Source organism: Chaetodon trifascialis, chromosome 10 (assembly GCF_039877785.1).
Source record: "Chaetodon trifascialis isolate fChaTrf1 chromosome 10, fChaTrf1.hap1, whole genome shotgun sequence".
Classification (NCBI taxonomy): Eukaryota; Metazoa; Chordata; class Actinopteri; order Chaetodontiformes; family Chaetodontidae; genus Chaetodon; species Chaetodon trifascialis.
Genome location: NC_092065.1, coordinates 17,245,001 through 17,311,940, shown reverse-complemented (window position 1 = coordinate 17,311,940; position 66,940 = coordinate 17,245,001). Strand labels below are relative to the sequence as shown.

The following is a 66,940-nucleotide window of genomic DNA, read 5'->3' as shown; positions in this document are numbered from 1 at the left end:
AGAGGGGGCTCAAAGCTGCCTGTTTTTCCTCCAGATGGAAAAGACATGGCAGCTGGGCGAGGGACACTTCCCATAATGAACTAATGAAAGTTTGCATGTGGATATTATTCCATAGGTTAAAACACTCAAAAAAAAAAAAAAAACAAAAAAAAAAAAACAAGAAGAAGATAACAGCATCAACCAAATGCATAATATGAGATGAATCATTGTAAATGCCATAGGCCTGTTACATAACATACCAGTCATGGAGCAGGCCTTAAATGTCACTTTACAGGAAGTACAAACACTTGCCTTAAGGAATATTATGAAAGCCTACACTGTACACTATATGACATTATGAGACACTATATGGTCCTCATCTGAAGCAAAGTCAATATTGAATTAAAGTGTCTCATTCTGTCCTAACTTTCTGTCCTAACACACAGGATCAGAGCTGTCCTGATGACTGGAGGAGAAGGTGGACGCCAGAAAAGATGGAAACGCTCTGTGATGAAGTAGTGAGGCGGCAGACATGAGCTGATAAGTCAGTGCAAGCAGAAGCCCAAAGGAGCAGCCACAGCCGGGAGAGGGACTTTGTTTCCCTCAGTTCAGCCTCCCAGGATGTTCATGTAGATCCTCATCAGTCATCAGCTTCAATCTGGAGTTTTTGGCTGCGTGTGTTGTTCAGGATCAACCCACTGAATCAGCTGAAACAGTTTTAAAACAAAGCTCACACTCACTTTTATAACAGAGACAACAATTACGCCCAATGTATTACCACTAAACAGTAGGTCTTCTTTCTGTTTCATACCAGTCACTCGTTGTATCATCATTACACATTAATATGGTTTCTCATGTTGTGTTTCAGCCATATGATAAGCCATAATACCGCTTGCCATCTGTGTTTCAAAGTTTACCCAAACACAGTTTTGCCAGAATATGGCCCAATATTGCATCTTGTTGAGGTGTTTTCAAAAGGAATGTAAATATTTTGAAAGTCTAAGGGAAAAAAATGATATAAAGGCAACAGATGGCACAGGGGAAAACTATTTGGAGCAATCTTTTAACAGATGGTTGCCTTGATGAAAGTTGAAAGAGGCAAATACTTGTAGAAAATCAAAGCGTGGAAGAATTTTTGGAGTCGGAAAAGAAAGAGAGAAAGAGATGCACAGACAAAGATTTCTTCTTTTCAGTTGTATTTCTGGTGTGCTGATACAAACTCAGCCCTAGTAACTTCCACACAGTGAGCGCTTTAATATTTAACAACCCACGCAGCTCACTGTCCAGGCGCTGATGAGCAGGAGACACGAGGCGGAAGGTGAGGAAGAAAGTATCCTCATGCTTCATATTTGTGTTTTCAGATGAAGTTGAATAGAAGTAATGAGAGACAGAGCCAGGGATGGAAGGACAGGATGCTTCACCTATCAAACCTCTCTCCTCTTTATCACAGAGCTGCAGCTGTGTGCAGACAGACACCCTTGCTTCAAACAAACCCCTTCTTTTGATAGCATGCTAACCTGCAGGCATATGATTGGGATGCGTCCCAATATCAGACTCCTCCAGTTCACTTTATATTCATCCTCACACTGCCTTATCAAGCCAAAGCCTCGCGCAGGCTCAAACTCCAGAGGAGGGTCTTGGCATGTCAGCCGGATCTGTTAAATTTTTGTCAAAGATTCTGGCTTGATAGCTTCTGCAGGGGCCTGCTGTCCTTACCTCCCCCCATTGTTGCCTGCGGGGCCGTATGCATTTCAGTCTGTTGTGATGACTCCTGATGTCAGACGGCTGTGTGTGCATGCACTGTGTAACCACTCTCGAAAAGTCTACAGTTGGCAGATATGAATATTTTAATGATCGCCACAGCTAACAAAAGCAGACACAAGTCTCCTCAAAGGCAATCCCGAATACAATCAACAACACTAATACAACTAAAGGCTTGTTGAGGAGGAAGAAGATTTGTCAGTCAATGTTTAATGGATTTTATTCTGCTCCCCTGGAGTTATCATTAACGTTAATGCTGAGCTGTTTCACAAATTATACAGCCTGATCCATGAACCAGAACGGTATAATCTGTTTTGGGGGCCTCTGCACTGGAGGGCTGCAAGCTAAAAGCAGAAATGGTCTCAACTACATTACTGATCGACACACAGTGTTTCAGTCATGCCCATCAATTAGTTTAGGCTATCTATAAACAGCTCAGACCTAATTAGCCGCTGGCCAACAAATGGACTCATTAGGGGACATTAAACTCTAATATGAAGGTTGTTATTGACTTAATCACAGGAGAAACCCAATTAGTGGCCAAATTTGGAAAATGACTCTGAGGTAGTGAGACGATCTGATTGGCGGAGAGAGGGGAGCTTGGCAACCTGGGATGACTTTGCCTGTGGGTGAATGGCGGCATCGAAGGAGAGGGAGAGAGATTCAGCCAGAGATGTATGGAGAGGTAAAGGAATGTATAACGGGAGCGACACAAAGGGAGTCTGTGTGAGAGTGTGTATGTGTGGGCGTGGAGAGAGAGAGAGAGAGAACAACACTTACAGAGCAGCGGGGAAGGAGAATGAGTTAGGAAGCCGGCGGCGAGAGAAGTATCAGGAAGTGGATGAGGAAAGCGAGAGATGAAGAAGGGTGAAAGAGTTGGAGTGAGAATGAAATGGAGAAAAAAAAAATCAGGGAGATAATATCAGAGAAAGAGATGGCGAATGAGAAGAACGTATTTGGGCAAAATCTTCCTCAATGGTATTACCGTATTTTACAGAGGATTACATGAAAGCTTAAGGGTATCACTAAAAATACTGTGTATCTTTGCCAACAAGCGTTGTTGAGTCCACTGTCAGTGAGAGCTAAGCTAATATATCACTTTTTCAAACGAGAGTGGGAAATGTGGGCCAGAGAGCAGTAATACAGCTCCTGAGAGCTTTACGATGACATGTCCTTGTCGTGTCAGACCGCCTTCAAGGTGGGTGTGAAATGCCAAGGTCCCTAAAAGGCTGGAGATGGCACTTTCACTCTCTAGCGTGACTCTCTTGACACTCATCATATATTAATAACCAGTGTACCGATGTGAAGGACATCTTTGTTTGTGAGTGAGTCAGAAAGCAACAGAGAGAGAGGGGAAAACAGGAGAGAGGACATATCAGGGGACAATGCGCTAATGATTTCTGCAAACGTTTTTGCTGGCCCATTAAGAAGTTGACTTTAGTGGCGAATATTCAGAGCAACACACACCTCTCCCTAAACAACACGGCGCACTCCCGTGAACGCTTACACGACCAATCATAGCATACTTGCGTGCTTGCAGAATTTTGCCCGCACTCATGTCCACCCAAAGTCTCCTTCATGCTCCTCCAAGTGCATTAATTGAACAATCATTCAATTATGTGATCAATGTCTTGCACCACAGACATTAGTTAGCAAAGCTGACGTCTGGCCTGGTGGTGCTGCTGGGACATCAGATAGGCATCAACAATTGAATCAGAAGGAGATAGAAAGGGTAGTGTGTGCGCGCGCGCGTGTGTGAGTGCGTGTGCGGCTGTCAATCTATAAGGCCCAGGCTGAGGAACAGGTATTGATTTGGGATTTCAGAGGCAGGGGCCAATAACAATTTGAGTGAGAAACACCTGAAGCATCAACAATTACTTTCTTCATTAAGATACACAAACTCATGTACAGATTGGAGCAGGTTACATAGCAAATTGCAAAAAAAAACCAAACCCAAAATGATAATAAATTGACAAACATAGCATTAGCATAACATTATTGTCACAGAAAATACAGACATTTGGCGATCAAAATGTAAGCTTAATCCCATTATTATGTCTATATTTATCCCTATTTGAGTAAATGTAAATGTGTTAAATATTCAGTAAAACCCTTAATACAAAAGTTAACCACTACACAATGAGATCAATAATAACAGATAAATGTAAAGATTTAGACTTTTCAAACAGTGAAACATACACAGGATTACACGCACTCATTTAATTGGAAACCAGTCAGCAGCTGATGGAGGAAGACCTCTAACATAAAACTGGAAGAGGCTGGATTTACTCTGTGGCGAACCGGCTCTCAAGGCCACGGTTCTTTATCATCACATCTGGTCTCCAAACAACAGGCAGCCGCATTTCTAAATAACAGCCTCAAACAAGGTCAAGTCCAGCTGAGCAATGGGTAATCTTCCCTCATTTCTACATGATTAGTAGACATCGGTTAACTGTGAGCACTCATCAAGGTTTTATCCCTCTCTTTAGGTAAAATATGAACTAAACTCGCGCTTGTACGATCTTAGATGTCACTCTAAATGATGAAATTATTGTCAATTGAGTTTAAATGATGGTTGATTAGAGGGAGCGGAAACACCAGGGGCGGTGTGTCCGGCTGCGACTCTCCTCTGTGAGGGTCTATGTAGGCACAGTGGTGCTTTGAGTTAAATGCAGCAGAGCGTGATGGGAATGTCATTAGTTTTGTAGGAATCAGGCCATAAACTATCGTATTAGACAAATTGAAATTCTGACCTGACAAAAACTCAGGGGGGCGACCAGTGCTATTACACATCATCATGTGGGCAGCATAAATGTTTGGACCAAACATCAGGGCGACCCAACTATTGAGACATTTCACACCGAGCTAAAACTGTCAAAGCTAGATGAAAAGTCAGGGGACCACCAACGATTCTGTGTGCTAATCCATGTCATAGATAGGAAGGTATTTCATTTCTGAGTGAAACCTTTGAGCTGCTGGTGGCACCAGAATAATAGTCATGGCATTCTCTGGGGAACCAATGAAATTTCACAAATATCAAAATAAAAATATCTGAACCAAAGCAGTGGACCAGCTGTCCAACACTGCCAGCTGCAGTTAGCATGGCTAAAAACAGCATTATTGGTTCATGGTGGCGCAGCAGGTAGTGCGCGTGCCTCACAGCAAGAAGGTTGCCGGTTCGATCCTCAAGTCGGGCGGGGCCTTTCTGTGTGAAGTTTGCATGTTCTTCCCGTGCTTGCGTGGGTTCTCTGCGGGTACTCAGGCTTCCTCCCACAGACAAAAACATGCTCATTAGGTTAATTGGTGAGTCTAACATTGCCCGTAGGTCTGAGTGTGAGCGTGAATGGTTGTCTGTCTATATATGTTGCCCTGCGATCGACTGGCGACCGGTTCAGGGTGTACCATGTCGCCTCTCGCCTGTTGACAGCTGGGATAGGCTCCAGCTGGGATAGTCGGGTATAGAAAGATGGATGAATGTTTACGATTTCTGTGGCCTCGTGATCATGCAAATGACTGTTCTCTCTCAGAAGCAAAGGAGGAAGCAGTATGACGTCATTGGTTTCTTTTAACATCAACAAAGTAGTTTTAGCTCCCTAAACTCAACTATAGATCAGAAAATGCTCATTTGCAGCGATTGCATTTTTCTAAAGGTACAGATAAACAAAGTGCTAGCTTCTTGTCTGAACTGTGTTGCTGTTTTTTTGGAAGGCAATGAAAAATGAATTTTTCAAAACTTCAAAACACCGTCTGCTCAGCAGCTCGTGGACACCAGAATTAAATTCCTTAGCATCAAAAATTGAATTATATTGCTATTGTCTTGCGTCTGGGCAGCATAATGTCCACCTCTTGAATTCCATCTGTCTTCCTTAGTCTTCTTGCCATGTGTTGCTAGGATCATCTATCAAAAAGGGTGTTCGCATTAATAATCGTCAATAACTCTGGTTATCAAAGGCAACATTAAAATGGGCTTGGGGATTAAACAGAATTAAAGAATTGAGCCTAGTCAATTGTGCATCTGGTCTGGGCACATGTGACCTGCACAGACAAAATCTAATAAAATATTGAAGAACAGGAGGAGTGAGAATATCACAGAGAGCGAGTGAGAGAGAAAGGAGGAAAACAGAGGGACTGATGAGAGCATCAGGGCCAGAAGGTCATGTGATGGAGTGAGGCCAGGATGAAAAGAGGCACCAGCAGTCCCAGCAGGCTTGGCCTGTTTTATAGTAATCATTTTGGCTTGGCCCAGCGCTCACACCCGCAGGCTGCCGTCGTTTAGAGGACCACAAACTGTCGCAGGTGTTTTTATCGTGGGCCAAGGTGGGACACTCATCGCCTGCCTTGTTGCCATGCCCTGGCCCTATTCTGCATTTTTCATCAGCCTGCTTGGTGCTCAAGGCTGTATTTGTATTAGATAAAAAAGACCCAGATTTGCGGGAGGGTAACATTGAGAGTAACCTTGAGAACATTACCGCAGCGATGCATGTATACGAAATGCTGGAATGAACAAATATGCATAGGGCCAGGGAGTGAGTGACATGTTTGAGCTATTGAAGTGTGAATTAGAACAGAAGGAGCAGCGGACAGTCATTGAGAACAAAAGAACATTGGAGCAAGCAGGGAAGAAAGAATTGGTTCATACATAAGATTCAGCAGTCAAGTGCAGGAATATAGATGGGTGTATGAAAAGTGGGTTAGAGGGGGAAAGGGAGCGTGAAATATCTTAACTAAACTGAAAGTTATGGGTGTTAAGAGAGGTTTCGTCAAGGGCGTGATAGAGTGGATCATGTGTTGAGACTAAACGCGGGAGGAAGGCAAGAGGTAGCAGTGCTGTATCTGCCTAAAGGTTTCTGCACAGACCAGGACTGAAAGAAATTGTCTGAGTGCAAGTGCAGCTACAGCATGGAGATTGACCATGAGAAGAGGAAGTTGGGTTTGAAGGGGCAAGAGTCAGCACAGTGAGGGGCTGCCAGTCGGGCGGGACCAGAAAGATCTGCAAGACTCACGGATAATAAGCAACAGTACCACGGGGGTCTTAACTCACGCCTGGTTGCTCTGGGCTATGATTGGAGCAGCGAGGAGAGGGGAGGGAAGGGAGCTTGCTGAGAACCGGGCCTTTGATCACAGGGTGAAGAATTACCAGCTCAATGCCCACTGCTGCTGGGCCCCAACCCCTAAGCACCATGGGAAATGTTCATATTCGAATATCAACCCCTTTTTCGCTACACATCTCTTCATTTATTGACATGCGCGCACACACACACACACACACACACACACACACACACACACACACACACACACACACACACACACACACACACACACACACAGCCTACACGCTGACAGACATGCAAGAAAATAAGTGGCTCAGTTCTGGTGTCTGGCCTCGGATGAACCCTCATTAGGGTCACTGTTGAGGAGGTACTGGGCTGTGACACACAGTGACATATGGTGATGCCAGTCTGCACACACACACACACACACACACACACACACACACACACACACACACACACACACACACACACACACACACACACACACTCATCTATACATTAGCCAGCACAGACACACTGAGACTAAAAAAAGAGGGCAGGCACCAGAAGCACCCAAACAATTGCAGCAGGAAAGTGGAACGTAGCTGAAATATAGGACATCTTTTGAAGTGTGAACACGACATGGTGACAACATGAGGTCTGAACATGTCTGGATGACATGGAGGCAGTCATTCGAATTCGCAACAGGGAGGAAATGTTGTGAGGCAGCGTGATTCACCTATAAATGAGTCCCACATGGCCAAAGAACACACTGAAACGTCACGGGAATTTATGTGCGGTAATAGAAAGTTTCTAAGCAGTGTTTGGGTGTGTAGCTGCCTGCCCTCTCGAGCATGCCTGAAGCTTACCCTGCTGGCAGAGATGTGTGTGTGTGTGTGTGTGTGTGTGTGGGCCGATGGGGGTTTCCCGCCTGCTGGTGGGAGGGTGGAAATGTGAGCGTGGAATGAGCACAGCTTTGATCATTTCTAATCCTCAGAGGAGGGAGGCCACCTCAGCACGTCGGCAGGGGAAGGCCAAACGCGGCATGTATGGAGAAGGCGGGGTGTCGGCGCATGTTTGTGTGTTGTGCAGTGCTGATACAATAGCTTCGCTTCACTTGAAATGATTATTTATGTGCTTGCTGTGTTTATGATGATGATTTTTTTGAAGGAGGTGAGGCACGATCCATTATAAATACCATTTGATGGCGCGACAAACTGCCCTCCATTACTAAAGCGCCTTGAAGACCCAGCATGTCCTATAAATGTCAGCTGGGAGCAGAAAGCGCTGGCCTCCGTCTTTGTTTCCCTGTGGATAATTTAATTGAGAAAGTCTCATTAAACACCGAGGCTGCCGACGCCTGGGCTCAGACACATGCTGAGCCTGACCTTTCATCATAAGAACAGTTAACATGACTGGATGCTTCTTTGATTAGAAGGCCATTTTATTATCATGATCTTAATGGTGACTCATAATGGCCTTGTGGTTAAGGCCAATGCCTGCTCACCAAGTTTTGGCCTCCAGCACGGTGAGCTGGACACAGGTTTAAATGAGCACTCTGATTGGCTAGGAAAGGAAAATGTTGAAGACATCACTTCAAAGCAACCACAGACGACAAAGCAGATGTGTGAAGGAGGAAAGTTTTATTGTATCCACTCATTGCTCCGCTCTGTGGTGCACGCAGCTTTCATGAGGAAAGGATTCTGCATACAGTGCAACGATGACTCAAGAGCTGTGTGAATAAACAGATACTGGCTATGAAAAACAAGCCGGTTATTTCTTGTCCTCTGAGCTATCAGGTAGGATCCTCAGTGAGTGTGTTTGCCCTCTTTTTGCTCATTATCTGCCACGCAGGCTCATAGTAATAGAAACTGAGTGGCCACATTTGAAGTGATTACATGCATTTTTAGAGACCGGCCTTTGAAGATGGAGTGTTCTCAAGGGATAAAGTATACGTGCACATGAGAGAGGGAGCACAAAACAGACAGACATTGGTCGAGAGCTGTCTTTGCAACTATTTATTTGAAATTGTACGAGCGCATTCATAGACAGTGTGTTTGGTATTCCGCCCACAGGTAGAGATCGCAAGGCCACTCTGAAACAGCACAAGCTACCTTGGGAGAGCTCCAGCTCTCACTTCACAGTCCTCCTGTACACATGCGGGGCACTCAGAGGGGTGCTTAAAATTGGAACACATTCATCTCAATCCCCCGCCTGCCAACACTAATGGATGTTAGCCTGTTTTGGAGAGACAATGAAATCGAAGAAAGACAGGATTTCAGGCTCCCGTGGCGTGTGTGGACACGAGCAAAAAACACAAATGCGGTTAATCCCTTTGTGCTACCATGTGTATTATACATAATTTGAATTCAACAACAGCCCTCTTCTTAGCCTTGAAAGCAAAGCTCACATCCCTCCGTTGCCCCGATGTGTCAGTTTACTGCAATCAGTTTGGAGAATAGAATTACTTTTCATTCTGCTGCATTTCCACATTGCCTGCCCTTTGTTATAGGTCCCATGTCCCATTTCCTCCTCTACAAATAAAAGATGAATCAAGAAATCTAAAAGATGATTGAATACCGACTCCTGGGCTACTGACAGAAACGTAGCTGCCGAGCTGGGAAGGTACATTGAAAAAAAGTGATTCTAAAGTGCCTTGAATGCAATATCACCTGTATTTATGCTTCGAGCTCTATCTACACACCATAAAACATTGTCTATCTGCAATAGAATTCTGACCCAGGTGCAGAATCTGCCTCATGCCTTGTTTACATTTTTTATTTCTCTACTTTTCATGCCTTTCAACCTGCACTTCAGTCCACACACTATTTATTACGTTTCTCTCTCCGCCTAGTAATGCAGTTCTGTCTTTTTCTGCGGAAAAATATCAGCCCTCGAGACCACACCTTCACTCTCGCCCTTAAAAAGGGAGAAGCAAAATCACAACCACAACAGCATAAAATATCTATTCTGCCAATTTCCCCGCTCCAGTTTTGAAGAAATCCATCAAAAATGGCAAAACTCCCTCGGTCAAATTTCTCTTTCATTTCTTTTGATTTCGCTTCTTATGCATTCTAAAATTTAGTGACCCGCTACAGTTCTTGCCATCCAAAAATACACTGTAGTGTATTCACTGTTGTCTCGGAGCTGTGGTATCGTGAGCAATGTGTGGATTTCTATGCAGAGGGAGTGTAGGTGATGCTGCAGAGATCCAAAGTTCAGTCTTTAACCTTGCTGAACAAAGGTTATTAGCACAGCTGCCATACCTGCAAATGTTGGCTTATACATGAAGGTGCCATGGAGTACAAGTGTGGCAGCACTAAAGAGGTGAGAGACATTAACAGAAAACAAGAAACTGAGAGGTGTTTGAGTGTGTGACTGTAAAAGAGAGCAGGATGAACAGTTTCAAACAAATGCAACCTCCAGTTGAGAGGAGGTTTTAGTTCAGGGACTCTAGATGAGGGAGAGATTTTTTTTGAAAATACATAAGAGTGTTTAGTTAATATCTTATTATCGCTGCATCCAATTAGGATCTGATTTATAAGCTGCTTGTCATCTTGATTAAACAGTCACCACGGGGAGCCTGCTGAAGAAACACCGTGTAGGCGGGATGTACAAGGACAGACAGTAGTACAACATGACAGTAAGAAGTAAACCGATAAAATCATGTTGACTGTACAAATTCTCACTGATATTGACTTTCCAGCATCTATATTTTCTATTCCCCTGTCTAAACTTGCTATTAATTTAGACTCTCGCTGCTCCTCACGAAGAAATCTTATGAAAAACAGCAACGTAGTGTGCTAAAATATACTTTTTCACAGTTCTCAAACAAAAATAGTAAGAATGATAAATGTGTCGTACACCTATCCAGGAAATATTATTGACATACAGCCTGAGAGGAGTTTTAGGGTGCATTGTTCAAATGCATTACAATGAGCATAATCTCATTTCACAACAACATTTCAATGCTTAACCAATGAGCACAAGCAGAACAGACTCTATAGGTCGGACCACAGCCAGTTTTCTGTTTTTATTGTGACTGTTCATTATGTGCACCGCAGAACTGTATTATTTATTAAGAGCATTATCTATGGAGAGAATTACAATAAATTCTAGATTGAACTTTAAAGTGGCAGCATGACTACATTGGAGAGAGGACTTGTTTTTATAGATCCAGGGTTACAATGTATAATTTAGGCCCTTTTTCCACACGTGTGTCGCTCTCTAAGTGGAACTACACACCACAGGGAGCGATGCCTGCACCCCCTCCCATGACGCCATCATGACCCGAGGCCATGAATCTAAGTGAAGCAAAAGCATGCCATGTTTCTGACTGTTTATCCTCACACAAAAGCCCAACACAAACCAGGGCAGAACAGCTCTGTAAACAGGAGACTGGAGCAGGCTGCACACAAGAAATGAGCAAGCTCCCAGTCTTGCATACTGAGTAGCAGATTGGTGGATTTGTCCTGATTGGCTGAACGAATACATGTAAATTTCAGTGTGCTGCTCTGAAATCGTAAAGCAGATTGTGAAATGGAACAGGCAGTTTCTCTCTGACCTGGGACTGGTTAGTATAGGGAATTGATACTCTTGGTTAAAGCAAAGCTGACAGATAACACAATAACTTCCTATATTGCTTTCCAAAATGTATTTCTATGACACCCTTTAAGCCCTCTTGTAGAGCTGACAAAAAACCCCTACTCTTGGCAGCAACTTGTGCAACCTTGAAGTTGAAAACTTAGGCAACACCTGTTATGTTATACTTCATTAATCACTGTGAGGAAATGTGTCCTCTGTATTTGACCCATTTAGCAACAGCGGGCAGCTGTGTTGCAGCTCCAAGGAAGCAATTCAAGGTCGAAGGCTAGCGTGTTATTCAAGGGGAATGTTAGGTGCATTCCCAGTACCTTAACTCCATAAAAACTCCATACAAAGGTGGGGTTTGTTATGAGGCGACTGCGCTAACCAGCAAAGTGTGCCAAGCATTCCTTTCAGTGAATCAAACTGCATCATTTTAACTGCCTTATATACAACCCATGTCACTGGTCTCCCTCCAAAGGCTGCCTTTGACATATTTAGGATAACTTCCATGGTAGAATCTCCAGTCATTTTTAGGAAACTCCCAGGGCTGAGGAACTCACCAGCATAAAGGGTCAGACAGTGGAGTGTGTAGATAACTAGAAATACCTTGGGACCATCATTGATAATAAACTAAACTTCGAGGCAAACTGTGAAGCTGTGTACAAAAAGGGGAAACAGCGTTTAGATTGTCTGAGGAAACTGTCCTCCTTCCACATTGACAGTAAAATGCTTACCAGGTTCTACTGCTGCTTCATTGAATCAGTCATTTCCTTTAGCCTGGTGTCTTGGTTCAGCAACCTATCCCTAAAAAATAAGAACTCCCTGAACCAAATTGTGAGGTGGGCTAGTAGGTGGGTTTGGAGGGCCACAGCTGAACCCAGAATCACTACATACTAGGCAGCTACAGGGGCTAGTTGGGTCTATCTTAGAAGATGGATCCCACCTGCTAATTGGTGAATTTCAGCCTCTCCCATCAGGCCGCAGGTACAAAATGCCTGTCTGCAAAGAAAAGAGATACAGAGGTAGTTTTGTTCCCTCAGCTATCAAAACGTTAAATAGCAATTAGGCTATTTAACTTATGGACTATACAGCCTTTTTTAATCTATTTATTTATTCTAGCCTACAGTAGTTTTTGTATCTGCCACAATGGATTTTATTCTGTACTGCATCCTCTGTATTTTGACACCAATACTTTTTTGTATACTTTTTATCCATGTTTCCATGTCTGGAGCACTGTTGTCATTGTTATGTCACTGTCTCTGTCAATAATGTAAATGCTGTCTCTGTGTGTGTGTGTGTGTGTGTGTGTGTGTGTGTGTAAGCAGCCCACTCTCTTTTTACCTGCAACCGAATCTACCCTCGGGCACAAATAAAGTTACCTTACCTTACCTTAGTCTCTTCCAGAGCAGCTTGATGGATGGAGGCCACTGACACTAAGCTACTAACTCAGAGAAAGCGATTTGTACAACAGCAGGCATTTGAGTCTGCCACTCTCATGCATGCGAGTCTACAAATTATGCTAAGTGATGGCATTTGTGCTGCCTGTATTAGAGTGAGGAGAAACAAATAAAGTGAGTGGCTAACATGGTGCCCCTGCTGAAATCTAAAGGTCATCACAGCATACAGCATATTTATACGGTATCTGAAGTATAGTCTGGCAAACCCAGTGAGGACAGCAGTGCAAGCTTGATGGTGGACTCTAGCCCTGATAAAACTGCTAATGCTATCCATCTCATCAAACATGGAAGCATGTATCTAATCTTGTAGCCTTGGGGCAGACCTGGAGGCCAGACGGCTACACCCTTCCTCTCCTCAGGCCAGACTAGAGCAATTACTACTGCTGCTTCACACACGGACCTGTGTCACCAACGCAATTAACAAGCTCCGGAGGAGCCTGGGCAACCAGAAAGGGACAGACTGTGTACACAGCATGAATGATGAGAGGCATGAGGGATGAGGAGCGAGGAAGAGATGGAGGGGAACACATGAGTGGATCAAGCCAGGTTGCCAGGATTTTTTGTGAGCAGTGTGAGCGTAGACAGATGTCAAACTCGGTGGAAAGAAACACAAGCACTCACATCTCGAGGATTTTTGATGCAACATATCATTTTGAGATGCATGCAGACATGTGCGTGTCAACCGAGGAGGAAATTTGATATTCCGATTTAATATTACAAGGATGACATGTACTGTTTCCACTTCCATGTACCTTTGGGCAGAGATTTTGGAGAGCGAGCCTGCAAATGCTATGCTTTGCCTCCCACTTTTCAACATTCTACATTCATCCTTGTTGTGAGGATGATTCATCACAGCTGTGACAGAGAGAGTATAATGTGTTACAGCTCCCAGAAGGAACAGCAGTAGGTGTTATCTTGGCGGGATGCTCATTTTATTCAGTGGCACGTTCCATTATCAGCTGGAGGAAACCAAGCATCCCGGCTTCTCTCCACTGCATCCACACCATCATGATCCCCATCTCTATTACCTTGCATGTGACCAGTTTTATGTCTCCCCATTGCAAGCTTAATTCTAAACTCTAATCCTCACTCTAAACCGTGGTATGAACCTGCTCATGTGCTGCTTTTGATGGCAATATCCCCCAAGTCTCCTTTCCTTTCCTACACTACAATTCCTCTACTTGTCCAAGTAGGCTGCTCAGACAGGAAACGATTGCACAGAGGTTAGAGACAGAGGCCCTAAGGTGTCTTTGCTGACTCTGGGACGTAAGAGTGATGGAAGCTGTCGAGAGGGGAGATGGATTCCCCTGGCCGTCTTGTCTCCACCCATTCATTGTTCATGAGCTAGGGCTGCCAGACAGCTGTCTGTTCCTGCCACCTCTGACAGATGCCTGCTGTCAGTCAGTCTGGGAGGGTCCACAATCTGCATCACCTTCTCGCTGGCTGGATCTCATATGAGCCAAAAATCAGCGGCTGGGAAGAGACTGATTTATTCTCTGTTAGCATTTCTCAGAGGTCCTTTAGCTCTTTGTGGAACACAGGAAGCGAAATGGAGACAAGCTGGAGCTGTTAGTGCGCGTTGTGACTCCAGACAAACAAATGAACGAAAAAACAAACCAAAAAATAAAACATAGATCACTTCCTTGCATGAAGGAGTGCCACTTTTGTTGCTTATATGAATAATTTCCTCAACCAATTTGCAATTTTTGTCTGCTCTCTACCTCCATTTTGCATCCAAAATGCATAGTAAACACATTGGAAACCCACAAAGGATGAACATATGAAAACTCAACCAGCGCTATCTTTGACTTTTCTAATTGTCATCTGTGGTTTCAGTGAGTGGCTGAAGCCAAAGCAAGCAGTGGAAGATGTAAAAATCCAGGTTAGCATCCCTTGGCTGATGCCTATTTTCTTGTTTTCATGTGTCTGCAAGTGTGTAAAAAGGCCAAGGGGAAAGATGAATAAGATAGTGCATTTACTGTGAGACAAGCAATACAGTCTCTTGAGCGGTACAGGAGGTGTGGGTCTCTGCAAATAAACTGTCATTTTTCACAGGCTAATGCACATCCTCACAAATACTCAAACACACACACAAACACAAACACGAACACACAAATACAGAGATACATCTCAGGGCAATTTGTGGTCTGTTATTAGAGGAATTTCCTATTTCTTTTCCCACTCTTGCATGCTAATAAACAGAATCATTAAGTCATAGTGGGTGGTGGGTGGGTGGTGGAGCTGTTTCACACAGATTCCAACTGTCTTTTAAATGATTGCAGAGAGAAATAGGCTCTATTAAAAGCGGCAATCAAAGCTGCATCGCCACTAGCAAACATGTCACGTAGCTAATTCAATCTCACAACCCATGAAGCAATTAATTCATGTCAATACAAATACATAAATAGTCTCTTTTTGCCCATCAGGAAAGCAGAGGTCTTGCGGCTGTGCCTGTGTTTATTCGCGCATCTTTGTGTCTCTGCGTGAATATGCTCAGTGAAGTGAACCTGGAAGAGCAGGTGTAATTGGGTGTGGAAAAAAGAAAAGGGAACCTTGTGGTTTCCCTGGCTAAATTAGATCAGACATTCTTCCCCTCTCCATTTTCTCCACAGACAACAGGCACATTGTCCCCCCTCAGGTTTGTTATTTCTTTGATCAGGATGGACTCTGCGAAAGAGGCAACGCACATGACAGGATAATGATTATTCAAGGAAAACCAGTCTCCATTTGATAGCACGGGAGCCTGCATATGGCTGCACCTCCTGCAGCCTAACTCAAATCAATTTAGCCAAAGCCACTCTAAAACACACACAAGAAATAAAATCTCTAAAAGGGTTTGAGTGCTGCGGTGCTTGGTCAGTCTGCAGTGGCTTAGTGAATGCAGAGGATCAATGCCACATGCGGTAAATCATTAAGCCCCATTATTTCTGTAAAAGGAAACCCACAAGAGAATGCAAACCCAAATGTGTTACCACCCAGATAGCAATGGCTACGGCTAAGTGAGTTTGTCTGAGTCAATATTTCAATGCGGGGAGATTGGACATGCTGAGAAGGCGTTCTCGGGATGATGAAGAAGGAGCTGTGGTAGAAAAGGAGGTGTGAAGCTAATGTGGGCTGCATGGTGTGGTTCTGAGAGGGCAAGTGAAGTGAAGTGAGAAAGAAAAACGAGCAGCGGAGAGACAAAGGCTTTCTGATTGAGGCTGTGAGTTGATGAAAGCAGGTTCTGGCTTGTCTGGGTCCGTAGGCATGAAACTAGTCTGCATTTAAATGCATCGGTGGAGAAGAAGAGACCCTAAAGAGCTCTCCTGCTCCATCACCCTCCTTTGTTCCAAAACCTCCAATTCCCAGTCCTATCTGGATGGGTTGCTGCTTTGAATGTTGATGAAGGAAAAGCTAAAAATCCTCCCATTCCTGAATTCCCCCTTTGCAGCGCTGTATCTCCCCTCCAGTCTCCATCTATCGTCACATGTCTGTCAGGTTTTCTGATATTGGTGTCTTGGATGACTGACGGTTTTCAGGTGTTTGTGGTCTTTCGCGCGAGACGAATCATGCAGGAAGTGTTCCTAAAGTGGAAATATGAAGGTCTTCTTTAATATCCAATCTAAGAAAGGCTGTTTATTTATAGATTTAAGACAAAAATAGACAAATATAAACAAGATGAAACATCAGACAGTCAGATTCCTGTCTGTTGTTACATTAGAATAAAGAATGAGCAGTTATTTCAATAGGCTGCTGACACACCAACCGTTCCCTTGGGTGGGTATACACCTCTCAGTGCATCTTAGCGCAGTGTGACAGTAGTGAAGTCATGCTGCTGTCAAACATATTATGGGTGACACTGCTTTCATTTTGGAATTTAAGGCAACAGAGTCAATCATGTTAAAAACAAACTGCTGATACAGACAGGCTTGCGGCGGTACATCATGAACAAGAGCCATAGCGGAGTGGGTCAAGGTAGAAAGTGCATACACTCGTCCGGACTGCAATCTGTCACATGCTGCAGATTGGCCCGGAGCAATGAGCCTTTACATTACGGCACATAGGAAGCTGATACTGCGGGAGTGCTATTTTGCACAGTCAAATTGCAGTTCGATTTTCACCTAACAAAGACTCAGCAGCATTCCCCAATCAATAGGTGTCAAAATGTCCCCCGCTTGTGATAAGAGATCTGACAAGCACACAAGGAAATGTTCACAAATCTACAAGCGTGAAGAAATCAGGCGGTGGGGCAGGGGGTGGAGGGAGAGGAGGGGTCAAGGCAACAGGATGATGTCAAGTACAAGAAGCAGCATTATATGAGGTTTTCTTTTTTTTCATGTTCACAATCAAAATATACCACCCAGAACACCTTTGTACTGAAATATATTCTCTTGATCGACGTAAGGCATTGTGGCATCTGACAAATGTTCCCTCTCTATGTCTACGAGTGTCCATAGTAATAATCAAAGTGTGAATTTCCCATTCCTGACCTGTGCAGAGCTTAACAGATGCTCTGCTCGGCTGCTTAGCCAGGCTCCTCTTGGAGTCAGCCAGGCTCGCCAGTAAGCCAAGGATCTGACTGGCTGTGGAAATTGAGCCTGATGGTAATTGATTGCACATAACTTGCTTGCCTCAATTAAAGAAAGTTAGTAGCCGGTGAGGAATTAAGAAAGTTTGAGAGCAGAAAAGACGTGGCCATCCATATTTGTCACAGCAGCCTTCCTCAAGGTCAGTTCACTGCCAGCAGGCACCAAGGGGGGAGGGGAGGGGGGCTGGGTAAAAGGGAGACGGCTGACAGGGAGAGGGCCAGCCTGACAGCTCAGCAGGGCTGATGACTGGGTGAAGCAGACACTGAAGGACAGGTGGATGTCGTTAGAGTCTGGTCTGCTGGTATCAGGGGGCGTGGTCCATGGACGGTCCGGAATCATTGTCTTCAAAGTCCAGCGGGTCCATGGGGTTCGCCCTCGGCTCCGGTAGCCTGGGGAAATAAGAACAGCCACAAATAAGACAACTGCAAGTCATCCAACCCTTTCACAAACACCTGCATTCAGACACACAAACACACAACCCACCCACGCACACCCTCCACCATGTGCACATATTATGGAAATATAATAAACCTTTGTGAAATGTAATCAGCTTCAATCAAGCTACGCCTTAAGTAGAAATCATCCATTCTGTCGGTTTTACATTAGCAGCTCTGCGGTGACAGAGACAAAGTGATACCTAAATTGCAGGGACCTGTAGCAATCCGAGCCTGGCTGATAGATTCAATTTCACTGGAGACAGCCTACACTAATCATATGCTCTAATTGGACAATGTCGTAAGGGTGATAGAGTGCTGCTCCTCCCTGAGCAGCAAGTCTCTCCTGAAACTTGTCACATTCCGCCCTCCGTCGTTCTTATTATGATTTTCCCCCCTACATCTGTGCTACCCACATCCATTTTCAAAAGACTGCATGTCAGCATGTTTTTCTTAACGCACACTTACCGGATGGAGGTGCTGTTTAATTCAATGAGATTCAATGCACTTTAGAGCTATGCCATCTAATTTCACTGCTCAAATGTTTATTTTAAAACAATCGCTTCCTCTGACCTTGGACACTTAGTTTGCATTTATATTTGTGAATTTACTGTCATCTATCCGAGCAGGAATCAACAGAGATCCCCTGATGTCGTGCTGAGGTACAGTTTTATAGGGGACAAGCTGGAGTAGAGGCTTGACTGACTGTGCACTTTTTTGGTTTAACGATACAGAACTGACATTTCAAGTTCAAGGTCAGAACTGTGACAAAATGCAGCTGTGTTTCGATGAAAAAAATATATGACCAGCATGAACTGATGTGGTCATTGGTTAAGCAGCTACGTCAGTATGTAACCAGAGCGCAGGTGTTATTAGAGAGAGCAGCCCACAGCAACCAGTAGAGCAACAGGTAATCAGTGCAGGGAGCGATATTATCTCTCACACAAGCTTAAGTGAGCGTTGCCAAAAACAAATACGAAGAATTTGCTTTAGCGGTAAAAAGGAGATGAGATACTAACTTGTATTCAATGTGATGTGAACATTTTTCATGATTATCTAAAAGCGTCCGGAGTTAGCAATGAAACGAGTGTGTGTGTGTGTGTGTGTGTGTGTGTGTGTGTGTGTGTGTGTGTGTGTGTGTGTGTGTGTGTGTGATTTTTCCATTCCAATCAAACAAATGCAAAGCGGTAAAAGCAAAGGTCTGCATTTCTAGTGTAATGAGTAAGTCCAGTACCTAAAACAAATGAGACAAAAGGACTGCCTGTCAAGCTACAGCATGGAACAGTTGGCACACCGTTTATTCATTATAACTAATGGTAGTATGTGGTTGGCCACGGGTCAGGGTCACCACAGAGATGTATGACACACTCTGGATGAAAGGGTTTTCAGATTTCAGTGTCACTGAGCCTAAATCTGACCATGCAGGCTTTCAGCTCCTTCACCCATGCTTAGAATTTGTTTATCCATCATGCAATATCTGAATGAAACAATGTCCTGTTGTCCAGGAAAAAGCGTTTTAGTACAGAATCCTTAGTGCAGAGACATCTTTAAACAAGCTCCTCATTAATGAATTCTACATAAACTAACTGTGCTTTGTAATTAGAATAGTAGTTCTGTGGTTTCTATTTTTTATTGCTCTGTCAAGGACACATTTCCTCCATCTCTGCTTCTCTCCCTCACTTGCTTTACACACTGTTCCACCTCCGCCGCCATTTTCCTGCCCACCGTCTTTGAGGGGGAAAAAAAAAAAAAAGTACCCGTCGGTTAATAGGCGGCGATATCTTTGCTGCTCCCCGAGTATTCCTGTCTGACACACTTCTGTTGGCAGAAACAAAGAGCTGCTTCCTTTTCCTTCCTGCACCTCCCTCAGGAGCACATCATCACAACACAAACTCACAACAGGGCACCTCATCAAAGAGCAGCAGCAAATGTGTGCACACGCCAGTGCATGCTAGCGCACGTGTGCGCACCTCTAAGTGGAGTAATAAAAGCGTTTTGACAACCGGCTGGCCTGTCAGGATGTAATGGAGTTACTTTAAAATGCTTCATAGTCAAGTCATAAACAACACCTTTTGTTTCTTAACAATACAAATATGGACTTGGCATCTGTCTTGGCATCAAGTGCCAACTTACTGACTGCCAAATGAAATAATAATGATGGACAGAGTGTACAAGCACATACATCTGAGACATTAAATATTCAATAGCGCCGTTGCAAATTCAAATTCTTGACAAAGTTACCACTTGTCCTTTCTACCACACAGATTTTACTCCGACTGTCTCCAGCATCACAGGCTGTTCGCTCTTTACTGTCAGCGCCGCACGGCACACAAAGATTCTGCATTGAGCCAATTCCTGCGCTCTCGCACGGAGCGATGGCGTCTGGGGTAGAAGGCTGGCAGACTTATTTGTGTAAGGCAATTTCATCTCACGTCTTCAGTCAACCAAAACAGCCACCCTGCTCTTCGTATGGAAACAACAACAACAAAAAAACAACAACCAAACAAAAAGTAATTAGAAATATGTTTACGTATATGAGACCTCCGCTATGGAGGAAAATGAACTATTTCTATTCAAACGGTCCTTGCTAAGCCTTAGGACACATGAATGTAATAACTTATTTATTCCACCCACAGGAGAAAGGCCATTACTTGAGTAAAGGAGAGACAGAGAGAGAGAGAGAGAGGGAGAGAGAGAGAGAGAGAGAGAGAGAGAGAGAGAGAGAGAGAGAGAGGGAGAGAGAGAGAGAGAGAGAGAGAGAGAGAGAGAGGCAGTGAACGGGACGGGGGGCAGAGAGAAAAGACAGAGTGCGGCTTCAACATGCAACAAAATGTCAGTGGGTGGGTGATAAATTCCCTGCAACTTAAAGCCCCTGCTTTGTTCTCTTTTCTGTCTGTTCATCTTCCCTGGCTAGGAAATGATCACTTTGGCTGTGTGTGGGTGGGTGTGTGTCCTGACGACTGGCTCTTTCCATCCATGACTTATTCATAAGCTTTAATGCAGTCGATGTATTATTGATCAGGACCGATCATTGCCTCCTCCCCTTGGTGTGACCGTGGCCTTCGGACAGGGCGAGCTGAGGACTGGGGGGGGGCTACAGAGCTCGGTGAAACATACTGGCTGTGGCTCCTGGAAGATGGATGGATACCTTGGTGTGTGGAAATTTGGGACACTGTGCGTAAGTGTGTGTGCGATAGAGAGAGATCAGAGCTTTCGATGAGACTGATAGACTAGAACGAAGCTAATCTTACTAATGTCTCCTCTCTGACTGAAACAAGTAGCCGTAAAATGAACCCATCGCTCATGGGAGAAAACCTCTGGCTCCCCGTGAGGAAAACAGATGGAGGGGCCATGTACAATGTTGCAGAGACTTTTGTCTCTCTCATTCTATTCCTGTTTTGGCCTCAACCCCGTGGAGCTCTCTGGGAGAAAGAGGGAAGGAGGGGTCCTTGCCCTGATTAAGTTTGAATTCCCTGCTCTTGGCAGAGAAGCTGCAGGACTCCTAAGTCATCATCCGGAAACACTCCCATCACACCGTGGCAGCCTCGCCAGCTTGATCCAGCCTCATTGCCATATGAATAATCATACTGCATTGGCTTTAATGGGTTTGAGGTATGTGTATGTGTAAAAGACGGGGGGGTGGGGGGTGGGGGGGGAGCTGAGGAGCTAAGTGGAAGCAGCTGATCGGGAAGCCAGGTTCTTCATGATTAAGCAAAGAGGTTGAACGAGAACAAGTCTATGTACGCAGCACTGGTGGCAATCATTCTCTGGGGAAAATAACCACTGCAATTTGCGTTTCCAAACAGTGGTGATGCCATCTCAGCGTACTTCATCACATAAGACAGCAGGACACATTGCTCAAGTCCTGGAGGCCTATGAGGTTTGGTCTAATGAGAGAGGATCCTTAATGGTTATTGATAGAGCCCATGAGGACAGACTCTTAGCCTTACTCTCCAGTGAAGCAGCGCACAGCGCCACTACTTAATGAAGTACATCTTGTCGCTTCTGCGGGATGATTTAACACTGCAAACAGCGTTGGCAAGACTGTGATATGGACAAAAAAGCTCAGAAAAAGAAGTGAAAGAAAGGAGTTTAGAGCGCTAGAGATGGAAGGAAGGGAGAGCGAATGTTAAAAAAAATAGCTATTGATTTGTAGATGGAAATATATTCTATAAAAAAGAAAAAGCAAAGACATACTGTAGGCTATTACGAGCAATTTAGCTTCTCTGCACTAATGCTCTGCTGGATCTAATTGGCCATTGTCCTGGGAAGGTTTACATCCTTCTCTCTCTCTCTCTGGCCATCTTGTCTGCCAACTTCCCCTCTTTTCCCCATGGATCCATGTTATTCCCTTTCATCTGACAGCCCTGTCTGAGGGTGTGTAATTTAGATATAGCCCCTGTGCACACCTTTCATTAAGAGCACCCCTGAGATCTTCCCAACGCCTTGCACCGCGATGATCAGGCCTGCTCGAATTTGAGATATGGATGTATCCTAATGAGGAGAAATGTGAAGGAAAAGCTGAGGAGGGCAAAGGAGAGACACAGAAAGGTGGAGGAGGACTTAGGGAAGGAAAAGACAATTTATCAGAGCTTCAGCTAGGTGAAGATCAGAGAACAAAGGGAGGGCAGCCAGAGGGCTGGCAGGAAGTGACAACATCTTGATCGAACTTGTTGCTGAGGCTCAGACACAAGAAAGGGAGAGGTGATGTGTAAGTGTGGGAGCCACGGTGAATACATTTTTCAGCAGTTTCTATTAAAGTTCCATTGTCACAGGTTACTCAGGCCATGATCAGATAAGGGGATTTTTTTTCTCATTCGCTAATACAAAGAGCACTTGCAAGCACTGCCTGGAACATATTCATCAACAGTCTTTTTGATATGCAGCTCCGAGATTAAGAACCTGCAGTTTCTAAAGTTAGGTGTAGCTGCTTCACCAAAGAAGACAATGCTGAGCTGTCACCAGCTGTTGCCCCTGTGGAATTTAAACTGCATAAAAAACACATCAAATTACAAACCAGCTTCCTGTGAGGATATATTCGAACAAAGAGGAACAGAGCAGGTTTTGGAAGTAAATAAAAGAAAGTGGGTGATGATAATTGAATCTTTAAAGCATTTTATTTTCTGACAGCTTGAGGGAAAGAAGCCTTTTATAGTTGATTACTTTAGAAAAACAAATTGCCTCTTTTAGAAGTGTTAGCTGGGGTTATTAGTTAAACAGAGTGCTGAAACTCAGCCTAAAAATTAAAGGACCAGTGTGTAGGATTTAGTGACATCTAGTGGTGAGGTTGCAGACTGCATCCAGCTGAATCCCCCTCACCTCACCCTCCCCTCTGGTTACTGTTCTACTGTGACTCGGATTAAAATTTGTCCTCGGCTGACATTGAACGTGCCACTCGTAGCGCCATCTCTTCTTTTTTATGCTACTGACAAACAACCGTCTTGCATCACTCCGGCTCACTCAAAATGCAGCTGCTCAGGTTCTCACTGCTCAGAAGAATCTTCTCTTTAACCTCGACTATTTTAAAATGTACTTTCAAAGCAACCCCGTGCTGTCAGTAAAATAGTAATGTCAGTAAAATGTCACCTCTTTATTAAATTGTTAAATATTATAATAAAAATGTTCACTTAGTGATGACAGTTTTCTTCATTTCATTTGTCTTCAATAATTCTTATCAATCCGTTGATGTCTACAATGATTTAATGACATTCCTGTGCTCCTACTCTTTGTACCCAGTCCTTTATTCATACTTTAAAACATCAACATGTATCATACACCCTCTTCCTGGGGAAACTTCGTCAATTCAGTCCTGTCATGGCGAAAAGAGACAGCCTCAGCGAGTGTGACAGCAGCTATTGAGGAGTGAGAGCTCCATTAAGATTCTGTGGTGAGAGGCTGCTATGTGGCACAGGTGCTACCAGCTGTGCAGGTGTGGCAGAAAGGATGGCTCACAGCTTGGATTTTATGACTGTTTCACTGTCTTGCTTTTAAACCACTGACACACAGGGTCTATATTGGACGCCCGCTTGATTAACTGACACACAGGAGTATACGGAAATGCATAAATATGCCTTTCAATTGGATTATGTGACAGTAATTGTCGTATAGTGACGCACATAGAGAGACACGCTGTAGGCAGGCTGGATGAACGACACTGATATTGTGTTGACTTTTTCTTTTGCTATAAAAACACTGGTTTGGTTTAAGATCTCCATTTATTATACATTCGATGGTATAAAGCTACAAAGATGTACAACTCAATAAATCTGGGGTTACGCACAGCACAGAAAAGGGCTGGTCACAAACGTTTTCTCCTTAAGTAAAAATAGTGGCCATGTCTGATGCTCCCTGATGCAGAAATAAACACACACTCTGCAAAGCAGACACACAGGGATTCATGATGTTAGTGATCCGCCTTGAGACACAGAAAACAATCACAACACTGCTCTTCCTCCATGAGAATAGAGAATAATCTACACAGGTGTCAAAACTCCACTGGCCTTCTGGAGATGAATCTGGGAAATTTCTTTAAAGCCCGCATCTGTGCAGCAAACCCTATTGAGCCACAGTCACAGCAGTATTGGCTCTGTTTACATAGTGATTTATTGGACTGAGGCGTTTCGTTTCCACAGGAAATACATCCAGACTGCTCAGATTTCATATGTGAAATGAGAGCTTGATCAAGCCGGGACAAGAGTCATCTCTTATCATATCAATTATGAAGTAAGTCTTTCTGTAATTACATTTCACTTACAACAATTTAAAGCCGCATTGACATTGATTTATTGACTGAATGAAACAAATGGCCTGACTTAAATAGAGAGCTGACCATCATGTGACATACATTCTGAACAGGGCCGTAAGCAGGATTTAAGAAATACTGAGATCACGAGTCCTAGACCAGTGCTAACAAAAAAAAAAACAAACAAACCCCAAAACAAATAAATTGGAGTATAATACAATACAAAACACAATAAGGCCCAAATATGGCCAATTTTAAAAACTTACACATGGCATGACACAGAAGAATTAGTATATAAAATATAGCAGAACAAAGGGATAGCTTTAGCTTCATACACATGTATGATAGTTATGGCAAGGACCTCTGCACCCAACCATAACATAAAAAGGCAATACTGCAAAGTCACCAGGCATGGACGGAAAGAATTCAGTTTAAAAATGGTGGTTGCTACATTTGGCAGTTGTATAAAACTGTTAAAAAGATGCATGCGCCTAATATGTCATTATATTAAATGAAATACATACCAATGCATGCCCTTTAAAATAAGAAATAAAACACTGTAAATCCAATTCTTATTTGCAATGATATAAAAAGAATTATCTGTCATTATTGATCAATGAATTCCAGTGATACATGTGTTCATTCACTGGAACGTTTTGGTAAGAATCACTGGACAAGCAACTTTCTGTCTGTGGCTCAAAGGCTCTGACGCATGACGGCACAGCATTCAAGGGCCAAAGAACTCAGGAGTTAATACACCAAACAAACAGCCATTGGTCACTTCAATTTAACATTTGAGAAATATATACACATTGAAACATTTTAAAAGACCCAGAAAAAACATTGAGGGCGTGACCTCTGCGTCCTCAATGGTAGCTACGGGCCTGGTTCTGAACATACTGAATAATTGCTACAAACAGTGACAGCCTGCCTCTTTCAGAGTCACTGGTCTATTCATACTGTTCACTGGGATTGTCTTCCCCCTGAAAAACAATGCAACACCCTGTGGTGTTTCCATGCTGTTCCAAAGACTTAATCAGTTCACAGAGGAAGTGAAGAGACAAGGCACAACAACAGGCAATGCATCATGGTACAGAGGGCAGAGAGCTAGAGGCTGTTTAATATGACCCTTTGTGTGCACCGCAGCTTATTCATCAGAGCAAAATGGCAGAGGCGAGGATAAATCCATCTCATCATCCACCAGATGTATTGCCTCAAGTAGACCCCATTCAAACTCATGTTCATGCATGCCATTATTTTAAAATGTGCATCAGAAAGTGTGGGGTGAAGCACTCTAACCTAGGGACTGCGTGCAGTCAACTCACTACATGATGCATGTATTATGCTGAGGATGCCGTCTCCTGCGCTCAGGCTGTGAACGGTGAGGCGGAAAGGTCGGGGAAGTGGAACAAATGCTCAGCCAATCAGAATAATCACGCAGGTTTGTGTGCGCTGCAGCAGGTGTGAGGGGTTGGATGAAGAGCATTATCCCTCCATGAACTCATTTCTCGCTCACTTTGACTCAGGTACCTTCCGTTAATCATGCAGAGGAATTAATGCGTAGCCATTCAGATAAGAGCATTAAACTACTGTAAAGACTCAATCTTACACTGGCTCATTTAGTGATTTTACAATTTCTCTGGCCACAGGGGCAATTGAGGAATTAATTGAGGAGAACTGCAGCAATACCGTCCATGTAGCCCACAAAAAGAGAAGTGCTAATTAGTGCGAATGCAAAATTAAAACTGACCTGAACATGAAGACAAACATGCCTGTTGTCCCTTGCTTTAGACATATGACTGCATTTGGACCACCAAGAGGGGAAAAGACACCACAGTACCTCCTTTAAAGGTCCTCTTCACCCAGATGCGATCTGACAATCAACAATTATCCTGAATGGCACACCCCCGTGACAGCACAGGACTGTGCCTCCCAATTTTCAATAGCCATTACACTCTTCATCACAAATTAAATGGCAATGAATAACGTTAAGAAGATCCCTTAGAGGAGAGCAAGGAGGAGATAATGGAATCACTTTAATGGTTCCCCACTGTATAACAAAGAGAGAAGTGAGAAAGGACGGACACATTGGATGCAGTCTGCTAACAGGAGGTTTGATCTTCAGGAGGTTATACACTGCCATTACCTGGTATTATTCATTCGACACACAAATATGCAGGTGTTCAACATAGTTAAACTCAGATCCATAAAGAAATCCAATGGGTGCTGATGAAACGGGATAAATGGCTCACTGTGGCCTAATACCGTGGCTGACTCTGGAGATACAAAGTAAATGTTACTGTTTGGTGTTTGCCTGTCAGAGGGACAGTTTACACACCTGTACAGATGTAACAGGATGCTGTGTGTGGAAAGTTTGGACAAAATACTGGTTACCAAAGGCTCAGCATGGCTCTACAACACTGCTAAAAGCTTAACTGATGGTTTAATAACTGAAATGGACCGAACGACAAACAAAGAACAGGACCGAGCTGCAGTCATTACTCTAAATTCTGACATAGTTGCATCTTGGCTCACAGATTGGCGTGTCCACAAACAGCGGAAAACAGTGGTAGTAAGCTCGTTAGCCAGATATGCTAACATCTGTGGTTTACGTTAGAGAGGATAAAGACAAAGCTTAATCCATTCCTCAAACGTTTGCTCTTAGGTTTTAGATTCCACCCTCTAAAGTCTGGAGATACCAAGAATCGCTCTTCTTAGAGCCTCATGCACGGTGCATCACCATGGAGAGAAATGCAAAGCTTCACAGGCCTGCAGGTGCCTAGTTACAGCTATGATTGGACAGTGGCTGTTGAAAGGAGGGTTTTAGCGAAGGATTAACTGTCTTGCAATATAATGTGTATTATATTTATTGTGATACTGTTTTTACTGTGGTCAACATGTCACAAAACTATTAAAGCATAACTAAATTGTTATTTCCACAGAATAATGACGCGTAATAGTGTGAAATGCAGCCATAACCTCTTGCAATGCTTTCACAATCACCAGGGGAAAAACCCTTTTCATTGGTAACAACACGGCCTTTCTCTGGCGCCAGTCTCAGCCTTTGGATTTGACTCCCTCGTGGTAAAAATCTAATAATAGCTAAGTAGCCTCTTTATGTTGCCTTTATGCAACAAATTTGTTCTCTGGTGTGTAAAGAGCATTGCAGCCTCACAGTGTTCGTATTGTTCTTGGTTATAGTGTTCATGAAACATTAAAAAGCACAACTTTTAATAATGCAGTTCCCTCTCAACCACGCTCTTGAATATTTCTACTGGTTTTGTATTATAGGTAAACGCTCTGTTTACATTCTTATTTTATTTTTTGCTGCTCTAATGCCTGTCTCCCCATGCAGATGAAGTCCATCTGTTCCTAGTGCGTGTGTTTACGAATTTAATCCCCACCTCTTAAATGTGTAAATGGCCATCGCAGCATCAGACAATCTTCTCTGATTAAAGCTGATAACCTGCTTTGTCACACCAGTTATCTCAGACCACTAATACAGGCCTACTGAACCCACATATCTCAGGCGTAGTCAGGTTGATCTTGCTTCATTATACAGGTCCCAGGTCTGCGGATATCTGATACTCGCCAAGCAGAGCAAAACGTCTTTTTCTTGTGTGTGCATGTGTGTGTATTAAAACAATTTTTTAAATGCAAACTACTTCTTTGGCTTAAATTGAAATTTCTGGAGTAGCTAATACTCCTTTGAAGTTTGAATCTCAAGCTCACAACAGTGAGAGCAGGCGAGAAAAACACACTGAAGAGATAAAGTTTTATCTGTCCTTCAGAAAGCACACAGCATCAGCTTATAGGTAATGAATAGTGAGCACCTCTGCCATCCCCACTCTCCGCTTTACTTAAGAATTACATTCTTCCTTCCTTATTCTCTGCTTTGTGACTTCAACTTAGCTGTAGCTTTATTTCTTGGTCTACTCTCATTCATTCATTACGTCCAATATCCATTTCTCAACCATTCTTTCCCCTTTCCTTCCCATCTCTTCCTTCATTTGCCCACAGCTGTAACGCCCTCCCCTCTCTGTCCTTTGTCGTCTCCATAGGCACCATTGATCCAGGGTAACTGAAGGGAGTCCTTCCTAGCCTGATCTGCACAGTCAGTCATGTGACCACTGAGCTGGCTCTGTCCCAGGGCCAGACAGCCATTATGAAGACTGACTGACTGACTCACAGCAGCGCCCACACACTTGGCAGGCTGGCAGAGCTGCCCCCTGTTGCCTCTTTGAAACAAACCCCTTCTCTAACAGCAGAGCGCCGGCGCCACCTTAATCAGCGAACTGCCCAGGTGCCTGGACGAGCTGTCCCAGAGTCTGGATCTGCTCTGGAGAGATTTTAAAATTAAATGCTTGTTTACACCACACTTGGAGAGATGCTACTGACTCCTCCTCTGTCTGCTCTCTCCTCTATCATTGAGATGGAGGGATGTCAGTGGCCCATATGGCCAGAGAAAAGGAGGAGGAGGAGAAAAAACAGGGGTGTCTATGAGACAGAGAAGAGTTGGAGGACAGACTGGCTATTAGGCAAAGCCTTCTGTCACATGAGAACTCCCCCTCCCCTGCGTCCAAGCCCCGTCATCCAAGCCCTCAGTGTGAAGGACACCCAGACAGACAGCCCAGAAAACCTGGGCTCCAGGCTGTCACAGCTCTCATCTCGCCTGATAAAAGTCTCATATGCCTCATCCATCCCTCCCCACTTTTTCCTCTGCAGAATGTTAAACACACTGTGCGAATAAAGGACTTCCCGCAGGGTGCAGCACGAAGATCTTCCTCTTGCAACAAACAAAAAGATTAACAGTTATGATCTTGAAACCAACTGTAAAGAAAAGTTACAAATGCAAATCTGGTGCTATAATGCAAATGTGTAAGCATTGTGCAGATGGCCCTGCACAAACTGAGGCAAGTTTGGGCTTTATTAGTCTGTGAAATTTGTTGTTTTGTTCCTGCACAAGCAGCATAGTTAGATGCAGGATTGCAACACAATGAAATACAGTTGTGGGGCTTGAGAGCTCCCCAGTGCCGCCTGACTAATAAACTTTTATGTGTACTAATGCATCCTGTAAAACATCAGTCATGAAAGCCTGCCTTCTCCTTGAGGTGACAGGCCCTTATCGAATATTTCATCTGGAAGCAATCCTAGTTAATTTTATTTATTTTGTATTTATTTATTTATTTAGAAATTGAGAGGCACTGTCACCCTTGAAAATTGGATCTTTATCTGAAATCATATGTGAATACGAGACATAATTTCTAGTTTAAAAAACCTAATGTTTCTCTGTGTCTGAACAAAATTCACAAAAATTAAAAGCAATGATATTCAGTGATTAGCATGTGAGCAATTGTCTGCTGGTTCAAAAGTGAAACAGAGACGTGCAGAAGAGCCCCCCATCAGAAAAAGCCATTAATTTTTCGTTCACTTCCCTCCCTTCACAGAACAGTGCTGGATTAAGGTGATTTTGCAAAGTGCATGCTAAATCTCCCATTAGAATCCCCAGGTAGTTAAATCCCCACCATCTCCTCATTCCTCTCTAGCCAATACTATAAATCTACATGGTGACGGGGCTTGTCGTGAAGCTGCTGAATTAAACATGCCAAGCCTCTGCTCACTCGTCCTTCCCTCACGAGGAGAATAACTGAGCAGAGGAACAGACGATGGACTGGGAGAGGGACGAGCGTCCTGACAACCTCCCCACTGAGCCGTCACACACCTGCTGTGACGTAGCTGTGTCCAACTGTGGAAAGGAGATGTTTGTTAACGGTGTGTGTGCCTGTGTGTGCATGGTGACTGCTGTTTCTGTGTTGACAGTTCATACCTAGGGCCTGAGGTTTGATAAGGCACTGATTCATTGCCCCCTGGTTCAGCCTGCCACTATCATCCTCCATCTCCACCAAGCTGAAATCAGACCTGTAATTCCACCCCAAGGCTAGCACACTATGATATGTGTGTGTGTGTGTCTGTGTGTGGTTAAAGCAGACACAGTGGGTGAGACTGTGAGGAAGGCGTCTTTCTATGAAAGCATCTTTCTGTCTGTGCAGTGAGACGGTTGCCTTTTTTCCTTCCATCTTTCCACTAATTACCTGTGATAACCTTGTGAGTGTGCGTATGAGTGTGCGTATCTGTTTCGTGTTTATGTGTGCTTTTAGGATGAATAATGAATGTTTATACACAGTGCGACATCTTTTGAGTGCTTTTACTCGTGTGTGCCTCAGCATTGCATGCACGATAGGGTGGAAGGCAAAGTGTCCACAGATCCACTATGACAATCTACCTTGTGGATAGAACTCTGAGCAGAAGCGTGTGTGTGTGTGTGAGAGAGAGAGAGTGTGTGTGTGTGTGTGAGAGAGAGTGTGAGAAAGACAGACAGAGGAAATGCAGGGAAGGGAGAGAGAATATGCAAAGAGTTTCCAGTAAACCTATTTTTCTTGTTTGTAAATGGGTAGAATTCCCTGACAGAAACAAGACAGGCAAGAGGCAAGATCTAATTGCCTAGTCCAGTTCCTTTACAGTGTGTCCTATCAGCCTTTTCCACGCCACATAATGTTACTCTCTAATGTGAACAAAACTCACAAGCACTGGTAGATTGCCTACAGCATGCTACATGCCCATCAGACCAATTAACAGCTGGCTGACTGATCCGACATGGTGATTTCGGTGGACGAGGTTGACATTTGCTGATTTACAGTCCAGCTGCTAAATGGTCAGATCAGATGAGCTGATCAAAAGTACCCCCCCAGAAAAGCTTGTCAGTGACTGAGTAGATTGTTTAAATGAGATTATGATGAGTAAATATAATATGAAACTAAATTACCACTATTTTTTTTAGCCAAGCTAGCAGTGTGGCTCTAGAGGTAATAACCATTACTGACTATTGGAGCAATTGTTGTGTACAGACATGCATGGTCTGCCATGACTTTTTGTCTGGAGCCATATTGTCATATTTTTCCAGTACTTTGTGACAAAATACCAGCAAAAGTAAAGACATTCCCATCAGACTCATTTTACTTTGTGCATTGTGCTAACAGGCAAATGTTAGCATGCTGACACACTTAGTGAAAATGGTCAATATGGTTAACATTATACTTTGTAATCATCTGCATGTTAGCACTGCCAATGCGAGCAAATTTATTTAGCATTTAGCTAAAAGCACCGCTGTGCATCCTCATAGAGCCGCTAGCATGGCTGTAGACGCTTACTTCAGTTTCTGATGAAAATTCAAGCATTTACGAGCTGATGTCTTTATTTTGACTTTACAATCGCGGGTTACAGCCACATGTGTCACTTCTTTACAGTCTGACAACAACAACAAAAATGACTATGAGGTCTTACTATAAGGTCACTCATCACTGCTGCGGCAGAGCTGCATCTCACCAGATGTGCTCTGACATGTGATGGAGATTAAAAAAAAAAAAGAAAACCACATCTGTGCCTTCCATGTAGCGATCCAGCTCCTGTCGTCTGCCAACTTTCTTCTTCACTGCACTTCCTCAGCCACTTCTGTCTCGCTTCTTTTTGCCTCGTCCCTTTCTTCTTTGCAAATAATTGCATGCGCGCATAAATACACACACAAAACACACACACATTCGCACCAGAAGTATCTGTTTTCCGAGTGGGAAAGTGAGCCGTAATTAACACATTTGGATTTATTTTTTATTTCGGGTGCTAATAGGCCTTCCTCTTAAGAGAACACACAAACTGCAGAACCTTCTACATGACAATGGGCTTATTAGATGGGACAGCTCGAGAAGCCTTTGCAGGTAATCTAATGAGCAGGTGCAGAGAATAGGAATTAACAAGACAGGCCGGGAGAAAAGGAGCGCAGCACACAGACACGCTATTCTGAATTCATAAATAATGAAGTCGATAATAACACATCAACACGTTTTATGATGTGACATAAACACGTTCTGCCTCAATTTACTGTCGTGGAGGCCGTAAAGATGCATGACGCGGAGAAAAAGCAGCACGTATGGTTTCTCAGTGATGTCCAACACTGGGCTACATATTAGGTAACACAAGGTTATCAGGAGGGGCATTTGTTGAAGCAGATATCACAAAATATGGACCGGTGGAAGAGATAAAATGCTCATACCAGGAAGCTTGGTGAAGTTTACCGTTACAGACCGACCTATTGTTGCTGTGTAGTGCGCTGAAGCCTTCTGATATATTATTTGCCACGCTCTCTTTCATTTTTCATGCCTCTCCATTCTGCATTAGCCGCTTGGCCAGAAAGCTCCCTAGAGTTTGGCTGTTTTCACCCCCACCTCTCTTTTCCCTGTCCTCTTAAACCAACAGCTTCCTCGGTGAAGCTGAAATATATCTCTACAGCCCTTATGCTCATCTCGTCCCTGCCCGGTTACGCCATAACTGTCCTCAATTTAATTTCCAAAACTGACCACTGCAAACGCTATTCCTTCACTTTTCATGTTCTTTCATTACATCATTTTTCTACTGCATGTCTAATACGAGGCAGATTAAAATGACGTTAACATTCAAATGTCTTCCACTTGCACAAAGTCCTTTTACGTAAGAGCATCAGCCTGATATGTGATATATGAATTGCAATGGTTCTTAGCCCAATACTTTGTTAATCTTATCTTTTTTCATACTTCAAGGCAAAGTTCAACAAATATGAATATTTAAAGAGTACTGTGGTACTCCATGTTGAATTGTTAAATGACTCTCTCTTACCAGCTTTTAAATGTCAGCAGAATAAAACTGACAATCCTTCCTTTTCTCAAGGTATAAAGTTACTATGCTGACATCTCTGAAGAGAAGCACTTCAGCGCACACAAACACATGAGCACACACACAGAATACAATACAAGCGCGAGTGCAAACCCACCTTTGCGCACGTACAACAAAAACAGTGGAGGGAGGGCGGGAAAAGGTGTGTGAGAGAGAGATGTATTTTACACACATGGATTAACAATCCATTATTCATAGTCAGTACTGGCTCAGAGCATCAACACAAACACAGCAGTAACCCGATTCTGCCACACTACAGCCTCGGACGCATCACAGACTCTTACCGCCGACTCTTTGCACTGTGGGATCACAGACAGCACACACAGCGCTCGCCAGAGCACTCGTATCTATCTACCCCGCAGATCAATACTAGAAGCACTCTTAAAGCTCTGGTAAAAGCTCTATACACTGTGTCCCCGTCCCTCACAGGCCTATGCTGGGGAAAATGAACAACTAATAAATCCAGTAGCAGTGCCAGCTCTGGCGAAATTCAAAATCCTGCAGTACATCAGACTTATCAGGTGGCAGTCCCGCCGCAGTCATGTCTGATATGAAAAGAAGCCGTTTCTGTTTGAAAACACATTCCTACCTGTCATGTCCGCCTCACAAATATACATTCTGTCTTAAGCTGCCTGCTCTCCTTTGCATTTTGACAGGTAGGGCAGCATACAGCCATGATTCATACTTGCCACTTCACCGGGATATTCAATTAGCCACCTCCATCCTCCCTCTTGCTCTTTGAACCATTATACTGCTCTGGAAGCTTTGGATGGAATCTGGAATCTGAAGTGAAATAGGTGCGTGGTGCTAAAGCAACACCAACTCCGAATCAGAGGCGTTCTTTTTCGAGGTAAATTACCTCATTTGTATTCAGGAAAAGTTTCAGGAGACACAAATAACTGCCATTAGTCATCACAAAAGACAAAGCTAACAGAAGCACACACGCGCCACACTCTTATCTACATTTCTCCCTTCAACACCTCTGCACACACCTCTGCCTGCGTTTCAAAAAAAATCTTTGATGTGTCATGCTAGCACCGACAGTATCCTTGGAACGGGCGCACACATGTGCCTGCCCACACACACACACACACACACACACACACACACACACACACACACACACAAATGCACCCTCACAAACACACACGCATGTGGCATGAATTATGCATGCCTAAGTGTCTTGTCATCTAAATGCATGTCTCTGTATTTGTCAGTTTGATTTGTGTGTGCTTTGCATTCATTTGGGACCTGCAATCCACCCCTGTGGAATGGCGATGGCCAGGAGAGAGAGAGAGAGAGAGAGAGAGAGAGAGAGAGAGAGAGAGAGAGGGAGAGAGAGAGAGAGAGAGAAAGAGAGAGAAGCAGCATGAATGAAGAGGTTTTAGTACCGTCATAACACGCAGCTTGGCTTTAGACACACATACATACACAGGAAAATATATATGGAAGCATCAAGCTGAAACATTTTTAAATGATCTAATAAAGGCATGTTGACATACACATGCATGCACACACACATACATTTTTCATTAGAGGACACACCGCTCCCTTCCTCCGTCATCCTCATCTCTGAGCTCTGTCCTGTGTCCTCTGGCCACGCTCCGCAAACACCTCCCTGCTTCGCTCTGACCCAGCGACGGGCAAGCAGCTCAGACAGACAGATAAGCTGTGTCCAAAAGTGCCTGCCTCGCTTCCCCGCCAGTCCCCCTTTCTCCTTGGTTTGTGTGTTCACGTGAACATAGGCCATGATTGAGGGTAGTCTACAGCCTTCACTCAGTGAGACACTGAGCGATTTGCCCCGTTGCTCTCCCCTGTCAGCGAGCACGGCCGCTGATCGCAAGTGGGGCTCGAAGAAAATTCAAAATGGAGGATGTAGGACAGGATGTGCACAGCTCATTCAAAAACAGATCTGTTGCTTGGCTTAGATAAGTTAGTTAAGCACTGCAAATAGGAAGCAGATCTCCAAATTTCCTGAGCCTTGTGGGCAGAAAAAGAAGACATTTTGCAATATGAGACATGACTGCTGGTCCCCATTTCCACTGTTGAGATTACAGTGCACAGTTTCAGGACGATGGCCCATCAGGTGGCACTGTGTTGAATTCAAACATGTTTTATCAGGGAGCTGTTGAAGGTAAACGGTGTCAAAGTAACAATAATGTAGATACTTACAAAATAAGAAGTGATAAATTATAATTATGCAGAAAATCATTAGTAGCAGCTCTGGTTATTCCTAGATTTACACTATTAATGTGACTGTATCATTTACTGTTATGCATACGCTCTGAATTAGTCATTAAATTCCTTTTGGAGGTTTGTACTGTAAACGTTCATGAATTATTCAACTCGATTTACAATGTAAGAGAGCTTAGGCGGCCTAACATTTAATGCATTACAAAGAAATAAGATTATATAACTAGTCAGTCAGAGAGGGTCTTCAAAGCCAACACACACAGTGAGGATCGCAATTATTTATGTCTCGGTGTAAACTCATGTTGGCCAATGTGAAGAACAGGGAAGGAAATGAAGAGACAGGATCACCCTGTGTGTGTTTGTGTGTGTGTTCTGTGTGTGTTCTGGGCCACGCATGCATGATAAAGCGAGCGAGGCAGGGAACAGGACCTCCTGAGATACAGCGGAGACGTGAGCGATTGCAGCAGTGAATGGGGGACCTCGCATTGTAATTAGAAGAGCAATGATTCCCAGCGGGCTTTAACATTTTAGTGTGATTATACTGTTTGATTTACATGGTGCCAAGGCCTCCATCGCTCTTGCTCACCTAATTAACAAATTTGCCACATGTCGCGGAGCTTTAACTTCTCGGAATTCAGATGTTGCCTTCGAGTTTTACTGATCGTGGAGGGGACTGGACTTCTGGAGCATTCCACACACATATATTTACAAAAATCAATAGAGTTTATGAAGTATAATTCAATACATGTCAAACAATAGTAGCAAATTTTATGGATATAAAAGTTTGACTATTGTGGATTAATCCATCCATCTGAAAAGAAGTCATGCTACACCCGAACTGCTCGCCAATCAGTGACAGCCTCCGAGTGTTGAACAGTTACTTTCTGTTTTCTCAGGAAGCATCTCCTCTTTCAGCCCACTCATTTCCATTGTTATTCTTTATACGCTCAGAACGGCGGGAAGAGCAAACACAAGGGAAGCCTCACCGCGGGAGGCATAGAAAACAGCCAACTGCATCTCCAACAACTTCAAAATGACACTGCTTCCAAAAATCGCTGCTTTATTGGTGGATGTTAAGCTATAGCAATGCTGCCTGTATTTATAGAGATAATAATGAATAAAGCAGTGACAGAGAAAAAGCATCAATCTGTGTAAATAAGCTCTAGTGCAATAAGCTTTAATGTCTGCACAACTATGTCCCTTAAAAGACAGTCTGATGTGATCTGCGTTGGCTGACTGACTGGTGAATCAGAGGACAATAACTGAGTGACCATAACTGATTGTTACTTCTATTGTTAAAAACATACAGATGAAGATGAAAGACACCCGTTTGAGGAGCACCCTAATGACTCCTTGGTGACTAAACACCCAAAGCTCCAGAGTTAAAAACGTAGAAGTTAGCAGACGACACGAGGCAGAGAAATACTTCAACATGTCTACTAAAAATAAATCTTCCCAAGTCCCAACAGAACAGCAAATTTAAGTCTAACGAGTGGAATTCCTTCGTGTATATCTCTTTTTCTCTCATTGACTGTCTCACTGTCTTTGTATCTGTTTCTCTCTTAAGCACGCGTCTCAGGAGACAACATAAAAGTGGCTTTCTGGAATTAAAGCGTTACTGCAGCAATAAGCCCTTTCTCCCCATCCTTCCTTTGTGTGCGTGTGTGTTTATGTTTGCAAAGACAGCTACAGACACTCGTCTCCACTATTGATCAACGGCACTGTGACTCCTGATGCACCATGGCTACTGTGTGATCACAGAGGGCTCAGACTGCGAAATGTGAAAGCAAATGAATGGTGCATTAGGACCTCCAGAGAGAAAGTAGGTTATGTGTTGGATATGTGAGAGAGGAATAGAATTTAGTAATGAGCTTAATTGCTCTTGCTCAAATTAAATGCACATAACAGGCACACTAAATGTCCAAATACACCATAAGATACCAGCATAACCTGTATGTTCACAACTTCAGACATATTATGACATGCATGCAGACACACAAACATGATTAGACTGCAACAGCTCGATTAGATCCACGTAACGAATATTGTCTGATTTAGGATACAAATACATATAAACACATGCATATAAGACAAACACATGCCCAAATACACGTATTAAAGGTGCAAGTCAGGGACAGAGGTTGCAAGGGAGGTGAGGGAGGTTAAAGCCAAGGAACCGTGGTGAAATTTGCAGTGCGTCACGTTAGAGGCAACACGGATGACGGGAGGAAAGTAAGATTTATATTCAGAGGAGGACAAATCTTGGCAGGCATGGAGTACCTATGTTAGGAGAGACGGGGGATCATATTGATGAGGAAGACCAGGAAAGATGCGTGTGGGTGCAGGATTGTGGTCCTGGGGGAATGCTCTGTCTACAGCAGAGATATGGGGCTCAGACAGCGGATTAGTGTTTCTGCTCCATAATCAATTTGCTGTCTGGATCCCATTGCACATAACCCTAAACATCCACTCCCCGCTTGATCCTTGAAAATCTCTCTCCTTCTTTCTCACCCCACCAATGTCACTTCATCCCTCTTTCACTTGCTCATGGCTTTGTTTGTTTCACCTTCAAACATTAAGATGTTCAATCTCTCACATTCACACCACTATAATAAACTCACATATGAAGCTGTCCAGAGTTCACTTTTACCTTTTTTTTTCTTGACCGTCTCCACAGTGACCCTTCTCCTAGTATTTCTCTCTATAATGTGTGCCGTTTTCCATTTGCCACAGTAGATTCTGCACCCATTGCATTTTAGGGCAATACGGGGGACTTTGGGAGTAATTATATCAGGGAGTGAGAGTGTGTGTGTGCGTGGAGATGTGAAGGTTAACCTTGACTAAGGGCAAACCATTAGCTCTATCTCACCCTTGGGTCCAAGCTTGCTGCCATCTGCTCCAGAGCTTAGGGGTCATAATACTGGCTGACCAATCAATAACATATTACATGTTGGCAATGTGCACCAGCCATGGTCAGGACTTCCTTTGGTCATTAAAAGCCATGCAAGCCATTACACTCCAGAGAGGAAATGGAGTAAATTTCTCACTCGCAGGCAGTGTTGCAATATCAATGGTACTCAAAGTGAAATTAAAAATTAAAATTCCATCAAAAGTGCACTTTGTGGCATGCTATTTTTGCATTCAGCCTTCATTTTAAATAAAGTCTTGCAGAAAATAAGGCTCTTGTCTCGGAGGACGGATGTGCTGGCATTTGCAGAAGGTGTCTTGAATCTGTGTGTGTGTGTACGTGCATGTGTGTGTGTGTCGAGGGGAGAAGTGCTTTGAGATGAAAGCCTACAGAGACAGCCAGGAGGAGAGGCAGAGACAGCAGGTGGTGCTAGGAGCGCTCCTGCACCAATGAAGGAGGCAGGGAGGTTTTCGTGTCAACAGATCAATAAGTGTGGGACTGAGAGAGGACTATCCATTTCAGATTGTCAGACACAGACAGAGATAAACGGTGAAATATGTAGCCTAAGCAAGAGGAAAAAAAAAAAAAAAAAAAAGACGACACAAACAAACTGTAAAAGCAGCCGAAAAATTATATGGCTCCATCTGTCCAGTGCAGTTTCTCATTCTCCTTCTGCAGGCACACACGATCAGATTTGGGATAGAAGAAATGTAAACACTGTGCTGTATCAGAGGGCCAGACATGACCTCACTAATGACACAACATGCATGCATACGCATATAAACATGCACGTGAGTGCGTGTACGCACAGCTAAAGCCTGTCACCCAACTGTCCACGGCCCTCTTATTGGACCAGGCGGATTGTCACCTCTTTTGATTCCAGTGGGCACACACAGATGAGAGCTCCTAATTGCCTTGCTGGGGCAGCGACGTGACTCGCATGTGATCGGCCAGCTTTGGAGGCATCGGAGGGCTTATGTGCATAGGTGACTTTTAGTTGTATTGAGTGAGCTGTTTGAGTGAGTCACTAAAAGGTGGAGCTCTAAGATGGAAAAAGACTTGGAGGGTGTGTGTTTGTATGTTATTATGCAAGATGAATACTCGTCAGTCTCATGGCGGTTGATGGACCTGAGTGAGAAAGTTCTGAAGTGTCCTTAGTGCCTGCTAAGCTATCCAGTCATGAAAAGGTGAACATGAATCACACTGGCAGTCTTACCTGGGCCTGGCTTCAATGTTGCCCTGAAAACAATGAGAGAGAGAGAGAGAGAGAGAGAGAGAGAGAGAGAGAGAGAGAGAGAGAGAGAGAGAGAGAGAGAGAGAATAAAACATATTCAAAATCTTTGCACAGGTGTTGGGGATAATAACAAATAAAAGGTAAACAACATAATTTACAGCAACTCAGTCCACAGCTGGCATGGCTCTAAATCTGACCAATTAATTTTTCTTTCATCCACTGGTTGTGCTCATGTATATGCATGAGCATTTAAAGGAGCAGTCTGGAACAAAACACCGAGCGAGCCACCAACACATGGCTGCTTTTCTCTTTTCATTTTGACTTTTCAATGTCAAAACAATGGACGTGATTTGTTGTCTGTCAGTGTGTCACGGCTCCACAGACATCGCAAGCAAAAGGTTTATTTATGGGAAAAATTGAATAATATTTCAAATTCTGTCAATTTCCAGAAGATGTAAATGCATTTTTTTTTCACAAGGTTTACCCATAACATCTAAATTATTGCTATGAACCTATGCTACTATACTTAATGTTTATCATCCATAACACACAGCTCCGGTATGCATGCACCACACTCGAAAAACTGTCATGTACTACAGCCAAACTACTTGTTATACCACTCTTGATCTCAATTGGTTTATTTTCAGTCAAGAGGACCTTGAGCACAAGACGGCCACTTTTGTTGCCATTAATATTCTGCCTGGCACTGGTTGCACTGTAGCGCTGGACCTTGACTACCAGTGCTAAGACGGCTGTGCCAGAAAAAAAATTGATACTGTGCAACTGACGGCATCTTGAAGGCAGAGGCTCCTTGGCAGCACAGCAGATGAGAGGAGAGCTGATGAGCGGAGGCTGCAGAGCACTGACTGGCTGTCTGCCTCACTGACTAAGATTTGGCTCTAAATTTAATTAGCTTCAGATCTGGACAAATACTTAGTTTCAAATATTGGAACTGGGAGAATTTTCTTGGTTTATCTTGTCAAACACTTCAACAGACTCAAAAGTCAATTTGTGAAATCAGAGTGCAAAACTGACATTCATCAAAGAAGCTCTTGACTGGTTGCTGTAAGCCTCTACAAAAAGCACACATCTGCAAACGCCTTTCCGATTCTCCGCCGCTTGCTTGGTTAACTGACCTATCATCAGTTGATAGCTAACAATGGTCGATTTTAAGATGCCCAAAGTGAAGAAGACACACAAAAATTCCTTTGTCTACGCCTGTTTTAAATTTTGATTGCAAATCCACTGTTGCTTTATGCATTCAATACGCTTTAAGACAAAAGGTGTTGCAGCACTCACTGAACAAATCACAAACAGTATCACCAGCAAAGCATCGCCACACCATCACACCTCCTGCTTCATGCTTCACAGTGGGAACCACACATGCTGATACCATCTATTCATCTTCTCTGCATCCCACAAAGACATAGCAGTTGGAATAAAAACCTCAATTTAGTACTCATTAGATCAAAGCACAGATTTCCACTGGTCTAATGTCCACTCCTTGTCCTTCTTTGCCCAAGCGGTTCTCTTCTTCTTGTCGGTTTCCCTCAGTAGTGGTTTCTTCGCTGCAATTCGACGATGAGGGCCTGATTCATAGAGTCTCTTTTGAACAGTTGATGTTGAGATGCGTCTGCTGCTTGAACTCTGTGAAGCATTTATGTGGGCTCTAATCTGAGCTGCTGCTAATTGGCGACTTCTGAGGCTGCTAACTGTAATGAACTTATCCTCTGCAGCAGAGGTAACTCTTGGTCTTCCTTTCCTGGGGTGGTTTAATCAAAGCTGACTGCACTTTAAGATGTGTTCAAAAGATCTTGAAATTTTCCGGATTGATTGACCTTCATGTCTTAGTGTAATAGGCTTTTATTTCTCTTTATTTAGTGAAGCAGTTCTTGCCATAACATGGATTACCAAAGTAGCTGGATAGTGGTCTTTAATGTATCAATACTACCTCTGTGCAACACAACTGATGGTCTCAAATGAATTAAGACAATAAATTCCAGGTGACTACCCCATGAGGCTGGCTGAGAGAATACCAATGGCGTGGAAAGCTGTCACCAAGGCTATTTTGAAGAATCCAAAATATTAAACAGACTTTGCTTTGTTGTACTTTTCTGTTTACTGCATAATTCCATATGTTCTTTTATAGTTTTGATCTCTTCAGTATTCATTTACAATGTAGAAAACAATAAGAATAAAGAAAATCCACTGAATGAGAAGACGTGCTGAGAGGTGTTGAGTTAGTAAAGCATACTGTATTTCTTTGATACTGGCTTTGCCTGCATTATATTATGCCAATAGGAATGGAATGTTGTTACAGTCCCAGTTTTGTGCTTTGTTTTCATTTGATCCAATGAAGTGAATTGAGTTTTTTAGTGCCACTGCCCACAAAATTGAAAGAAATATGCTGCTGGCTGATGGCTATAGAACTTTTTTTTCCACCTGTAATTACCTTTGCAACAGTGTTGAAAAAACAAAATCAAACCTTCAGGGTTGAATTATACCAGATTCAGCATTTCTTATATAATTCACACGGCCTAGAGCAGTTCGATCAATACTTCTATACATAAAAACCAGTCTATCAAAGCTAAGAACAACCTAGACTTATGTCATCAATAGATGCAAGCGGAAGCCGCTCCATTCATAATTTAAAACCTGATCAACCTGATTGAATGATGTGGTCTTGAACCACTCTGAATGAAAGCTGGGCATTATTTCAAACGTGCGCTGTTAACTCCCATCACAAAGAAACTGTTGGGCTCAACAGCTTAAAGGAAAACTGCTGTTTATAATTAAATTTGGGTAATTAGTATCTGTAATTGGCCCACCTTCATCTATTTTTTGTCTACACTGCAATGGTGCACAAGGAATGCCTAGATCTAGAGTGAAAAACAAATTTAATTTGACATTTCATCAGTTCAGCCATAAATATTCAAAATGTTGAAAAAAATACGATCATGTAATTAGTGAAATGAAAGTTTTAGATGACACAAATCGTACTGTGCTCGGATCAGTCATGCAGAAAGATCACTTCCTGCCCAGTGACATATCGATGTTTTTTTAATTACTGTAAGCAAGTAAACACACTGCATGGTTGTACAAATGAGTACCTACTGGCGCTTTTTCAACTGAGAATTTGGATAATAAATGAACTTTGGCTGAGACAAAGTCTTTTAATACATTCTCCCTCTGGCTCCCACTGATCGGTCAATTTTAGGAAGGCATTTTTAATCCCTGCAGACTTTATTCTTCATTGTGTGCGTGTGTGTCTGCGGCTGTGTTGCTGTGTCTACACTAAAAGAAAGATTGGAGGTTATCAAACGAACCAGTGATCATTTATTTGTTTGACCTTAAGCAAGAAGACTCACCACCTGTTAGGTGGTCTGTTCTTTGGGGAGTGGCTGAAAGGATGGGTTTTACACAGGTGGGCAATATTTTATGTCATAGTTGCTCCATTCCTCAGGCTTGTATGTGGAAGTATGTGATTTTCTTACAAAGCAGCAATCTTTGTTTCTGACTTGGCTCTGAAGGTACTGCGCTTTCTTGGAAGGAAGCTGGAAGTTGGAAGGAAGGCACTACTTCCAAAAAGAGCTGGAGGCCATAACTGAGACTCTTTGACAAACAGGATGAGATTGTGCCTTAAATTAAAAGAAATAAACAAAAAACAAAACAGCAAACAGGGTCAACTTCTTTAAATATGTATTTTCATTTGAACAAACCTTAAGGCAATGCCTTTGTTATATCCCTGTTCTGTTTTCTCTTGTGTCAGCTTACATGATGATTTCATTCATGGATGTCAAATCCCAAACACTAGGTCACAACAGTTCAGCACTTATTAGTGCAGTTTTTGCTGGTAGAAGGCTGCTGAGCTAAAACAACAGCTTCATCAAACAAATTAACATCATACATTGTAATCTGTATTGGGTTTTTCTGACTGGTGGCAAAACAAAACATCACTGGAAGATTTGTTATTTTGACATTTGAAACAATTACTGTAATTAATTAATTAATTCATTCATTCAATCATTGGTAGATTAATAAGAATAATAATGGAAAAAGTTTAAGGTGCCATCTGGAGACACTGCCACTATGGAAGAGTGAGCGAGCAAGTGGGAGTATTAATGTTTGAGTCAGTTATTCTCTGGATCCATGAGGCTCTACACCTCTCCAATTCTACTGAGAACAAAAATTGCTGCAGGCGTTGGTGAGCTCAGGTGGACTTGGTGCAATGTATTGTGTGCATCCACATACACACAGTAAGCTTCACCATTGCTAGCTGAGTAAAGTGCTGCATAAGGCCCCTGTCTGCACCTACACAGACTCTTGTGACCATACACTTCCAAATAACACTGCCCATTACTCACTCCAGCAACAACTAACACATGAGAATAAACCGGGTAACCATCGGCATTCATTATGGCCTTAATGAACTTGGCCCACCATGGATTAACTTCTCAGCTAGAAAAATCAGCTACCACCATTTCAGTCGTCTCCCTGGTCCTACACAGCATCGCCAGGGAACACTCAAGCCTCCATTCCTGACTGTGGTGACTGAAGTATGGAGAGTGACAAATGGACCAATGGGATATTTTAATTTGGCACATATGGGCAGTAAAAGCCTCCTCTTTGATGTTCAATTGAGGGGTGATGGAGTGAAGCACTGCAGAATCTAACACGCCATGGCTTGCTCCTCTGGTTGTGCTAATGTATGTGTACATGTACAAATCATATACGATGACTGCCTACATGCTCAGGTACGAAAAGTACTTGGCATGAGCGCCGTACTTTGACTAAGGGGAAGGTGTATAAGAATAGAAGGAACAGCTGCTGTGTTCACAACTGACAAATACTGTAGCCAGAGGCCAAACGTAGTGACACTTATGCTTCATCAGCCAGCAGCTCAGGGTTTATTTGCGTCTTACTACCTGTATCATACTGACACAGCTGACTGTATGAAAGCAAACCTGAATTTCTCTACATGAACAAAATGAATTCCAGATAAATACAGGCAGACTCTCCTTTCATTCAGAACAAAGCTGTGCATGGTGGCACCTGTTTACCATATTCATTTGACCATAATGACTATGCAGCAGGTGCTACAGTCATTAGGAAGATAATCCTTTAAAGTTGAAGGTCTGGGATCAAGTCTCCATGACTGCAAGCATTTTTCAGTTAGGCCACATCACAAGTAAATGAAGACAAGTTATAGTGCCATGGCTGACTATCCTGTGCTAGAAAATATCAGTGGTCACTATGTACAGCATGCAGTGTAAAGATGGCCACATGAGATCATTCAGCAACATAACAGCTTTGTGCTGGCTGGCAAACCGTTTGTAATTGTTTATTGACATCAGCGATAGGTCCCAGTTTTAAAAGGCTGCCTTTGATAATAACTTTGGCACCAGACCTCTGTGTTTAAAGTTTAGATTGATTAATTAATTGTTGACCCTGTTGGCCTGTTTTAAACCACCTCTGAATCAAGTGGCTCCAACTATACTTCAAGATTCACATGTGAAGAAATGTTGAATTTTAAAAACCTGACCTCAAACACAGATTGTAACTGGGATGAAAAATCCTTTCCACAAACGAATCATCTTAGATTCAGAGGGTCATGTTTGTGCAATGCAACATTTTTGACTCCATCTGACTGGTGAGATTTACTGTATGATGGCTTGATTCCACTGGGCACAGCTGTGTTGTGCTACGGTTGCAACACGGTTTTGTTGATTTACTCAGATTTTGCTGATTTGGTCATTTTTACTTGATATTTATGCTTCTACCATGGGTAAGCAGGCTGCGTAGTCAAACAGTTTTAATTGTGTTAATGTTGATACACGATCGTACAGCGTGTTTTAATTTGAAAATTGCCCGGACTTTCACTGCTGTTCCTGTGTCTGACTTCCTGGCCGTCTGGATAGGCTCTGTGCTTGATGTAGTGTCCATCAAAAATAGACTAAGCATGTGCTTTCAGCGCAGCAGAACGGAGAGACGTTTCTGAGGCGTTTCTGAAACGCTCTGCGGAGCTTCTGATGGAATCATGAGCGTTGCCTGGAATGGCCCGATCAGCTCTGGCGGCCACGTCACAGCCGGAACTGACTGCAGCAAATAGTACGAAGACAGGAAGGAGAAATGGTGTGTTCCTAAGCTATATAGACCTAAGTTCCTAAACTTAAAGCATCACAATAAATAAACTATGGCATGTGTAATGTGAGTCGCACTGAGCTCCTGCGACATTATGAATTTGCTAACCTTCCTGCCTGCACTTGAGCGCACACTGAGTGGGACACACAATGCTGATTGTACAAAAGTAGTTTAAAAAGGATAATGAGCAAGGTTCTTCTCACCTGCATTCTATGGGCTGGTCCAGGTGCAGCTACGAGGGCCTCCGCAACCACTGCAGGACCTCCTGCCTCGGCCTGCTCCAGCAGACACAGCTGGTTCGTGATGTTGGCCATCTCTTCCTGCAGACGCTCAGTTTGGACACTGATCTCTGCAATTTTCTCAGCAGCGGATGCTGTCAGAAATGCCTCTTTGAGGTCGACCAGGTGAAGGGTCCTCTTCTCCTCCAGATGCACCAACCTGCGGAGCTCATCGAACTGGCTGTTCACATAGTCCTCCAGCTCCTCCGTGGACATCTAAGACATGTAGATGAGGTACAGGACACAGAGAAGAGAGGACGTGAGTGAAGGAATGAAATGGGCGAGGAAGAGGAAGTCCACAAGATACCAAGATGGAAGACGCAGCGGAGACACTGGGCTAACATTTGAAATTAACCTGAACAAAATACTTCAGCATTGATATGAATCATTGAAACAAACTCATAAAACAGGGAAACAGAAACAGAAATAGATGTCAAATTCAAAGGCAAGAAAGTAAAAACACAGATGACATGACACAAAAAACTTGTAAGGGTGTGAACTGAACACCCAGAGGCGAAACAGGGTCATGCATATGGAGTGACCAAAATATGAGGCCAGACAGAAACTTCTGTCTTGTACTCTGACATGCGAATATTATTTTAATTAGCCCACTGATTTCTATCATGCAGTCGCTAATTGATGGCATGAAGCAGATTCCCTGGAGGCAAACTCCACACATCCCATCCGTAGATAGAGACCTCAGAGGCTCCTTCCACCACAGCAAGCCATCTGTTTGGCTTTCAGGGCAACTGAACTGCTCACTGAGATACTTTTTTTAATCCATTTCCCAGTTCCCCCGATGAGGCTCTCTTTAGCTATGACTCGTTACGTTAAAACACCTCAGTAAACAGACGCTTCCTTACAATGCGTCCCACTGGGAGGCTCCACCTACAACACAGATGCTGTCATGAGGTAAAAAGTCCCTTGTCATGATCTCTGCTCCTGAATATGTAATAATCTCTTCAATCTATGAACATCAGCTGCTCGGTCTCTCCTCTTCCCTTGAGCAGAACTTCACTCTCTTCCTTTCCATCTATTTTATCTTGTTTCCCCTCAGCCTTCCTCTCTCCAGTGAAGCAAGGAATCATCAGTCTTCACTGACGTTGGCAGAGCCATGTCCCTAGGGGCCTAAAGTTTTATCGTGTATTTGCAATTTCTGCACAAGCAATCAGATTCTCCAAATTGCCCAGTAAACCAAGCGCAAAAAGTAACAGTTTTAATTTACCTATATGCAGAGCAGAGGAAAAAAAAACCCATCATTCATTCTAAATCAGACGGAGCGACTTGGTTAACACCTAATTGCAGAGTAAAGAGTCATCTCCTCTTTTTACTTCACCACAGTCAACCTGAATGCATGTCGGACGAATTAGAATGAATTAGACTCCAACTGCCTCGGACCAGCAACACGCCCCATTCCTTGTGCAGATGCTCATGTGAAACGCATCTGTGAGTGAAGAGAGTTCAGAGAGAATGAAGCATCATTATTCTCCTCTTGGAGCTCTTATATGTTAACACACAGAGCAATAGAGGGAAGTGCCTAAACGTAATAAATCCTACTAAATTACAATATAGGCTGATTAAATCTTCTGGAAGACTCATCATTTTAAACGTGAGCAGTGAGCACTTAAAGAACACATTAAGAAATGACAAGGCATTACAGCACCACAAATGCAATGCTCAAGCTGTTGCGAATGCTTTGGTGCCTCAGACGCCATGCTCCAAAGTCGGATTTGACTGAGGTACCACGGACGCCACGACAGATCAACATGTTCAATATTCAAGTCAAACTCTCCTGCAAATCTACATAATCCTTTCACATTTTTAAAAGCTTTGACATCTGCTAGGCATTAACATTTATTATCAGTTAGCCAAATGGAATATATCTGTCTGTCAAAATGTTCAGTGACATCTACGAATCCATTAACAGCTAGCAGTAGCAGCAACGACTTTATTAGTTAAATCCATGTCAGACGTAGCTTTACAATTCAGCTATCACTGTGAATACTGATGACGTGTTAAATTTTTGTTATTTCTTTGATAAGACTAGTCTAACAATGACCTGAAGTGAGACTATGTGACTTTGTATGAAACTGTTCAATCATTCTCTTGCAGATAAAAAGATGAATTCATTATGTCGCTTACAGTGGCTAATGTTAGGTAATGTCAACATCACATTTCCTGACATTAGCAGAGCCTGAGTCAGTTCGTGGACTTACCCTCTCTTCTCTACTTGTGCTGCTGTTACATTATGTTTTAGTAACAGGACAATTTGAAATACATGGTGCAACATTTGTGAACAGACTAGCACTCTTGAATGTCTCCAGTGTCATTTCACTTTACATGACATCATTTCATATCTGCACATTCTGCTCTTTAAGGGAGCAGCTGTGGCTCAGGAGATGACGCGGTCATCCACTAATCAGAATGTCTTGATCCGAAGTGTGTGTGTGTAGCCTCTGTACGAAGGTGTGTATGTGAATGGGCTTGTGTTGTAAAGCACTTTGACTGGTTGGTAAGACTAGAAAAGGGCTATATAAATACAGTCCATTTACCGTTTACAACACGTTTCAGAGGATGGAAGGAAAGCAGTTAGCATAAATCGTGAAGAACAATGCTACCCAAGAGCAAAACCGCAACATGAATAGGGTGGACAGAATTGTGAAATGTATTGTCTTCAGTATCTTATCTGCCATCAATCTGACACATTCCATCACCTTATCTCTCAACCTCCAGGACCTCCACAGAGCCCCTCACTCGCTCATCGTGTCCCGGTGGCCTCTGTGGCAGATGGGAGTCGTGATCCTGGATCACTGCTCTTTGTGTTTGTGGCGCAGGAGCCCTCTGCCCTTGGACCTTTCACTCAGTGACAGAGCAAGCAAGGAAGGAGCACTCATGCGTGCTAATCTTCATTTGCATTGCTGCAAGCTGAGGCCACGAAATGAGGCCTCGGGAGAGCCAGCGGCACACTGCTTACAAGGGCAGAGTTTGAGTAAGGACGGGATGAGAGAGAGCGAGCACAGGCAGAGGCAGGACATCTGGCTAGCAGATTAAAAAAGCTAATTTCTTTTTCAAGCAAAAGGCAGGACATTAGGCAAGCAGATTAGGGGAGCCAAATTCTTTTCAGTCATGTCTTCAACATGATTTGTATTATTACCGCTGAACTGTTGTTATCGGAGAAATTCAGGAATGATGGTAATGCAACCAAATGAAGGACTTAGCTCAGACCCCGTACATGCAATATAATCTGCAGTCATGCCTCTTCAACAAAATGGTAATTTTAACCAGAAATTGCAAACGTGAACCTTGATGTCATGACTTTATGAACAATATCTGGATGATGTGAAAGGTGGGCTGAAAGCTGGAAAAAAAACCTCTCTGTGACTTAAAACGTTTCTTCAGAGACAAAAAGCTGAGATCTGTTTCTTACTAAAATTAGAAACTTTCTCCACATTCCTCTAACACCTCAAGTGATTACAATATAGCAAGACACTCAAACAGAATAAACTTCACACAGTAGTGTGCTGGTGTGACTGGTTACAAAAAAGGTTGTGCTACTCATTTGTTCTGATGAAAAAAAAATGCAGAAAAAGAACCAAAGCCATTGAGATTGAAAATACATAAGTGTAAAAAAAAAACCCAACAACAAACAGCTTGTCACATTACTTTGGTGAGACATCAGGACGCACTAAAATGGAAAACAAAAGTGAAAACAGCTCACAACAAATATCAAAGTAGCCTCTGCGTAAAATCTTAACCTCTTCAGCTGCACAGACGCCTCACTGGGTCCATCATTACAGACGTGTTTTCGTGCAGAAAGCACAAAAGCATTTCAACTGCTAGTCAGCTGGCAAAGTTTCAACAGACGCCAAACATGCTATTTGAAACAAGATGAGAAAATGAAGCCCAGGACGTCTAGAATTTAGAGGTTGATAGAATGTTGCAGACGTACATTTTGCCGTCTTGGATTTGAATATTCCCCAGCTTCTGCAAAGTGATGAAAAATAATGCAGGAAGTACGTTTTGAAATTAGTGCGAGACGAAAATATTTGATCTAACGTTGATGTTTCTGCTGCGTTGATGATTAACTTTGTTTGAACGTCCTCACTACCAAATCAGAGCTGGCCCTGAAGCTTATTCAGGGGTCTATTTTGTGTGATGCTTTTTTAAAAAGGCCTAAAAAGCATTAATAGAACATTAGGAGTGAATGGATTTGAACTGTCCTTGCCCTTGGCAATAGTGGCCCTGTTCCAAGTGAATACTCTCTCTCTGTCTCTCTCTCTATCACGCTCTCTTTTATCTCTTCCAGAAATTAGATTCTCCCATTTAGCCTCGAAAACAACACAACAATACAGAGGAAGTTGATCTGAAAACCAACAGCTCTACTTCAAGTCATATAAACTGGGGGGGGCAAGAAAAGTTGAAAGAGGGAGAGGAAAAAGATCAGACAGCAGGCCCTTGGTTTTGTAACAGTTTAAATATCCAGCACCTTTTTATTGGTTTTGAGAGAAGTAATGTCAGCCAAGCAACTTTCTGGGGAATGATAGCGAGTAATTCAATTAAAATGCTGTGAGTAGAGATAGAAAGGGAATGACAGCCTTAAAGAGCAATGGGAGAGGGGGCAGAGAGCGAGGGGGGGGTTAGAAAAGGATGAGGTAGAGGAGGACAAGCAAAAGCAGGATGAATAAACCTAACAGCAGCAGCCAAGTCTTTTCATGCCTCTCCTGTCTGTTCCTCAGCTCCGGCTCCCTAAGACAGCTTTAATGTGTCTGCTGCTCTTGTAGATTTTATGAGGCAGGGAAAATGGATGTAGCCGCTGCACACACATACACATTTGTGACTGGGCTGATGTTGCCGTGCTGCTACCAGATATTGGACTACTCTCTCGGTAGGATGTAGAGAGCTGCTCCACAGGCAGCGTGCGCCCGAGACAACACCCTGCACGGCGAGAAAATGAGTAAATAAAACATGAGAGAGTGGTAAATATGCTGACCGCCCGTTGTCCTGGTCTGAAGCCACAGGCTTCACCTATCATTTCCAGCTCTTTCACGAGCAAGCTGACTACTGAATTAGTGACAGGCATCAAGGACCCTCATGTTACGTTATGCCTCTGATCCGCCATTAATATGTATGTAGCCTCATCACTGTTTTTTGCATTATATTTCCCTGTGGGGAATGGAGATATGAGCTGTGAGAGATTAAACTCCCAACACCTGCAGCAAAGCCCATAATCAAGCTGGCGAGATTTAATAAGCAAACACCAGCTAAGGGTTAAATCTGTGCATTCAGCCTTCCCGTCCTCACAGACAGCGGCTCACACCTCCTCCTCTCTGAAGTCCTTTACCATGTAATTTCACCTCCTCCAACTTCTGTCTATCACTCTCTCTTTGTGGCCCTGTATCTCTCAAACACACACACATACACGCTCAACTTTCCTCACCAGGAGCAGTGACTCTGATGGTCGCCTGTCAAGCAGAATAAGAAACGCTGACATTTGAAAGTGCAGAAAGGACCCACCGACAAATCCACATAATGGTCTCTACCACAGTGCCCTGCGAGTAAGCAGGTAAGTGGTTTTCACTGGGCACATTTCACCTCTGCAGTGAAACAGCACAAGACTAAATGTCCAGGAATTCCTTGGGGCAGCATTGATATTTGAGTATGATAATAGACATGAACTCAGATGGGGTGCCGGCTGCCACTAAAAGTGTGACCTCTCACAGGCCAATCTAATTAGCCTTTTACATTATGCCACTGTGCTTGGGTCACATCTCTGCAGGTACTGAGCGAGGCTCCTGTGTGCCACTGCTCTCCCATGGGTTCAGACACTACTATAAGCAGAGCATAAGGCAGAACAGGCATTGCAGGGCCGGTTGAGAGAGCCGGAGCAGCCGCTGACGATGCTGAGACTATAGCCATACGTCCCTGATCCCCGCCGCTCACTGTTACATCTGTCACTGCATAACACATAACTGTCTGTGGCAGAACAGGCTCCACTATGGCATCTGTAATGAAAATACAGCCACTGTTTTCAAGGTTGACTTGTCATGAGAATTCAGTTTGCTGCTTTTGTTTTGGTTGATATCAGGAGAAAGGTGATCGTGTGTGAAATGCGCTGGGCACCCGGCATTTCAGATGGCAACCCGGTGAAGGCTGGACAAATAAGGCTGAAGTAAGGTTATGATCATTATTTCAGGCTGTGACCATGAAGTATAGAGGGGTGCGTGAGTGTGTGAAAAGGTTTTATGAGTGAACAGAAAAAGTGAAATACCTGCACATTGTGATGCAGTCAAATACAACAGCCCGGTAATAAACGTAATGTGAAATGAATATTGGTGTTATATTGGGAGACATTATATTGAAAAGTGTCATACTTTGTTCATCTCATTTGTTTCTATAAGTAGGTAAAAGCCCCTTCCTGAGGTTACAGGTGACTGACCTGTTACCCACAATTATCTCTGAGACAAATTTGCGCCCGTCCTTGTGAATCGCAAATCTGGCTCGAGAATCTCTTTAACTGGCTGCCCTTGATACTGGGATGGCATTCACTCAATCAATGCCAGGTGAGGAAACATTTTAGCATGCTCCTTCAACAAATACGACAGCTCAAAAGGATCCTCCTCGGGTGTTTCCAATTCAATGCAGGCTGCCTATCACCGCTGGAGTCCTCCATGTCAGCTAAATCATCACCCGCTGATCGCAAACGGGCTCTCTTCTCTGGTGGTGGGGCATGGGACCGAGGTATATTGCAAAGGGCTACCATGTTTCTCCTTGAGTTCTTGAAAACAGTAAAAATAAAACATAAGATCAGTGCTACTTTAAGAAGAAAAGCAAAAAAGCAAACTGATCCAAAGGGAAGGGTTAAAACTGCATTAAGGATCACAGCCTGAAAGCACAAACACACACTGAGTTTACTGCAGGAAAAAATAGATTAAGTTTATATATTAATGCCTTGAAAACAGATTTTTTTGCCTTCTGGTAGCCTATACAGGAGGTCAAGACTGAGATTTGATCACTGAAAATTCCTCCTTTGGCACAATTAGTATATAATGAGTATATACTGAACACAATAATTTGCAAGACTGATGTAAATATTCTTTAAAGCATCATCTAGTACCTTTAACAAAACTTTAACAAGACCCTGGCTTGTAAGCAGCATCAGGCTTTTCAGTTTGGGATGCAAAAACATTGCAAGCTTATGCAGGAGATGCAGTTCAAATTTCCTAATCAGAATTTTGAGGCAGTTTTCCTTTAGCAATGACAGCATCAACTAGGCCCATTAACAGCATGGAGGGCCCCAACTATGTTTGCCCTGTCACATACACCAGTTGGGAGAAGAACTCATCAAGAGTGTATTTACATAGTGTTTGCACGATGGCTGGTCTGAGGTTATCTGCCACTTTGCGTAATGTACTGTCCCACTCAGATGTACAAAGCTCTCCCTCAATCAGCTCCCACTTGTTGTTGATATAATGCAAAGTGACACAGAGATAACCCATTCTGTGGTAATAATCTGTCCACATATCCCAAGTAACTTCCCCGTTGCTATCAGTCGGCTGCCTCCTCGGCTCCAAAATGATGTTTTGTCAAACTTCCTCTGAATATTTTGTCAGGCTGCGTGATACAGTTGTCGGATCAGGAAAAAAGCTGCTGAGTGTCCACACAGCCAGCCGGGGCACTGATGTCAATCAAGCCCTGTGTCAGTTCACTCCATCAGCATGCACAGTTTCAAACCATATGACGTTCTGGTAGACAAATTTTACCGCTAACTGGGTTATGGCCTCCTCGTCCTCTCATTTTGGTGGTTTGAGAGTTGTGTTTTCAGAGAAGTATCTGTCAATTGGCACAGCACATATACCCCTGCAGCTGTCCATGTGTTTTCTCAGCGATAAGGTGCCTAGCTTGCGGATATAAAGGACTAATAATGCTCCATTTTGGCACTTGCTACGAGCTAAAAAGCCGCTAACAGCATTATTCTCCTAATCTCTGATAAACATCAAACTCAAAAACATCTGACTTTGGCCTTGGATGATCTACTGTCCACAATTATGCACCACTGGCTGTTTTTGCCTTAATGTCATCCATTTTTATGTTCTAGCTAGCACTTAGCCAGCATCGCTGTTGGAGCAGTGATGACCCATTATTTGGCCAGATGTGGTTGCATTGTGTATATATACAGCATTTATGTATGTAAGTGTCTGTGTGTGCGTGTATGTGCACACACAGACACATACACATACACATACACATACACATATAATACTGTGAAGACTTATGACACAAAGCCAAATTTGCAATCACTTTACAACCTGTGATTTAGTACAAGAGTGCTGAGTCCAGAAAAGTGCCCTCAACTGAAGCTGAAAATAACAGTAATGACACATAATGCAGAATTCTATCTGAAGAAACCAAATAGGCCAGATCTGTGATCTGTGAATGGAACAGGCTTATAAACATATGGATTGAAATAATTGTCCCTCATGTTTACTACCCAATGCCTTTATGACATAATCTCTTTCTAATCCCTCTTTATCCCATGCTGCTGTGTCTTCACCGCTGCAGTGTCTATACTGCTGCAGTGCTTACTGCTGTACCCACTGAATTAGAAATGAGTAATGGCTCATTTTTGTGCTCTGTTATGGCTCCCCATGGCTTGAAACCAGATTAAACCAAGTTTTTTTTTTTTTTAAACCTTGCCATAAACCTGAAAAACTAATGCTATAATCCTATACAGATGACCTGTTTGATAAAAATATTCATTTAGCTTTTTAAAATTATCCTTAAGACATGACAAAGATAATAATCACACTTTCATGGTCTTCAAATCAGATTGTGAGCCATCTAAACTGAACTTGGTAGTCTGGAAGCATATTGGCTGGAGCAACAGGAATATAGAATTGCATTTAAAGCATAAAAATGGGTTTGCAGGGTCGGCAGTGTTAATTTGACAGGCTGACTGAGACTGCTCGGCCTAATTATGTACAGTAAGAGATAAGACCTGAAAGTAGACTAACATGTTCCTTGGAGAAAGCTCCAGAATCCATAGCAACAAAATCTGAAGCATCTAATGTGTATTCGATAACGATGGATCATTGCACGAAGATTAAACTAAACAAAGTTTGCAGATTATTTGGTACATTTTGAAAAAGACCTTTAACAGTAATGACCATAGCAAAATTAACCTTCTAAATATAGCTTATATGCCATACATTTGCAACATTTGCTAAAAGTGAAAGTTGACATCTTTGCATTGCGCTGACAGACATCTTTGCAGGAAAGTCAGCAAATTCAATTTAACAACGTGGCACAATCACATAATGAAAAGTAATGCAATAACACTGTACACTGTCATTCCTTGCAAGGAGGTCAAATCCACTTTTTACTGCTGGAGAGAAATTCTCATTTCATTTGATAAGAGTTGGTTGGAGCTCATTACTAAATGAGAGCAGCTGAGTGCAAATCCTTCGGGAGAAGTTTTCTAAAAATGGCCATTACTGTATAACTTGTGTTAGGACTTGACTTTGTGTTCTGCATGCAGGAGTTTCACTCACCTCTGGGTTGGTCCACTTGGTCTTGATCTTCTCTGCCATCTGCTGTGTGCATCCCAGCAGGTCATAACCCTGCCTGCTCTACAGGTGGAGCAGACAAAAACACAGTTAACACAACAGAGCAATGTCAGCAGTTTGGTTTGTCAGCAGTTTATAGGATCAATGATGATGATGAAAGTAGAGCAGACTGCAAACTGTGCTATGATAAACTGTCAAGAGGAGGGGTGAAAAGTCGCTTCTTTAACAAGCAATTTGATAAAAGATCAGAAAAACCAACACAATGCAGAGTTCAAGAAGTTTGCTTCTGCAAGCAGCGGGAAACAGCAACAGCCAACTTTGCAGCAAACGCTGAAGAAGCAAGAAAATGTCCACAGACAAGTCACGGTGGTGAAAATGACAAAATCTCTTCCCCAGTACACTGCTTTGGTGACAAGCTGTTGTCAGTTATGGATAATTCGGGATTTCAACATGTTCTCAGTGAACTGCAGCTGAGGTCTGAGATCCCCAGCCATCACCTCATCACAGAAACCATATTACCAAACAGTCTCTCATCGAGCAGAAGCAGGCTCTGGGAAAATTTAGGACCAAATATGAGCGTTTGAGGATTTATCACAAAAAGTAAACCTCTGATGTTTTGGCATTAGATGTGATTCCTGATGTGACTGGCTTCAGAGACCTTTGTCCAAACAAGGAGACCAAGACCATGTCATCAAAACAATGAGGTGAACCTTAGCTGCAGCCATCAAGAGACGCTTCACTGACACGGAAAAAAACCCACTCCAGTGCACTGCAACTGTTCTCGATCATGTACTTGTATTGCTACTCAGTATCGACAAGTACCGAAATGTAAGTCCTTGTACTTGGTCTGAGAAAAAGTGGTATGTTTCCCTGTTGACACCTCACCAGTCAACCACAGGCTAAACTTATATCATTCATATCAATTATATCACATGAATACACTGACACAAAAAGCAGGATAAAAGCTGGAACAAGTTGTGAGTAAATACTGTGGCCTTAGGCTGTGTGTGTGTGTGTGTGTGTGTGTGTGTGTGTGTGTGTGTGTGTGTGTGTGTGTGTGTGTGTGTGTGTGTGACCCCCTTTGTCTTTCATCAATCCATATGTGGCCATGATGTAAGAGTAAGCCTGTAAAGTAGGCTGCTCTACATTTTTTTTTTTTTTTTCAGACGTACAGCCACGGGGCAGAGGATGAAAAACTCTTGCTCTGGAAATTACAGCCAAAACACCATGAGGCTCATTAATAGTGTAGCTAAATGCATCAGCTTTGAGTGACAATTTCCAAATGAGGCTCTTGCTGAGATTTCCTGATTCGGTTTATTTTAATGTTCACAAACAAAACCCTTGACTGTTCAAAATATTAATCCAGAGCTAAGTCCTCGTTTCTGATACTATCACAGCCTGTTAATTGGTCCTCTGTGCAATAACACAGTCCAAATGTGTTCAGTGCGCTGATAACATCCGACTCTAAACGTACTATAATCATCACAAACACCATGCACTGCAAATCTGAGCCCACAGTGATGATGCGGTTACTCTCAAAATCCAGCATGGCATTAGCCCAGCTTACTGGACCAACTGCAATGCTGCACTGAACGACTGGTGACTCCCTGGACCTATTAAATCCACCTGAAGCAAAAAGCCATCTTGGAAATAGAGGAAGGGTGAAGCTGTAATTGGCACCAAGCCAATAGACACTGGGAATATTCATAATGTTGAATTTCCATTTCACATTTTTCACAGAAATGATGTAGCTGTTTAATCAGGGCACTTTATAAATGATGTCATGTGGGCGATCAGGAGACATTGTTATGTTTAAACAATATAGGGTCTATATAGGGCCTACAGCTATTGGCATACTGCTTAATACTGAATTAGAAATGCAAACCAGATAGGCAACGCTCTGAATACATTATGTTATACATTATAGAGCTGCTGATGTTGTGGAGCATACCTTTGTGATTAAATACAGTAAGGGGCATACAGTACATCACAGAGCTGCTCTACCATATATAAACTGTGACTCACCTTCTGCCACACATAGGCCTCATGCAGGGTGATGATCTCATGCTCACGGTGCTCACCCTGCACGGCACACACCACACAGATGATCTTCTCATCTGGTTTACAGTAGAGGGAGCCTTCCTGTCCATGCTCCTTGCAGCGCAGTCTCTCTACTGTCACAGTGTCCCTCCTCCCAGCCTCTCCAGCAGCCATGGCCTGCTGCCCTGCTTCTGCACCCTCAGCTCCGTCACCCAGCTCAGCCTCCAGCTGCGGACCATTCTGCGCTCCTTCTTTGCTTCCAGCGTCACCGCTCGCATCGCCATTAGCCATTGGCACCAAAAGTGGTGCCATCCCCTGAGTTGCGTCCATTCCAGCTGCCCTCTCCGCAAGATCCTCAGCTCCTCCTCCCACTCTACAGTCTCTGTCGGTGCCAAGTCCATTAGCTTGTGTCTCCTCATGGTTATAAGGCATTAGCGGGTGATGTGTGCTGCTGGCATGTCTGTCAGCGTGGACAGGGCAGAAGGCAAAGCTGCAGGAGTGGCACACTTGTGTGGCTGGTTGGGCCTCATCAGGCTCGCACGCATCACATGATCCGTCCATCTGCGGCAGCTCCTCGTGTTTCAGCCCCATAGCTCCTTCCAGGGGTTCCCCTTTGTGGTCCATGGTGGCTGATAATAATTCTGGGGGTCTAATAGGAGACACAGAGTAGAGGACAGGTTATTAATAGCTGTGACCTTCTGTGAACAGCTCTCATATTTGCACAGGGGAAAGTCCAAGATCGTCAACGCTAATCCCATCTGATATAATATTCCCACAACAGATGATGTACGGAGGGAGCCAAAGTCCACAGGAAGCGACATCCACAGCAACACTATCACACAAGTTACACACACAGAAATGCATCATTTTGCAAGGGCAGTGACTAGGCGGACCCCATCTGCAGCCACTGAGCTGTCTCTGACTGCAAACACGCTCACTTTTGTTTACTGACTCACAAACAGAAAGTGCTGATGTGAACGGCTGTACCCTCAGCACCAAACACGCTCACCTTCTCTCAACTCCTCCCGTGTGTCACCAGGCCCTGAACTCTTCATAAGCTGTTTGCCAGGAGGCCCTCTCCCAGTCCTTTCAGTCCAATGGACATGAAAGAACCAAGAGAGACCACTGTGCCTGTCTAGCACACACACATACACACACACAAAGAGAAATCTTTTATTTTTCTTTTCACTTCTCGTTCTCCTCCGAGCCTTCCTCTCCTGAGCTGTGTTTGTATACTCTTTTCCACTGCTGACACAAACAACCGGTGGAAAAAGTGCTGTAACGCACAGAAAACTCCCCCTCTCCCTCTGCCATGTCTCTGTATCTGACTCACACATTCGCACAGGCATTTTCCCCCTCACCCTCTGGGGCTTTCTAGTTTGCAGCTCACTGCAGTGTACTTACTCGTATGTGTCTTCCTCCCCCCTTCTGTTTTTTTTCTCTCTCTGTCTAGTGGTTGTTTTGCGATAACGTGCAGTCAGTGGAGGAATTAGCTTGACGGCTAACTTCCTTAGCACAGCCGTTGTGCCTTGAATTCTATTACTGAGCTGACGACTGATCCACTTTCACTTTTCAGCAGAAGATGGGCTCCAGCTTCGCTCCGGCGGCGTTTACTTCCTTATTTTCATCAGCGACTGTCTGCTTTTTCTCTACTTCCTGCTTGTAGTCGCCTGTGTGTGGGAGAGCGGCAGAGACACGCAGAGGAAGGAGAGAGAAACCCCGTTTGACAAGAACAACAAAGACAGTGAAACTCCAAACCGGAGGCAGGTAGACGGGGAAAAAAAATACTCACAGTTGTAGCGTTTTTATAAATGCGTAGTGAAGTCATGAGCGGGTTTGAAGTTATTTCTTTTAAGTTTTAGTGACATAATAACTACTGGAGGTTAACCCCCTGCTGCTCAAATGTCAGTTAGCCAACGTTGACTGATTGAGCCAATTAGGGTGCAGGTCAGGTGAGTAATGTGAAGCTACAAGCTAACGCTATGTTTTAAAACAAACGATACAGAACTAGAGCTGTTAAAGTTCTGTTTTCCGTAAGTCACTATGTGTTTAAAAAGCTAAAAGAAAAAAAAAATATCTGTCATATTAATAAACACAACCCAGCAAAAACTACATGGGGACAGAGTCTGTGCCTGAATGTCTCCTCTGCATCTTATTAGCTAATGTGGCTAATATTGGCATCCTGGCTGAACCATTCCTTGCAACACCTTGTCAGCTTGTTTAATAAGAATAAATAATTTACCATATCAACATTACTCAGTTCAGCAAGCAGTTACATAGATTTTAAGCTTCTTTCTTTCTTTCTTTCTTTCTTTCTTTCTTTCTTTCTTTCTTTCTTTCTTTCTTTCTTTCTTTCTTTCTTTTTGTTTGCTTTTGTTTTGACAAGTTTATCTAATAACAATAGACACTGTGGTTGCCATTTTCACGCCGCTTTCTGTATTGAATCAATTCAAAATACAATAACAACAGAATATAAAGGCGCAAAACTGAAAATAAGACAATAAGAATTCAAAATGAATAGAAGTAAACAGGACAGTTGGTTGCCTAGATGTTGTGCACTGGCAAGCCATATGGTGCTTTTTTGTTGGGTCTATTTTCTTAACAATATTATTACATATCTGTTGTAATAGACCGAACAAACGTGGTGTCAACCTGTCAAAAAAATAATAAAATATCTGTTTGACAAAAAAGAATCTATTGACTATAATCGAAGGGGCATGACCTTTACTCAGATCTGAAATAATGTGTCTGTTTAAATACAGTGATTTATCTGTGTGAGTTAGACATCATCAATGCAAAAGTTATATGTTCATGGAAATATCTGAGACTAGTGGTTTCCTTGGAGGATTAGACAATATGTGCGAAAGCAGTATGTGCTGCTTATATCACAAAATGCAATCCTATTTTCCCAGTGAGTGTTTAAATTGTGTCAAAAGAAGTACATGTTATTGACCAGGAATACATATATAGGAAATTCCTGCAAAGTAGTGACAGCTACAAGGCCAAACAAAGATGTATTTACTATCTGAACACAGGAAAGGGTTCAGCTGGAAGAGTAAACAAATTGTGAATTTCAACACTGTTGTTAATGGCGAGTTTCTAATTATGATGTCTGTTTTCCCCTTCTGTTCACGTCCTCACCCTCCATAAACCAGCACTGAGAGACAATGGAGCAGGATTAGAGGTCTGGAAAGGGAGACAGAGAGATGAGGAAAAACAAGCTGTTCTCTGTAGAGAGATCTAAAGAGGCTATTGAGCTGGGCTTCACACAAGCAGTATTTGGCAAATCATTGTTGGCTGTTACTGTGATTTGAATGGCACACCATAAATAACCATAAACCACATTCCAAGTAAGCCCCCAGCACCCCCTTGATATGGACGATGTTGCTGTTTTTGCCAAAGTTTTTGAGCTCTTTCAAAGAGGACTGCTCATAAAGATTGTCACCATAAAAGATTTATTGTAACACTATAAGCAGAAGGGATGACTCAATGAAAACATAGCTCACTGGCAAAATCAAATTTATTTGCCTTGGCTTGAGACTCGCTTAAGCCATACGGATGTGATGATTAATATTGAAACTGTGTTTTCAGAGGGCATCTAATCATAACAGATGTAAGATACTGGTTGGAGTTGAAGTTGGGATTGAGCGCGCTAATTGGCTTGCCACATACATCACAGAAAGATCACATCCAACCATAAATTATCTTATATTATTGAGCTAATATGAAGTTAATTGGTCACCTGACTTATTTTAAAATCCTTCACGGCATGAAACCCCGCTGGACGTTAAGAGACAGCATCATTTTGCACACGGCATAAAACTGAAAACAATTAAAAGGCTCATTGACTTGCAGTTCATTAGGATAAGCACTCAATATACAATATGAGTCGACTGATAGGAGCTGAGATTCGCTCTTGCTCTCCTTTGGCATTGTGGGGAAACTAAATCTGACACGCAGTAGGACTAAATTTGTTTACCTAAATTGTGTGTCTGCAGTTCAGAAAAGCCTGTGCATGGAATTTGGCAACACAAAGAGCATCAAACTCTCAGAAATGACAGCCAAGAGTGAAGAGGGAAGCTTTGGCAGACAGGCAGAGCAGACAGAAAACACTTAGGCCTAATGCCTTGGTTTTAACATTGTCTTATCGGCTTGAGGTCAGCTGTTGCTCTCAAGATGAAATGTCCTTCAGCATCAGTAAGTCAGCACATTCATCTGTTGATATTTAATTCTGTCTCTCAGCTCCTCATTGGCCCTCTGGATCATTCTCTGGGTGCTCTTGACTGTTCCCCAATTCCCTAAACCTGCAACATAACAGAATCAGTGTTTTGTTTTGCAAGATTTTTATGTGGATTTCTGGAGCCTCCCTCATGAAACAGGATACCTAAACTGTTTGGTTTTATTCAGGTGTAGATAACCAACTGGATTAGTAACCCTGCTTTGGGAGACAAGCCCCTGGTGCTGCACTTGCTCAGTAATGTTTATTGTCTGTCTGTCTCTCTCTCACTCTGTGTGTGTGTGTGTGTGTTGTGTGTGTGTGTGTGTGTGTGTGTGTGTGTGTGTGTGTGTGTGTGTGTGTGTGTGTGTGTGTGTGTGTGTGTGTGTGCTTGTAGGGCAAGGTAGGGGAAGGACAGCTGTCAAGACTGATCAGACACAGTTAGCGGTGAGATACAGGTGAGGGAAGAAGAAAAAAGCACAGTTTGTGCAAGAAGAGCCCATATGTAGGACAGATACAGAGCTGCATTTTCTCAACATTTTGCCACCTAAGACACAGTAAAAGCAAGATTTGCCAATATTCTCTGAAGAAAGCAAATATATTCAGTTTACGAATGTTCTTCAATCTGCAAAGGAAAGCTCTTACATTACTGTTGTCATCATTATTATTATTATTATTATTATTATTATTGTTATTATAAAGAGCCAATCAAAATGAACTTACTTGCCAGTTTATAGACCTCATTAGCTAAAGTTTACTCTGCTAATTCTAATGAGATACTAAGAGAGGTGCTGATTCCACTTCACAGTCATTTCAGAGGCTGCAGTTTGTGGTGCTGTTGCAAACTGTGCAATCTAGCTGTTTCAGATATTTACTTTAACCTCGTTAATAGAAATTCGGTGGACAGTTTTCTGTCTACACGCCTTGTTTTTATTTATTAAACACCAAATATGGTACGTAATTTACTTCAGTAAGCAACATTATGAGAAAAGGCTTCACTGCTTTGAAATAAGGAATTCGAGGAAATGCAATGTGGGTTTTCTATACATATGTATATACATTAATGCAAACTGTAGAATTTTTACCTGCAGTGTACCATGTATAGGAGCAGTATTTGGTTATCTGAGTACACACATATACACTGGTGGTTTATATTTATGAGCGCTTCAGGAGAGTTCACAAGTTCCTATTTCTACTTTCTTCCACCTACCCTAAACCTCTAATGTCTGTCAGGGAGCTAAGGTCATCCATTTTTAAATTACTATACTGCAGCCTGTATTTGACATTTTTTGGAATGGATGCTCTATCATAAGTACGTCCAGAGTGCATTGTCACATGTATCACACAAAACTCCGACTCATTACTGTCTACTGCCCAAGGCATATCTCTACAAATCTCTCTCTCTTTGTTGCCTTCTCTCTCTCTCTCTCTCTCTCTCTCTCTCTCTCTCTCTCTCTCTATCTCTCTCTCTCTCTCTCTATCTCTCTCTCTCTCTCTCTCTCTCTCTCACAGAGCAAGAGAAAAACATATTTTGCTCCCTTGTGAAAAGAGAAATACTCACTGCCACTTCCCACACTGTTTGTCGGGTGAATCCGAGTTTACGTTTGAAATATTCAAGTGTGTACTTAAAAGTGTGTGAGATTTCACACTTGTAGCATGTTTGAAACTTACACCTTTGGGATGAGGAAATTTATTTCTCTTTCTGAATCGAGGACATTTTGTTGTTCCTTTCTTCTGCAAAGGCCTGCAGCTGGGTTTGTGGGTCGATCGTGAGGGTGGTAATAGAATCAGAGTCCCTCACAAGGATAAAAAAGGTGAGAGCATTTGTTTCAGCATGCGTTACCAAAACTCTGACATTATGAGCAGTACAGCCTGTCACAGATGATGGTAGCACATTATACACAATCTTCTCTTAACCTGTGTGGTTGTTATAAGTTACAAAATCTCTTTATGGCCCTGGCCTCTATTCCCTAGAAACACACAATCGATATGCGGCTTTGGGGTTGCAGCCCTACATCAATAAGTCATTTAATCAATAATCCCTAGAGAGCACTACCCCACGTCTATTTTTAGAAGCCTGGGCTCTACTTTGGACTAGATTATTCAAAGCAAATGGACAGAGTGAGTAGTTAGAGAAAGTCAGTGGGTTATCTAAACCGAACAATTGAATTATGACGCTTTGTGAATTTGTGTTTATTAGCAATGAAACAAATTTAAGTGTGACCACAAATGGATCAGTGGTGATGCCTTCTCACTGATTCAGAAAGACCAAAAAGAAACAATATGCATTTTTCTGTGATTGGGTAGCTATATTCAGCTCTCAGAGAAAATGATTTTGCAGATACATAAGTAGGCTACACTTAACATTGTTTTTTTTCCCACTGTCCTTTGATACAGTTTATCTCTTGAGAAATGTCTCTCCTGTGCACTTGAGTATTTTTCAAGTCTCACTGAAGTGAAACTCTTAGCTATGAGGCTTTCCTTAGACACTGAAGTGCGATATCAGATGGACACACAGACATGAAGTGGGACCGTGCAGGTAAAGCAGATGAACCAGTGAATCCACCATCACCACCTTGGCATATATCACCTCACAGTCCCCCACCCCTGCCTGCTTATGTGATCCAAACACTGCTCTTATCATCCTCTTACACACACTCTATATCCACTGTAACTGTCCTACACTATTAGTCATAGTGCAGTGATGTGCAACCTGTAGTTTCCTGCGGGGTTCATGGTCCACTTTTGCTCAGTGCTGCAGAAATTGGCTGACGGGACGGCGGTAATAACGTTCCGAATCAAACATCCACAGCTAATGTGATGACTTTGAATTCTCACTGCACTGTTCAGTGTGTGGAAGCAATTAAGCTTAGGCTTGTATTCCTGAAGCAAATTGAAATGCATCATACATCAATAGCATTTCATTCATTGCGTACACAAGGGAGGGAACTGCCGGAGATATTGATGGATTACTTTTTGAAATTTGTTTGGAACATACAGTAGTCTGTAGCTTAACTTAGGCTAAACTGATTGGCAACACCAGTTCTATCCAGCAATACAAACATAACATCTAGCCTCCAGATGTGGTTGACACACCTTTGCTGGGCACACATGGATCTTTTTCCTCACGCACCAAACCCTAATGTCACTGATGTGCTGCAAATGCCAGACTCGGTGGCTAAATGTGACCTCAAAAGTTAGTAATCTTGGCCCTCATATTTAAAATTCATTCACTTATTTAGACTGTTCACTTGAGAACATTTTTAGATATCAATCATCATGTCTGAAATCAGGAGGAATGAAACACCTCTCTATGTTCCAGTCCTCAATGGGAGAGGCCTGTTGGCTGAAGCAAAGTAAACTCTATCTACACGCTTGGAAAAGTGATCTGTGCATAGCTTTTATCTTAGAAAGTGGGCCATCCTTGAACCTACTGTTGAATTTATGTCCAAAGAAAGATTTTGGTAATGTACTGTGAGAACAGAACTGCGTGTAATAGGAATAGGACTCGCAGGTGTGAATATAGAGGGCAGCAGTCCAAATATGAATACATGGTTGCACAAATAAACTGCTACACTCAAGTAATGTCTCCTTTGGAGGTGAATTCTTGTTTCTGGCCTTCACCGACTGTCACAAAAATAGTAAAGAGCACAGGTGCTTACAGTGCGAGTAGGCAGACTATGCAAAACACTGTGGAAAAACCCAACCGAACATCATATGGCAGAGGTGAGGGGAAGAACATTTTCCACCTCAAGAGCACAGTGCCCCTGCATGAAATAAAAACCCTTTGTGCTGTGAAATGGAATCTTTGTTTACTAGGTTGCTAAATGTTCACTGAACAACAGAATGTACTTAAATTGTCACATGGGAATGTTCCCGAATAAATTGTCTTATTTATATGGACTTTTATGTGTTGAGTTAACAGGAGATCTTCTGTTTCAGAAAATAGCCCCGCTCTAATCTGGTTAAGATCTGCTGGATGTAGATTGATACTCTGTTCTCTCAGAGGGAGAAAAAAGTGAGTCACACACAATGGTTGGTTTGTCTACGGTTGTTATCTCTTGGCTTTACTCATGACATGCTCATTTTACTGCTACATCTGTGCTTTGACAGTGGCAAACAAGTGTGAACTCTCCTCTGATTCAGAGACAGCAAACAGCTTACATGTTTAGGTTAACACCCACCGAAACTTTGAGACTGAAGAAGAGGTTGCGTCAATAAAAATATGGCTGCAAAGTGAAATTAACATCAAATACGGCTTGAATGCAAGAAAACTCAAATAAGTGTCCACACAATGTTTGAGATTAACGGCCTCTCTCAACAGTCATGCGTGCTTGGCTGCAGCTGGCTGCTGTCTGCCGTGACATCATAGCCGAGGACACTATTGGTGCTATATAACAATGACATTCAGTGTTTTCCTCTGTGGTCCCTCTCAGCAGGCCCATAAACGTGGGCGCAGGGTCACAATGCTCCTCTGTGCCCCCTGACGTATGGCATCCTGGCACTGATGGGCCCTGGAAAATTCTCAGGATGAATAGCCGTGCCAAGGCCCTCCGAACCCTCCAGGACTCAGGTTGGCGTCCTCTGGGACTCATGCTTGATTGTCTTGACTCAGCTTACAAAATACAGAAAGAGGGACAGCTCTTAGGTGAGTGTGTTTAGAGAAAAAGAAAGAGGAAGCTTTGAATACTTAAACATTGGCCTGTTCCGACTAGGCAAGAAAAACTGGATTTGGCGTCCAAACCAATCAAGCCATCACAATTTTGGGTGTGCTGATGATGATTTAAGGGTTTCCACACACTTTTTGTTTGGAAAAGAAATAGGAAACACATTTCCCACAGAAACCTGACTACCAGTCTATAAAGCAAAGCCTTGCACATCACAAACCTCTCATTATCTCTGCAAGCTGAAGCTGACCTTCTCAGTCATTTCATTTGTGTCCTCTGATCACAGTCGAGCATTGATGTCAAGGTAACTGCACACCTGTCAGTCAAAAAGGTCGCAACGCAAACCTCATTCCTTGATGATGCGATGAGGGAGTGT

At 43.0% G+C, this 66,940-nt stretch overlaps 1 protein-coding gene across 1 annotated transcript; it reads right to left on the bottom strand.

Annotated features, from left to right (window-relative positions):
* Nucleotides 1-16,412: 16,412 nt before the first annotated feature.
* Nucleotides 16,413-59,320, bottom strand: trim44 (tripartite motif containing 44). Its single transcript, XM_070972330.1, has 6 exons — nucleotides 59,086-59,320; nucleotides 57,667-58,330; nucleotides 55,627-55,704; nucleotides 46,004-46,294; nucleotides 39,642-39,664; nucleotides 16,413-17,777 (listed from the first exon to the last, which is right to left on the bottom strand). Exons 2-6 carry the CDS (start codon nucleotides 58,303-58,305, stop codon nucleotides 17,693-17,695), a joined length of 1,116 nt encoding a protein of 371 aa, XP_070828431.1. The 5' UTR covers nucleotides 58,306-58,330; nucleotides 59,086-59,320; the 3' UTR covers nucleotides 16,413-17,692.
* Nucleotides 59,321-66,940: the final 7,620 nt, after the last annotated feature.

Coding starts and splice junctions, on each gene's coding strand:
- trim44 (XM_070972330.1), bottom strand. CDS start 58,305: ATGGACCACAAAGGGGAACCCCTGGAAGGAGCTATGGGGCTGAAACAC. Junction 46,295..55,626: donor CCAAGTGGACCAACCCAGAG/GTGAGTGAAACT, acceptor TACATGTCTTAG/ATGTCCACGGAGGAGCTGGA. Junction 39,665..46,003: donor GACCAGCCCATAGAATGCAG/GTGAGAAGAACC, acceptor CATTGTTTTCAG/GGCAACATTGAAGCCAGGCC.